The sequence below is a fragment of the Mya arenaria genome, chromosome 10 (assembly GCF_026914265.1).
Source record: "Mya arenaria isolate MELC-2E11 chromosome 10, ASM2691426v1".
Classification (NCBI taxonomy): domain Eukaryota; kingdom Metazoa; phylum Mollusca; class Bivalvia; order Myida; family Myidae; genus Mya; species Mya arenaria.
In genome coordinates, this window is record NC_069131.1 from 15360183 (window position 1) to 15432271 (window position 72089).

General features: G+C 35.9%; 2 protein-coding genes across 6 annotated transcripts; one reads left to right on the forward strand and one right to left on the reverse strand.

Annotated features, from left to right (window-relative positions):
- Positions 1–6716: 6716 nt before the first annotated feature.
- On the reverse strand, positions 6717–9320 carry LOC128206734 (39S ribosomal protein L53, mitochondrial-like). Its single transcript, XM_052909397.1, has 3 exons — positions 9167–9320; positions 7360–7469; positions 6717–6991 (listed from the first exon to the last, which is right to left on the reverse strand). Exons 1-3 carry the CDS (start codon positions 9295–9297, stop codon positions 6837–6839), a joined length of 396 nt encoding a protein of 131 aa, XP_052765357.1. The 5' UTR covers positions 9298–9320; the 3' UTR covers positions 6717–6836.
- Positions 9321–13596: 4276 nt separating this feature from the next.
- Positions 13597–57062, forward strand: LOC128206502 (dual specificity protein kinase CLK2-like). Of its 5 annotated transcripts, none has more exons than XM_052909013.1 (16): positions 13597–13693; positions 17947–18059; positions 19094–19240; positions 22345–22597; positions 27057–27147; positions 27800–27866; positions 32581–32697; positions 33393–33483; positions 34702–34777; positions 35850–35944; positions 37574–37703; positions 41784–41866; positions 42326–42405; positions 45332–45419; positions 48573–48953; positions 53588–53724. In XM_052909013.1, exons 1-15 carry the CDS (start codon positions 13601–13603, stop codon positions 48909–48911), a joined length of 1863 nt encoding a protein of 620 aa, XP_052764973.1. In that variant the 5' UTR covers positions 13597–13600; the 3' UTR covers positions 48912–48953; positions 53588–53724. The 5 variants fall into 5 exon arrangements, with proteins under 5 accessions (XP_052764973.1, XP_052764975.1, XP_052764976.1 ...); XM_052909015.1 differs by lacking the exon at positions 45332–45419 and adding an exon at positions 46887–46971; XM_052909016.1 differs by lacking the exon at positions 48573–48953 and having other exon boundaries at positions 53588–57062.
- Positions 57063–72089: the final 15027 nt, after the last annotated feature.

A 72089-nucleotide genomic window follows, 5' to 3' on the forward strand; every position in this document is an offset into this window, starting at 1 on the left:
TACCTCTGTAATTAGCAGGATCCGATTTATCCCCCTTCTTGAATATTGGGACAATAGCTCCCTTAGACCAAGATTTAGGGTAAACACAATTGTCATATATATAATTAAAGATAGTGCATAAATATGGTGAAATAAAATCATTCGCATCTATGAAAAAGTCCGCTACATTATTATCGTAGTCACATGATTTGTAACGGGACATCAGTTTTATAGTTTTACTAATCTCCTCAATGGTAATAGCGCAGTCGAGTTGATCAATATTCAGAGTATCGTTTCTGACGTAATCGTGATCATCCCTATTAAATTGCCCTTCAGTACAATTTGATACTTTAGAAAAATGTTTTAAAAAGTCATCAGCATTTACCGAATTATTGCTGCTTGAGGTACTTCTGCTGATTTTTTTAATATATTTCCAAAATTTGCGTGGAGAAGATGTACTCATTTTAGACAACTTTGATTTTTCCTGGCTATAAAACAATCCTTTAGATTTTCTCTTAGCTGCAGCAAAATTACGTCGTGCAGTAAGAAAAGCAATCTTATTTATATCACTGTTATTTAGAGACAATAATCGCTTGGCTTTTAAAAATAAATCCTTGCTCTTTTTACAATTTTCATCAAACCAAGGACATTTGTATCGCGATTTTGAAGCCTTTGTAACATATGTTTTACCAAAGCATTTAAACGATATATCGTAAACAGTATTTGAAAATGTTTCCATACATTCATCAAGAGACATATTACCAGACAACAAATCAGTATTTATTTCATTAAATAACTCGGAATTTTTATGTAAATTCTCATAAAATATGACCCTTTGTTCTGTATTCCAAACTACTTTATTTTTGTGCACAGAACTATTATCAATCAACGTATTATGAATATTTATACTAAACGTAATCGGGCAATGATCCGATAACTCGGACAGGTCTAAAACATGCATATTAGTAACCGAGTTATAACAGTCATGATTACAAATTAGATAGTCAACCGTGCTGGCAACAGGGTTATTTCTATAAACACCATGGTACGTATATTTTCCCTCTTCTAATCGCCCATTTAAAATGCATAAATTGTTCTCTTTACAAAGAGTTAATAATTTTAAACCAATGGCATTACACAGTTTATCGGAGTTTTTACGTACAGGTAAACTATTTACTAATGTATCTAATTCTGGCATGTTGACATAACGGTCCAGGTGTATCTCTGGGATATAGTCCAGCTGATCACCAGACCGAGAATTTAGGTCACCAGTCAAGTAAACATTCCCACGGTCACTGTATTTACGAATGTCAGAGGACAATTGTTCAAAAAAGTCAAACTGAAATAAAATAGAGTTCGGATTTCTGTAAACTTTGGAATCATGCGGAGGTATATAGCAGACACAATAATAGGAATCTTATAAAGAGTTAGTTAATTCCTTTTTTAACTTAAACCATATATATCCTTTATCATTATTCTCAATCAAGTGTATATATGGTCTGAGTAGCACTTTTTAAAATACACAATAATGCCCCTGCTTGAACGTTTAGCTTTGCTATTAATGATTGGGCGCGGACAATTGAAATATTCATATCCCTCAATGTTAATATTGGATGTTTTACTACTCCATGATTCAGTTAAAAACAGAATATCAAAATCAGATACAAAGTTTAAAAAAACAGGGTCATCAAGTTTAGAGCGAATACCCTGGACATTCCATACGAGAAAGGTTAACTGTTTCCAATCACAATCCTAGTTATAACCAGAAGTGTTCACAGTGTTTATGGTATAGATCTTGTTATTAATGTAAAGTTTATCATACGACAGGTATGCTGTCTTGCCGTCCTTTTGGCATTGATCATGGCGGGAATAAGCTGCTTCCGACGCTCCTGGATGACTGGCGGAAACTGCTCACTACACCGGATTCTGTTTGTGTCCTGGGATCCATGGCCATCAGTCGTCGGTGGCTCGGCATGTTCCCGGAATTTGTGCTTGATTAGCAACTTGTCTGGAAAATGATTAAACATTGCTACGATCGGGCGTTCTTTGAAGGCTCATATCTTCCAATGCGATGTACCCGCTCGAATTTGATTGAGTCCTTGGGATTTTCAATTTTAAGAACATCCCGGAAATGGTTATAAAGAATTTTTGAACAATCCTCGTTTTTCCGATCATCAGGTGAACTTTTCTCAGGAAAACCGAAAAATAACAAATTGTTCCGCATTGAACGGGACTTCCTCCTGTACCGAGTTAACTTTTGCCAGGTCCTTTTCAAGTCTAGCAATTTTATCTCGTTCGGCCTTTAGGGTGTTATCAATGGCAGATTGCTTTTTGGCTATATCGTCATTAACACTTGATTCAAATGCACGTGTCGCTTCCAGCTCGATTAATCGTTTATTGACATCGTGGGAAGCTGTTTCAAGAGACACGACACGGCGGTCCATTCCAGAAAGTTTGGATGAAACATCCGACAGCTGCTTCTCAATGACATCAAGTCTCACAAGACGTTTATCCATTGAATTTAGTTTGTCTAGGATTTGTTGCTGAAACGCGTCATGTGGTTGCAATACTTATAAACTATAAGATAAGAATATTCATTCATTAAAAGAAAAACAACTATCACACTGTGTGGGAAGGGACACCGGATATGGCTCAAAAAGTGATAAGTAAACAGACAATTATGCCGTTGTTTTAATTTACCAGAGGTAAGATCTTGCTGTGTTAACGCATATCTATCGTATCCACAAATGAAGCGAGTGTTTGAAATAATAGCTGAATGCTAAATTTGGCCTATGGTATACTTTAAAGTGCTTACGATTTAGCAGACCTCGTAAAAGGTTTCTTCAAATCTAAGATGATCACCTCAAAACTTACTGAATTTCGACAAGTATTGTTATTTTTAGGAAATACATCGAATAAATAAAAAATCTGAATCGAAGGATTTCACAAGAATAAGCTCAACTATTTTTATTGTAAGAAATGGCAATGTAACTGTTAAAGATATGCCCTTAGAAGTGTTCACAGTACTGTACTGGGGATAGTCGTATTTTGTACTGGGGATAGTTTCAAAGTTGAGAAATGTGTGTCCTGGTGATAACATGTAAAATGGGACAAAAATTTATAGTAGCACTGTTAATATATACTATACATGTATATGTTTATTTCGAACTTTCAAATAATCTGCAAAAAGTGAGAGTAAAATTTGATAAGAAATTATTGAGCTTTAGTTAACAATGAGTTTGATCCGGGCTCTCCTAAATGAACGTATATATGCAAGCTGCGTAAATATCAGGGTTGGTCACAATACATTCTTTCTCACTGAAGTGAACGAGCAGAGACCATTATTTTGTTTTAAGTAACACCAACATCGACCCAAGCTTAGAACAAAGCTTTACGTGTTCAAAATTTGATCACAATATCCCTACTGGTGACTTTCTGTTTGCAAAAACGTACCTACTTGATTTACAAAGCAATATTATATATATGAATAGCAAACACCACATTAATTATACGGCCATATGTTTTGTGTTTCTCAATAAATCAGATTACCGGCGTATTTCAAATATTTAGATATTGATGCTTGTGAAAAAACACATCATGGTTGACTAATATGTATGAATGAAACAGTTTTAAGTGCATACAGATACAAAGAACAACAACATGCTTTTGCTCTCATCCCTCGATATGGACAACAACAAACAATTTCCTTCGAGCTCGCGTATAGATAAATAGCCGTAATCATTATCACAGTCCGTTTTTCTAAATACATAGTTACTATCCTCAGTCCACTTAATAGCTATCCCCTGTGCAGTTATTTATTTGCTTTATTTATCCCCAGTACACTTCCAGGGCATCAAAAGGTATGAATTTCTCGGTAACAACAAAAGATATCATATTGATATTTTACACGCAACTTTCGGCGAGAATTGGGCTATTATACAAAAGAGGAGACACATTTCCATCATAGTCGTATATTGCACAGTATCAAGTAATTCAAAACTCTTCGATTTTGTTAAATATATCACCATAAAATACAAAACAAGAGGCACATCAGTGCCTGTGCTCCACTGGCCAAAAGGTTCAAGCAAAGACCACCTAACGAACATTTTCGTCAAGTTTCATAGAAATACAATCATCAATTTTTGAGGAGAAGTTATTTAAAAAAAATTTTTACTTTAATAGCTCTGGCTGCCATGTTGTGCAGTGGACCGAAATGATTTGGGCAATTTGAGTAAAGGAGCACCAAACATTTCTGTCAAGTTTTATCGAAAAAAGGTCATCGGTTTCGACGACAAGTCGTATAAAGTTTTTTTTATTTTTTAGCTCTGGCAGCCATGGTGTGCAGTGGACTGGTACCATTTAACAAATTTTGGTTAATGACCACCCAAGGAACATTTCTGTCAAGTTTCATCAAAATCTGATCATCGGTTTCTGAGGAGAAGTCGTTTAAAAGGTTTTTCTATTTTTACCTCTGGGGGCCATCTTGTGCAGTGGACCGAAACCATTGAAGCAAATTTGATAAAGGACCATCCAAGGAACATTTCTATTAAGTTTCATCAAAATCTGATCATCGGTTTCTGAGATGTTCTTTAAAGGTTTTTCTATTTTTTTGCCCTGGCAGCCATGTTGTGCAGCGGACCGGAACCATTTGAGCAATTTTGGTTAAGGACCACCCAAGGAACAATTCTGTCAAGTTTCATCAAAATCTGCCAATCCGTTTCAGAGGAGATGTCGTTTAAAGATTTTGCTATTTTTAGCTGTGGCGGCCATATTGTGCAATGGACCAGAACCATTTAAGCAATTTTAATAAAGGACCACCCAAGGAACATTACTGTCAAGTTTCATCAAAATCTGCCGAACCGTTTCAGAGGAGATGTCGTTTAAAGATTTTGCTATTTTTAGCTCTGGCGGCCATATTGTGCAATGGACCGGAACCATTTGAGCAATTTTGGTAAAGGACCACCAAAGGAACATTCCTGTGAAGTTTTGTCAAAATCCGCTTATCAGTTTCAGAGGAGATGTCGTTTAAAGTAAAAGTTTACGCACGCACGCACGCACGCACGCACTCACGACGGACAATCTGTGACGACATAAGCTCCATGGCCTTCGGCCAGTGGAGCTAAAAATGATAGAAAACTGTCCATGTGTCAAAACCAAACGCTTATTCACTTTTTGAGCTAAATCCGGTGTCCGTTCCCACACAGTGTATCAAGTCTGCCAAATAAATCCATGTTGCATTATGTTGAGTACCTGAACGTTTCTCTCACATGCGCTGCCTATTTGATTTTATTGTAGCCATTCCCTTTTTGAATGTAAACATGAATTCAATTTTACCAATTTTAGGCCCTTATCTTTTCTAACGTAGTGTTAGTCTAAGCTCTGCCTGTTCCCTTTGGTCATTTAGGGCATCAATGTTCAGCCGCGTGCAAATTCCTTCCTTGATTCGAGTAAGGTTGATCAACAGTTTTGCCAACAGCTTTGTTTTGATCCAAACTTTCTCAAAAGCGAATTCCATGCGGATCATCCTCTCAATCACCTTTTCCTCGTAGTCATTTTTTTAGCACGATCGTGTCAATCTAATATTCGCGATGACCAATAATACTACTGAATAATTTCAGTCATTTTGCGATATGTTCCTACTATTTGTTGATGTGATATGTGTTTATGTTGATCTTTGTATTTTAAAATGGATGCATGGTCAAATTTAGGCTGCTAGGTTTGTCCTGAAGTTATGCAAAGTATGGAAAATAGAAAACTTTAAATTAAATGAATGCCCGGTCTTTAATTTATTCTAAATAATCAATGGAAATAAAATTATGTGGGTTAATATGACAGCAATGGAAATATATTATATCAATATAAGCAACCATTTCATTCCTGGTCCCTTTGTTGCGATTTGAATCAACTCGGCAGAGAACCACTACATAGTACATAAGTATGTTATATATGACTGTATGCCTTTTTTCAAAGAAAACTGTTTGAAGTGTTTGAGGTGTTTGCAACAGGTGTTTTACTTTTCTAAATAACGATTCCAAGGGTGCACACATGACCCCAGAGGCTTGATCTGAACAACTGTGGTAGAGGGTCTTTCTTACTGGTACCTTAGTAGCGCTTTGCCTCCTAGCTTAGTTTAGCACGATTCCATCCAAGGGGCATAATTTGAACAAACTTGACCAAAGACCTCACGCGGACGCTACAAACTAAACACCCAAGCTATGCGCATACTTTCTTTTTTTTCAAAAAAAGAGCTTATTTTCATTTTTTATGTTGTCTGAAAATCAATCTAAAACCTATTACCCTTGGGACAGGCCCAGCCCTTACCAAGGGGTATGACCTAAACATATTTGATGAAGGATTTCCAGTTGATACTTAACACCAATTCGACCAAATATCTTAAGAAACTCAATGCAATCCAGTTCCCCACAAGTCTGAAGATGATTCGAGAGTGTATGCTTTTCAACTCTCAATGTAAATTCTGACTTCCAAAACCAAGGTTAAACCAATCTTCAGATGCGCCTAGTAGATTGGAAAAGAATCCGTAATATTCTATTAGTTCTAGTAGACATGTTGATCATTGCATAAGAACTGGTTGAACAAATTCGAAAGATGTCAAATGTAATGAAGCTTGAGGCCAAGTTTCATGACTCTTACCCCTATTATGACTGACTATGTGCCATCACAATAGCTCACAATGGTCACCATGAGCATTTTGGTAAAAAGGCAAAAACAAACAATAATTAATCTGATACTGGAACACATCGTTCTTTTTATTTAAAACATTATTAAATGTGGAACACTTTGGTTCAATATGACAATATTCAAAGATAAACACCAGAAAATATTTAAAAAAATAGATTCTATTTCTTTCTCTTCTGTTTTCCTGCCATCTTGGTAAGCGCTATATCTGCTTCACCAAGGGAAGTGTCCTTTGCCTTACAAAACACATCCAATCTTGATACAACATCGTACGGTTTTAAATGTTCAGTTTTGAATATGATCTTGTGTCCATCATCTGAAAATGTAAGAATTTAACTTAAAACCTTTTTCAAATCACAAATACATCAAGGTTAAATACATAAAGGTGTTTTAACTTTTCCATTAGTATTGTTTTGCTGTTTTTTAAAAACATTAAGGTGATTAAACTTTTTCGTTTGTATTGTTTTGTTGTTTCTTATCTGAAACACTTTTCAAAGTTTATCAATGTTATTGGTAGAATGTCTTTTTCATTGGTGTATAATTGACTTGATGCATGGTATGTTTCACTGAAATAGGCTTAAACTCATGTTATGACCCTTGGTGGCAATCCCCACTAATAAGCTATCGTAACTGACAGATCAGACAAAATACAATTTAACCATTAAAAATAAAATAAATTCTTACTGAAATCTACATCTATATGGGGATGGCTGCGGTCGGACCTCACATCTATTTTATACCTAGGAGCGCCCTCTCGTTTTACTCTCTTAGATGTGAGAATTTGCAGGCAGTCCCTGAAAAAAGATATATTTTTGAACTTGTAACACTGAATATACAAAAATAGTTAAATACATATCCCAGTCTTGGTGGATGGACTAGTGCCCAATAAAGATTGTTTGCAATGCTTTCCTTTTTCAGTGCAATTTTAACACTATAAGAGAATCCAGAAATGTTTGTATATATAACATTATTTTATTGATAATATTGATCAATTTATATATATATATGAAATACAATTTATACATAAGAAATATAATTTACATAACCAGTTTATGTGTAGAAAAAAACATGACTGTAGTAAAATTGCTAAAAAATCCAAGTACTCAATTATATTCAAATATTCAAATCAGTAAACATTCTTGAACTGAATTTAGGAATTTAGGGCTTTGTTTTTTTGTCTGTTATGTTTTTTTGGTTTTTTTATAACATGTCTATCATTTTAGACTAAAATGACACATGCAGTATTTTTTAAAGTTTTATTGAATAAATGGTATCATAAAACCCTGAAATTCATTTAAGTTTTATTTTATACGAAATATAAATTGTTGAAGTAATTTTATGAGCTGCTTGGTACATAAGGCACACGCAGGGTATGTATTCAAGAGTTTTTCTCTGCAAATATTTTATCATCATGCATCATTCAAGGTTCCCGCTGGCCATCGCCATTGTCGCCATTTGGGATAAAATCACAAAAGTGGCAACAACTTATGGAGACAACAATTTTTTTTTAAATATTTTCTTAAAATGACATAAGCAGTGCCCATGCAGCCTGCATGATAATCGATTTTGTCACTGTCAAAAATCAAGCGCATCAGCTGCTGGTGCGACAACAAATCCGATAACTATGGCAAGCAGTCACGGCCCAGTCAACACCTCGCTAATTATTGCGGAATTTTATTTGCTTTTACAGATTAATAATGAAATCCTTTAACTAGAATGTCTCTTATTAGCAAACAATTTTAACATTTAGCTCAAGGGCTTTGCTGTTGCGTTATTAACGTGATAGTTTTTAAAACGCAAATCATAGAATTTCAGGTTGCTGGAAAGACACTTGATATGCAAATTTTGTAATGATGATTAGATGCTAAAAATTGATTTGCTTTTGGTTTTGTCGCAATTTGTAAATGCTATAAAAAGTGTCAAAAAGATTAACAGAAGTCATTGGGTATGCTTACAAATAAACATTGTCCATATATTTTGTCAATAGAATAACCCTTTGCTAATATATTTTGCTTCATGTACAACAATATTATGTTATGTTCTGTAAGACAATGCAATAATTAAATGCAATTTAAGGCTCTTAAAATGCTTAAACCCCATGAGCTTCAGGGGGCTACGCCTCCTCTGACCCCCAAAAGGGTCAGCGCTGCTCTGAACCGGTAAGGTGGGCTTTTTCCCGCTGCCTTAACCCCCCCCCCCCCCCCCGCCAAAAAGTGGCGACAACTTTTTAGAACCCAGGGGGAACCCTGATCATTCTATTCTACGAGTGAACTAGCACTGTTGTATCTTATGTAAACAAAAAGTCAACATGATTCTTAAAATAGCAGCTCAACTTCCATTTACAGAACTTAGGACTAGAATAAATGTGATGTCAAATATTGACAACTGTTTTATCACACTGAATTGAAATAGTACCTTTTGACCTCCAATGGATAAGTTTTGAGAAACAAGTCGCGAAAACATATTACATTTAGCAATAATTCATGTATACCTTATTGATTTGGTATTACTCTCAAATGGGTCGAACGAAAAAGTTAAGGTTTTTACAGGTTTTAAATGAAAATCTTTTAAAACCATAGAAAGTTTAGCAATATCTGATAAATGTTTTGGTTTGAAAACCATTTTGACAATGCCAATGGCATAGACCTTTACCAATAATTCAATCAAGCATACCAATGCTTGATTGAATTATTGGTAAAGGTCTAAAAGGAGAAATATGCTGTAGCATTACTACATGTGCCAGTAACTATTGTCATAATAATACAACAAAAATACCAAAATAATGACATTTCTTCAAACTAGTTAAATCGTCATTGGTTTTATTGTTCGATTAAAAATATTCATAATTCTCTAACAATCAAGCGTAGAATATAACGGAAAGAAATGAAAAACGCGTAATCTCGTATGCGATGATCTCCCCTGAAAAGCACCCCCAAGGGATATGCGCAATAAACGGGAGTGGGCCGAAGAGTTGACGTAAAAGGTGCGCGACCCATTTACCATATACCCTCAAAATAGGCTAAAACATGTCAACAGGAGTTTTGTGTCCTACCTCGAGACGAAATTAATCATTTTGGTATTAGTAGGAAATGTTTTTGTTTGTTTATTTGAGTTTATCAAGGTCTGCCCGCGCCCATTGGCTGCATTATGGCTTGACCCCGCCGTGACGCAATCACGACTTGAATTGTGTTTAAATGCCATAAGTGACATGAGATAGAAGTGACAGCAATTCGCAGTCAAATCCAGGCATTGGAAGACTTGAAGAAACAGAGTGAGATACAAGAAATCCGGGTGCGATACCCTAGCTCTTTGCGAAGAGACCTTTTGGTTCTTTAACGTGCTCGGTGTAAAGCACCGATACACGGGATACAACTTTCCTGGGTTGAACCAGTACTGAGTACACCACTTTCCCAAGCACTACCCTTTAAATGCCAAGCGCCAGGCAAGGGAGCTACTTGTACCAGCTTTTAACGTCTTTCGGTATGACGCGGCCTGGCATCGAACCCACGACCTCCCGCTCCGTAAGGGGTTCGATTCCAGGCTGCGTAGTAGGAAATGATGCATTTTGATGTAATTTATAACATTTATGTTCACATGGACATTTGAGGGCGGGATTAGCCTTAGCTGTTATATCCTGAATCTGTTAGTGATCCAGGCAGTATTATGGACGTCTACAGACTACGATTGCACACTTATTTTTTTAATTTTAAGCGCAATTATAATCCATTCGTCATATTTTAAAACGTATTTTTTCTTTTCGGTAAATAGTTTTCGGCGTATACTAAACTCCGAAAAAAAAAACATGTGACTAGATTTCTTATACCATTGATAATCACTGTATCAGAGATACGCGATTCTAACGGTTCAGTTATTTCTGGCGACCACATGTTATTTTGATATCATTTGAAAGGGTTTCGAAGAAAAAAATACAACAACATAAAACAGATAAAAATATTACAAGCACGCTTTTTTGGTCTTCAGAGATTGCAAAATGATATCCGTTGAAATAAAAAAAAAAAATAAGTAAACTGGAATTAATAATATATCAATGGTGTAAGTTCGGTCATTATTTTTTACATATTAATAATCATCAAGCAATATCCTTTCAAATGATACGAAAATTACATGAGGTCACCTGGCATCCAAATTTAACATAATCGATGAATTAAAGTGACACTCTTATTTTAAATTCAAAATCAATGAAAGCACATGTGGGTAATTCTATATTTTAAGAGATTTTCGTGTCGCATAAAATTTTCTTCTAAAATGATACGGCGTTTTTTTACATTTGTTTTACTATTTTTCTGACCTTCTGTATAATTTGAGCCATTATAAAATACAATCAGTCTATATGTACGTATAAAAAACATAAATTTTGAGTGATAAACCTTTAACAAGTTACTAAATAATGCATTTATGGAAATACTTATTACTGATAACAAGATTGTAACAATGTATTTAATAGCTGTAAACGCTTTTTTTTTAAATGATTGGTGAATGCTAAAAGATTTACTGTGATCTACTATATCGTCTCATAAGGTAGAAATACTGTGTTTTCTGCTCATTTCTTTCAACTCAACTAGTTAGCCTTCATAACAACCATTGTTTCGACCTTTATTAATCCTTTCTGATATATTAAAACAATCCCACTAATCGTGGAAAATCTTATTTGGGAGTAATAATGCATCTTTAACTTACTTAACTTCATGGCACAATTTAACATAACCCTTAATGGTTCAATAAAATATTAATTTCATGTGTACCTCGGATGCCTTGAAGGGACTCATTCATGGTTTGTAAAATGCACATTTTACGGTTTTTTATTTACATGAATTACGAAATAAAGTGTGGCTGATCATTAGGAGTATTAAAACTTCAACAAATCTTGATATGTACTGAAATATCGTCTTTGAAATGCGTTTCTAACGCGATTGAACAAAAGTATGTAGCGTTGTTGGTTGATTAACATTATGACGAGATGCTATCAATGCTTTAATAAAGGTTTAAATATCCATTAGCTTAGTCCCTGTGGGCGAATGGATAAGGTATCGGTTTTCTATATTTTGTACCGGTATGGGTTTGCTCCTCATTACAACAAGGTTTGTTTGTTTTATATCATTGAATTGTAGTTTTTCCTGTCATTACAGTGTTTTCAGATGCGCATAACCGGGAAAATATTGTTTGTGTCAAAACATAAGGGCACAGAGCTCATGTCCAAGAGCAATCGTAACAACTCGGTCATCTCCGGCAAGCTTCGGGATAGACTTTTGGATAATGGTCGATGTGATCCGATTGGTCCAAGAAGTCTAAGTGTAAAAAAAACGTACTAGTGCAACCTTACTGGACTTCGTAGCGAAACATTTTATTTCTTGGTTTTAACTTTAGAACCAGGTAACCTTGACCAAGGGGTTTCTGAAAAGAGGCAATCATCCATAATTTGATATCGTTAAGAAACCTTTGCACATGACTCAAGATGCTTGCTTGCACGTATAATGAAATTTGCTGACAACGTCCCTTAACATATGGATATTATTCTCATATCGACAATGTTCCAGTGACTTTTTCGTAGATAAACCAATTTGTTTAAACTGAAAACCTGTATATATTGACAAAGAAAGTTGGAAGGAGTTTATGATGTTTAAGGCGTTTCACGGTATAAGAAATTATACAACGGTGCGTAGTGCCACTAAGACCTGGTCAGTATATTTTTAACACGCTCGTGTTATTGCAATATATGTATATAATTATATGCGAGATGTACCAAATGAATTCAGCACAGTATATAATTTGAATACAAGCAGCACTGCCAACTGAACACAATATTAGAAGTAAGCATACATTTTTGTGAAATCTGATCGAAAGAAAAAAGGTTCAGGTTATAAGCTGGTTTTTACTGGGCAGTTATTTTTAGGTTGGTCGGTCCAATTAAACCAGAAGCATAAATATTATATGCCAAACTATCCGATGATATGTTTTTTCCCGAAAACCCACAATTCTGAACTGAACTCCATTTTTAAACATGTTTCAAGTCTCTAGACACGACAGCCCCCACTGGTGTCACAAAACATTGTGTAAATGGTCCAAGGAATATATCGCATTGCATGTTGACATATATATTTTATCTGCCCATTCTGTCCTGTGTAATGTGGCAAAGCGAAGTTGTATACTTTGAATCTGCTAAGGCGAACTATGTACGTCGGACTTTGAGTTATTGCATTGTACTTTTTAAGATGTTGTCTCCGGCTTGATCCATCCGTTTGCAGGTAATGTATGTAATGTCTGCTTCCCGTCGATTAATTCTTGAAATTACTCTATCAGCTTATGAATATGTTACTTTTTGTTAGTTATACTTAATTCTTTACTGTTGAGATTGATGCTGGAGATGCATATATACGAGTTAAAACATCCAGTGAACTCGTGTTTCAGTTACCGTTCCAAAGAGGTAATCCTATCATTTGTCGATAAAGCTACTATGATGCGTGCAGGTCTGTTTGTGAAGTGTGCACGTTTGTGTCTCCCGTCCGGGCCCTTTCTAGCCCCAATGAGTTAACTCGTGTTATAATGGAACTTTTTAACATTTAGACATTCATTATGTTTTCTTTAGTAGAGTCGCCAAAACAAAACTCGTAAAAGACTCTGAGGCGGCTGTTTATATGGGCTAGGCCCTTTCCATATTTCTCCATTAAATCAAGGTTTATATTAATGTTGATGTTTTGACCAAAGGGCTGTAGTTTCAACTCATATGGATTGTAATAGTGTCTGCAGAAGAAAACATCATGATTATAATGCTTAAAACAGAAGAAGTGCAGGCTTGATCGAATTAAAAACTTGGCAGTTTCGTTATTTAGTAATACCATACGACAACGTTAAAAACATTTCGCTAAATTAGAGCATTGTCAACCAATCAGAAATTAGGTCATGTCTTATGGATTCAATCAATACGTTCGTCGCGCAGTGTAAAGATAAACTGAGTTTTGACTTTCTTTGGGGGAAAACGAACAAAAACAGACATATGAAGGTAATTATAGCGTCCATTTGCATAGCTTTAAGCCACTAGGTTATATCTCCCGTAAATTATCGCCCTTGTGACTAACAATTTCTATGATCTTACTTAGTAATGTCATTCTTTTCCACATGATTTTCAGTTAAACAGACTGTAGAAAAAAACAAACATAATTATTATTGTTAAAAGTGAGGACCTTAAAACAGCCAGTCTTTTTCAGTCATATTTTCTCTCGGTAGTATTGTTATAAGTTTACTTACTACAAATCAGGTTGCAGTATAAACTCCGGCCTGTAGGACGAATGAACCTGAATTTCTACTCGTCTTGAACAAAAAATATTTAAATAACTCGTCCTACATTTTCAACAAATTTTCCAACAAAATCAGGTAACTCTGATCACACATTGGCTAATTTTGCAGCCACTCAATTTTACTACAAATGTAATGTTCATGGAATAATGTAGTCCGGAGCCCGGAAAATAATCATTTCTGTTTAAGTAAATTTTATAGAGTATTTGATTTTCGCTTTATCGCTATGACTTCTTTATGATGATTTCAAGTATTTAATACTAATGTTATGGTTTTAGTATTAAATGTGTAAATTTAGCTAGTAAATGATTAATTAATATGAACTAAGTTGTATTCTTAATAGTTTTCTACTTTTTCGTAAGTTTGATAAACTTGACACCCCTACTCTGTAACGTTAGTTATATATAATGGTTTCGCCCATCGTGTTTGTTAAAATGGACCATTCCATTCTGGTCACGTGATGTTAGGGTATATAAGAAGCGAAAGGCATAGAAATAGTTAGTTCGTGTCTCGACGCCGATGTGAGAAGATCAAGTTAATATATAGTGAAGCTTTGAAGTAACTTTTTATACTGTTTAGGGCGGGTTCTGAACTATTGGAGGCTAGGAGAATTAAAGTGAAGCATTGCACTACAGCTTCTAGTTTCTAGGTTCGGACATCCGTGGGGTTTCTTTTTGGCCTCTTAGTAAGCCTGGATCATTGCGATACAGACGGAACAGGGTCAATGGTTTGATTCCCCGTAAAAGCTATACATTTAGGACTGTGGGTTTCGCTGATATATTGTGATTGGTTTATAAGCGTTTTGTATGCTGGTCCTGTTTGAAGTTATATCATAGTTGTTGTAGTGTTTCTGTTTGTTCGTTCTTGCTTTTGGGATAATTGAACGTTGATTCTTGAACCATACCAATTATTTCTAATCATGCGGTTTTGTAAGCAATCATTGTCAATCACGTGTATATAATATTAACTTCATTCTTAATTTTTGGGACAATGCAGTCTGAGAATAGGTTTATAGTTTAATTTAAGGTAGTTTGTCAGAGCTAGTTTGGGAAGAAACGTTACACAAATGTCAATCTTTTTTGATCAGCTTTTTTAATAAGGGCCTTTTACTGGTCTCGGCCACCTTCTGCTGCTTGATCATTTATGCACCAGTTAATTGTAACCATGGCCCCCCAAGGTCCATCGGTATACCAAGCATAGCCTCGGAAGTGGGCCGTGTTTTTACCTTCCAGGTGGCCCCGCAGTGCAGGGGTGAATGCCTTGGTTTTGTCTTGGTGCAAAAAATAGCGGGGAATGGGCCTTACCTCAGTCTGTCATTATCACATTGCAGGACACGAGGTCCTGCAATACAGTCTACATTGCAGGACCGGACCAGTTTTTGCAGGACCAAACATTTTATGTACATTTTTGTGAAAGTCAGGGCTTTCAACAGGGTCTAAACCCAATGATCAATGACTCTTAAAATCTGATTTTTAAGAGTCAAAATCAGATTTTCAAGTGTCATTGTCCGTGTTTTTCTAAATACATGGTCTTACTTCTTAATTATAGTTTTCATCTGTCGTATGATGGCATTGCAAGGTACATGATTATCTATTAAAAACTAATACATATATACATTTTTTAAACTGATATAGACATGGTTTAAAAAACTAATACAAAATATATTTAAGCATTGTTGTTTTTTTAAACCATCGTACTAAGTGAAAAAGCAGAAGGTATCCGTTAATTTACATAATGGGCGGAGTTATCACGTCATTGAGTTTGAGTGCTGCTAATTAACATGGAAACCCATTAGATTCCAGATTGATAATCAGTTGTCATTGCAGGCGTTAATTGCTCTTGACTTTAATTGATAAAAAGACATTTAGATCATGTCTTGCAAATGATTAATATTACAAATTTATGAAGCTTCATTTTCGCGTCATTTACGATTTTGAATGCGTCAAAACCCGGGGAGCTCGGGTCGATAAACGCCTTGATAAAGTAAACATAGGTTAGTTAATAAAATTAACAAGATACACGTTTGACACATATATATATAAATCATTTTGCCCCAAAAATTATTGCCGGACAAGCGGGCCTACAAAATAGCTGTGATTGTCGGACCTCGCCATTTATTATCGGGGGGAGCTGAGGTCCAACGGACTTTCGTACAGACTGTTACCTAGGTTCCTTGGGGTGCGGGGGCATTTGGAGGGGATTTTATTAGAAGTTTGTCTGGGCGGAGATTATATCCGGGCTTAGCTGGACCGAAAGCCAAAGTCCCAGCTATTCCCCGGACTTGGGATTGGGGGGCGTGGTTACAATTGATTGGTGCATTATGATGAAGTCAAGAACAAGAATTCCTATAATCCGCTTATAATTAATTATCTATTATTAGGGACATTTAAGTAATAAATTTAATTGTGATTAAATTATTCAACAAATAATCAAAAATCATTTGTTTTCTTTGATACCCTGAAAGTGATCTACAACATACAATCTATTGACCAGTCTCGGTGGCCTCCCCAAGGCACAAGCTTTGGAGGGGTTGAGTGCAGGAGGTGGGTGACCCTCGTTCAGCATGTTGTTGTTTTTACATTTCCACTACTAGCACAATTTTTTTGGTGCACTCTAAGAGGTGCATTCTTGAATAACATCAAGGAGACAAAATCACTATTATTGTGAAAATTTTCACATAGGAAAATACCAGTACCCTAGTAGTTTGATCTAAGCGCAATACGATTTGCACTAAAATGGTCTCTGTGTTCCACGCTGTGCATTTGACAAATAAAATAAACTAAATACTTTCCGGTTTTGATTTGACTGTTTACATCTGGTATTTTATTTTTAAGGCTTATCACAATCATTTTGGTTAGGAAATGAATAGAAATAATATTTGAATCTGGAGAATCTCACTCACCTGGACAGAATGTGATTGAATTTCTTCTCACCCACACCTCTACATTCACTCACAAATGCAAGCAGGCAAGTGGATATGAGGCCTGAAACTTGAGCTAGCTTGTCAGTCGGAAATGGTGTTAAAGTAGATGATGTTATTGTCATTTGTTTTTCAAGAAATAATGGTTTTATGTCTTAATTGAAACAGTGTCAAGTATATTAGGGAAAAAAAAGAAAAAGATACTTACGCTTTTGGAAAGCAGCCTTAACAGACTATGTTGACCTATATTTGCCACTGGGAAAATCTCATGCATGTATATACCTCATCAGTCAGTAACAACAACATGATGAAAGTGTCAAAAGAGGCCCTTCCTTTTGAAAATAGAAACAAAGAAATGTTCAAAACAAATTGTTCAAATATCGGTAAACAAGTTCATATATATATAAGCTTTGAGCTCTAGGGTTTACTATTTAAAAGCAAATCATACACAGAGTAATAGGACTTACCGGTAAAATATTAAAAGCACAATTTTTAACTTTAATTTTGAAAGATCAATATGTTACCAAGTTTACCAGATCATACTTAATTAAAGAGTGAGTAAAAAAAATCATTTTGTAAATATTCTATTGAATAGTATGTGTATTAGTAACCTTATTCATTATAGTCAAATAATTGTCACCAAAATTAAGTGTCCTAAGCTTTAACCAATAATACTTATTACTGAAATAAAAGAAGCAGCCTCTATTTAAGGGCACAAGCATGACCCTGTTTGAATACTAATATTTATTAAATAGTAAAAACAGAGTCCCCCCCCCCCCCCCCCCCCCTACCCCCACCAGATCTCTTTATAGGGCAGAAATATGCATCATAATCATGGAAAGGAACAAGAATCAGTGATAGTATTGTAGTACTAGGCATGCTTCAAGTTGTTATATTATAATATATTACTGTGCAGTTTTTAAAAAACAGACTTGAACGAAAAGTGTCAGGATTGAGGTTTAAAGATTTAAATACTCTGATAAATATGTACATTTAGGTTATATATATCTCTCTCTCTATATATATATTTGTCATTTTAGATGCCAAGGTCTCGGTATGATCGCTCTCGGTCACGATCAGAGAGCAGTGAGATGGAAATCAGACGGAAAAAGAGGAAATATGAGGAAGATTGCTGGGATAAAAGACACTCAAGGTACTTTTTTAGTAACACTAGCCATCCTTAGACTTTATCAAATGAGCTACTTATTAATTAGTTTTTTTTAAAACTTTAAACTAAAAATTGATAAAAACCTGTCTGTGTTGAACTTGTGTAATATGACTTGACCTAATTTTCAATAAAAACTTGATAGCAAACATATAACAAACACATTCTACTAAAAAGGCTGTATCTCTGTCTTCATGAAACTCTGTTTACCCTACCGACCTGACCTGACTAAATTTGTAAAGGTCTAAAAGACAATCCTAGCTTGATGGCGAAAATGTCGAGGTGAAATTTTCTATCAAGTTCAAAAGTAAAATACATTAACGCTTTTTTAAGAATCTTTTTATAATAAGTGGTATCGTAGCTAGTTGGCCATCTCTGGCTATTAATTATGAACTGTCATCGGCAATTAAATCCTTCGAATTATGGGGTATATAGCCAGAACATGCTAGGAATACTGGTTGCTAGTCAACACCTTTCTACCTTTTCTGATGTGACAGTTTAAATTTCACTGTGTAGTGCATGAGAGCAGTCCTGGCTGAACACTTTCTTAATTTATAGCTTAAGTTAAACATGGAAATTTTAAGCTATCTCAAGTCAAAGTATGTCAAGTAATACACTTACACATGAAACCACATCTGGTAAATTCCCATAATATGCGTACATCACTTATGAACAATAGAAAATACAATTTTCTAAAATATACAAAAATTGGACTAACAGCAGATCTGACAGAGTTTTCATATTAATCAAATCAAATGTCTCTCTAGTGTCTGACTTGGGATTTTGCAATGTTTTCTGATGAGTGTTTGCTGTAGGGGAGTGGGGCCAGTACCTTTTCAAAGGAAAATGATCTGGAAAAAGATGAAAATGAAATAAACAATTAGATTTCTATGATTTTATTTTTTAACTCGATAAGTCGCAAAAGCATGCAAGTAAGACGTTATTTAGTGGTAGAAAAGTTTGATGATGGCTCATAAGGTGTCATAGCAGGTAAGACTTGGATGTTGTGCCTTGTGTTTCAGCCGTGAGCGCCGAAAACTTCGTCGTAGAGATCGTTCCTATGAACGCTATGACTACAGATCACGATCATGCAGTAATGATTCAAGAAAGCACAGATCACGTCATAACAGACACGGGTCCAGATCTAGATCCAGATCTCGTAGCTACAGGTAAACTTTGGTCAGCTACAGTTTCCATGTTGCCCAGAAAGTTGGTATTATACCATGAATCAAGGTTCGAGACTAAAATGAGACTGAGTCATATAGTTCGAAACTCCTAAATTAAGTCCAAAGTACCAAGTTAAACTTCTGTTTTCTCTTTGAAATTGAATTGAAACATAAAACTTCTCGATTTCTCGGACTCCTAGCATTTGTTAAGGGGTGGTTTGGCGCGCTGTAAAAACAGTGTTTAACACTATGAATCGTGTGAAATGCCACACTCTGGGTTAACATGCAGCATCGTCAGTTTATACAAAAGTTGCTACTTCTAGTTTTGTCTCTTGTAGTTTACAGATAATTTTAAAAGTAACTAATTTAATGTTGTCAGGCAAGTTTGGAAGTTGTTCCCCTCCCTGCTGAAGATTTGGCAGGCTGAGGTTTTATAACATCCTATAGAAAGCAATGGATTCTTCACCCAGTGTGGTCATGTTCTGGTTATGAACAATATTCAACTGCTTTGGTTTTGCGTATTCAAACATTTAACATTGTGAATTCAAGTTTTTATGTTAAATATTCGGGGTACAAGAAAAAGATGGGACCGGGTACAGAATGAAAATAGAGATTTTTTCTTTTTGTGAAAAGCTTGTGTATTTATTAGGGATGCAAACGAATGGCAAAACTGATATTCGAATATTTGTTCTTTCGTTCGAATATTTCAATATTCGATTACCAAAATTCATATTTTGAAGGTGTAGTTAACTACTATAATAATTCGCCAAACAAATAGCCGGGCATTTTTACCCTACTTTTTCGTAGCCAATACGGGCGGCGGATTACGATTTCCCCAAATGAGCCTTTTGCGTTTTTTTCATTTTCAGGAAGAAAAAAGGAATACATCATGAACAAACAACAAAATTATATTATTTTAATTCCGTAGCCTTTACATATCTAAACAATGTAAAATTAGTTGGATTTCTTGTCAAATAGCATTTTGCACCAATGGAGGGCCTTTCCATAGGACAAGCAGCCTCGTTCTGAGAATGACCTCTAAATTAACTTAATATAACTATGGAAAACCCAAACAAAATCGGGAACTAGTATTAAAAAAACAAACAAAAAAAACAAATGTAGATTTGACTCATCTATTGTACAACAATAGCGGAAATGTATCCTAAAACGTGATATTATACATTTACATTTCAAAGCACGAAGATTGTAACAAAACATGGAAGACATTTTTAAATAAAGCACATACATGTCACAACATTATTGTAGCGCATGACATTAATATCATGACGGAGATTTGAACAATGTTACACAACTTAATTTGTTGCCAAGTTAACACATTGGTGTTAAAGTTGATTCCTAGGCAGTTATTGTAAAATTGGGGGGACTCTTTATAGTACCCGACAATATGTCCCTAAATGACATATGACCAAGTTTAGCGTATTGTCATCACATTCACACCTCTGGCATTAGGGGTCAATCGTTGTTAAAACAAGACAACGGACACTATAAACAAAAACAGTGTTGTAGACATAAGGTTTTTTATTCTCTTTTTTTGCACTATTCGAATACCGTTTTTGACATTAGAATACCAAATTCGTTTGCATCCCTAGTATTTATCCAGCGGCTTGGGGGGGGGGGGGTCACAGGTGTCAAGCCCCTTTTAAGTGTGAAGCATTTTTAGAGCCTGAGATAGCATTCAAAAATATCTGTACACATTGTTTAGCGATTAAAGAATAAAAGTATAAGTGCCCATGAATTTTGGGGCCATTTTTTTGTGAGAAAATAAATAAATTTGGAGGATTGTAGATTCGGCCAATTTTCGACCAATTTCAGTAAAAAAACAAAAAAAAACTGTTTGTGTATTGGAAATAATGGGAGGCAATAGACTTTAAGCTGTTGTAGAGATATCACATGGTTAAACCATAAAGTTCACCATTTTAATTAATTAGAACTGGGATAAATCAGATACATTCAGGTACATTCGTCTTATTCAGAAATTTTAAAGATTTGGAAAGTTGACATTTAATAATCTATCTTCCTTTATACAGCATGTACGGTAAAGTCTCGGTCATACTTTTTTCATGTTTTATGTGACATGTATTGATAGGTGAAGAAAATAGTAGAAATGATAGTAAAGTTCATAAGAAGAGGATAGTCATGGCTGTTATTGGTCCAGAAAGGAAGATCGGAAGTATATTACTCCCTAAAAGAATGCCAAAACTTCCAAATTTGAGTCCTTGCAAGTACAAAAACTATTTAAAAGGAAACTTCCAAAAGTGAATGCTTGGAAGTTTGGAAGTTATTGTTACAAATTAGTTATTATTATTTAATGTTTGAAGTATCTGGTTGGACAATAGAGGCATAAACTTCCATATTTCAGGGAAAAACTCCCAATATTGATGTCAAGGAAATTCATACTTACAATTTTAAATTCTTAATGGAAGTCCTGTAAAGCCCCATAAGGGGCCTAAAGCGTCCCCAAAACCCATCACCCAAATGGTTTCAGCCTTTCAGTTACCAGGCCATCACATTCCTGATGATAGTAAATGATGGTTAATAGACATGTGAGTCAGCTATGTGTTCATTTCCTCAACATCAGCCTCTCTGGTTATGGTGATCACAGTCGTCCCCTGACAGCCGTGTCAAATCATTCAAAGCTTCTTCTAGCTGGATCCTTATATATAAATAGTCCCTGTTGGAATGTGTTGGGGTTTACAAGGAACAAACACAACAATAACAACACACTCAATGGCTGAACTTTTTTGTAGTTCAGAACTTGTTTAATACAATTTTCATCATTTGAGTGGAGATTGCGCTTGTTTTTGTTTTTGTTTTTTTTAATGGCTTAAATTTGGGGGGGAAAAGGAATATCCTCTTATCCTATTGGGGAGAGGTTGAATTTTAGTCTCTTCTGAAGAAAATGAAAAACCCTTTCAGATGGAAAATACATTCAGCTTGTCGTCCATATTTTAGACAGGAGAAACATCTGTTTTTATCTTCAGAAGGGAGAATACCCTGTTCTCTTACCCTTATATCTCTTCTCAATTTAAGTTTGTTGTTGTAATGTCAGACAGGAGAAACTTTCATCTCTTCTTTCTTCATTGCAGACCAGAGCGAAGTCGGGACCACTACAGCCGTCGGGAAAGAGACAGCGACCTCAGCAGCCATTTTCAGTCCCGACAGAGCAGTCGCAGTCGACATAACAGCCGCAGTCATTACGCCAGCTCAGAGTACCAACAGACCACGCATAGTCGTCAGAACAGTCGCAGTTCCAGCCGACGCCGACACAAACACAGGAAACACAAGAGGCGGAGCTACAGACATCGACGACGCAGTTCGTATGGTTCTAGTGAAAGTCCGGTAAGTCGTCGTTCAATTTTGGTATTCTTCTGTCAATGAGGCGAAGATTTATGTTTCCACTCTATTTGAAATAGTTGTCAGGCAACAAAATGTTCAATTTAAATTTCTAAAAGGGTTTAATTTGTCTTTTGTGTGCAGCTATTTGACTGAATGGGGGGAGTAGGGAGGGGGACTATTCTATGTGGCCTTGTGCCGACAATTTTGTTTCTACATAGAAAAAGGATCACACATAGACGTAAAGAGAAAATCAGCAACAAATTTGTTTAAGAATTCGTTTTAGTCAATCATCTGACAGATGTGGAAACAAAAATCACTTAGCTTCTTCTTGTTTTTCCTGTTTGGCCCCAATCTTTTAAATTTCAGTTGGTCGTTGCTGGTGAGTAGCGGTCTGATTTCTTATATTAAATACACATCCTAGGGTGCAATATACTTAGGGTTGAAACTCATTTTGGCTGTTGATCAACATATTATGCAATTATAACTTTTACTTTGTTAAATAATGGAAAAATGGATGGCTCCATCTAATATGTTAATAAATAAGGAACCATGTATCTTTAGCAAACTACACAAGTATTCCGTCGATACCATAACACCAGAAATAGATACACTATGGAATGTTTTAAGTTGAAATGTAATACTTGTGAATAAACTGGCTTGCTGAAATATTTTGTCATGTGATGTAAGTATTATTTTTACGGTGTCAGCCTAAGAAAAAATATTTTTTTTATCTAAGACAAAGAGGGAGATATTTTTAAGTGATCAAATTTATTTTGGTATGGAACTATAAAAAAAATCTATATTAAGAACATGCAATAAAGAGACATGTTCTCATGTTTGTGTAATTCATGATCAAGGGAAGTTACTCATGAAGTTAAAATAGTTGAGGGAAAGCATGAGTTTTCTCTCTTAGGTTATAAATTCTTTAATGGAAAAATCTGCAGTTTTTATGACTGAGAAAATGATGCTTTTTGCCAATATGTAAATGCCATATTTTCAGAGTAACTGTAAAAGGCCCTTCCCTAAAGGTCAGCATTGAGATAAACATTTTTAGGAGGATGTGGATATTTTGAGTTTGTATGTCATCTCAAGTGCTTAAGTACTTTATTCTACTTTCCTCTTTAGGTGAAAAGTATTTCATTCTTAATCTTACAAGATATGATTATTTATTTATTTGTGGTCTTTACTACATTGTAAGTTTTTGTTCAAACTGCTATAAAATGGATTAAATCATAGCCAAAAAAGAGAAAATGGACATAATGACTTTTGTTGTAAAAGAAGGATATATCATTCTGAAAACACAGACTCTTTTCTATATGAGAAACACTCGTGGCTTGTTATTACACTTAGCTTTGAAACATTCTCTAATTGACTGCAGAAGTTTCATTGCTCTACAAGAGTCAAGGTCAGATCATGATTCCCCATATCAACTGTAACAAGGACTGTGATTGGTCGATTTGGAATTATCAGATTGGAAGCAGACAAATGATTGGCTGATAAGCCCAGTGCTGGATTCTGATGTTTTTGTGTATATACATGATGGTATTTTTGGCATATGTTTCCCAGCAAGACTTACCTGTGTGGATTTGGGTGCCTATCAGTCACACAGGGTTGCTTTGGCTTCAAGCCTCCTGGTAACATAACTGTCTGGATGTGTATCTATGTTCTCGTGGAATATTCGTGATTAATGGTCTTTCTCAGAGATAGCAACATGTAAATTGGACTTGGGAAGAAAAGTTTGGGAACTTTGCCGCTTGGTTTGATTCCTTGTAGAACACTCCTGAATAAGTCGGATTACTTCATACTCCTATATTTTGAAATAGAATTACTACATAAGCGGTGGCTTTTCAGTTAGGGGGTTCATGTTGTTTATACATTTTTTCGAAAGGAACACTTCTGATCAAAGATATACACTTTGGATTTTTCGAATAATAAAAGCACCATTGAAGTTGATAGATGGAAATATTTTCATTCTTGAGAAGTTTCAGAAATTGTGTTAAACTCAAAGTAGTCAAGTTGTGATTCATTCGTACTGTTAGATAAGTGTGTGTTATATGTATCAGTGAAAGTATTGTTATTTATATGTAGTTTATTTATTTTAACAAGTATAAGGGTTGTGCAATAGAAAGTCATTGTTTGTGATTTAGAAACTCTGTGATATAATAATTTAAGTTCTATGCAGTAAAACCTCTGGTGCCTTACTTAATTAATACATGCAATATTTGGATTATATTTGGAAGAAAGCTCAACAGATCTCACAAACAATTGAAAATACTGCTGAATTAAGTGCCATATTGGGTCAATAGCTAAACAATACGTGTCAGAATATACTTCGAATTTCTTAACTTTATCTGTGATTCAAACGTGCCTCATTTGTAATAAATTCTGAAATCAAGTAGTGAACACAAGTCTATATAACCAAAAATAATATAACAAGGCTCAAAGTAAGACTTTATAACACAGTTTTAGCATATACGCTGAAATTGTCAAAAGTATACTAACTATTGAATGAGCGCAGTGTGTGTGAAAGTGGGTTGGGTAAGATTACAATGCGCGTAGACACTCTTGTACATTCATCCGGAATTCGAGCTTGGGAAGCAGCTATGCCCTCGACTGAAATGCAACGGGATAATATAAGGGAGAAGAATGTTTCGAGGGAGGAGAACGGGATCTCAGCCTTGTCAAAACTTCGCACAGAAGCTCAAACAAATGGGGCACGGGCAAAAGACAGGTTTAAGACTGGGTCAGATAAGGTATTTTGGCTTTTGGTTATGGGGGTGAAAGATGTGAGAAAGTGATAGACATTTATGTCTAACTGGAACAGACAGACTGACAAAACATGAACACAGACAGACAGACTGACATGAGATGAAGATTATGAAAATTAAAGGATTGAAATTTAGTTTTTTTTTATTCATTTGATACAAAAGTATTTTAGAGTTTGAGAATACAACATTGTTTCATTCTTTGAATCAAGATTGATGTTATATATTTTGAAGAGATAACACCAAGAACTTGGCCCTTAATCTGTACTGATTGTTTCTGAATATGATAAGTAGCTGTTTATGCTTATCTGACTCCCAGTCTTGTGCTAGTAATTAGCTGTTTAGCTGATAAGCCCTTTTACCTGATAAGCCATCTGGCTTGGCCATCTGGTCACTATGATTCATGTGGAATGTTGAGTATTTGTGAAGAGCAAGACTTAGTAAAGTCAGTGTTGATGGTCCTATATTATTACTCTGTTAATAAAAGTTATTTTTTTGAACTAAATGAAGTGTAGAACAAGTTTTGCTTCATCTAACCTTTCACTGTTCATAACACAGCATTTTGAGAATATAAATGAGAAGAGATTGTATTAACCTTCAGAAAAGCCTTAAACATGTGTAATGGTATATAATGACATAGCAGCACAAATGGTTCATCATCAGATTGTAGGATATTAAGTTTATCTGCAAGTTTCATAGAACAACTTGGTGAACATTCCAGAAATAAAAAGCTTTGGGTATACTACCAAAGTTTGTAACACTAGATTCCTAATTTCGAGACAAAAACAGCATATTGATCTTTGTAGTATTAAGTTTCTGTTTAACATCTTGCCCTGTCTATTGGATTGATCAGTTTTCTAGCCTCCCATTTATAACTCTTTGTTATTGTTTAGATTGGAACTGGTGCACTTTGACACTTGTGTTTCTTAAGTGAATGTGTTTCAATGGTTGGCTCAATAAGAAATTAATGTCAATCTAATCATATTTGTTATGTCTAGTTATTTAACAACATGTTTGTGAATACTTGAATGAACATCATTGGGAGGCTTTGATTTGTAAGTGAACACACTTGACCTGAGTATGTGAGTGAAGGCATGCGTGGGATAGGTCAATGACAACAGTCTCTTTATTGCTTTTTTATTAATTTAAGTTTTAAAATTTAATAGATATGTTTAAGAAAATGTTTTTTTTTAAAGCATTGTAATATTAAAGGAAATGAATGATATTTTTCGTATAAATAAACGTCTCCTCTTTGTTTTAGTAGCCTTGTGATTTCTTCCTGACAATTTTCTATGAATTTCATTACATTTTGTATATTTTGTTGAATTAATCACAATTTGCATCTAAGAATCTACCCCTAAAAGAAGGAATTTAAAAAAGCGTACATCAGGAAGAGGTCACATGGATTAAAAATGTTTTAATGACACCACCATAATATGTTTGCCACTATCTTTACTGGGGTATTTTCCCCTATTTTTACCACATATTCCCAACTTGGCTTGCGGCTTGAAATTATGCCGTTGAATCAACCCCGTACGAAATCCAAACACATCTCGCAACTCTCGTCATGCCAACGCCCTCATAACCTCCGTGATCATCACCGTGTCCTTGATCTGCTGTGTCGTTGCCATGGACAACCCTGACTGTTGCTATGGTGTGCTGGATGGTTGCTGGGAAATCGGTTGTCATGGGAACAGGGTCGGGAAAGTGCGGATAAGGGTCTGAAAGTGAGAGATGATGAAGATGGACACCTGATATATGCAGAGGGCGACGTACTGCAAGCTAGATGTACTTGGCATTTCGTAATGTTTAGTATTAGGCTTACTTTCAATACATGTATTGTGATTTTTGGCATCAACCTTTTTTTTTCCTTCCCTGTGAGATTGCCATCTTAATTTAGGTGCACATACAGTGTACCTTGTATGGTGATGTAAGCCCCAGTAGGATATTAATGGTAGGAAATGTATCAATCAGTCTCAGAACTTCCCTTAATATCTCACAGATCACAATGTTTGTATGTTTAATATGACGGATATCTGTTATTATTATGTTTTCATATTCCATTTTTGCTCATACATGTAGGGTGAAACTACGAATTGCTCCAGTAAATAATCCAGCAGTTTTCATTTCATGGCAGCTTATGAGCAAAGTGAACTTTCATTCTAAGATGTTTTGTGGACGAGTTAAAAAAATTTTTTAAATTATGCGATCAAGCCAAGTAACAAAAAAATAACATACAATGAATTATTTGTTTATGTCAACAAAACTAAGTTACTGTCATAGGATATAGCTGAAAACCATGATCTCAGAAACCTTCAATGCTCAGTGGTTGCCATGGTTTTTGATAGGTTGGTTGGTGGAAAGGCCTCAGTTTTGATGATTTGTTTGGCCTTTTGAAGTGTTTTGAGGGTACTGACTGCTGTGTTTGATGTTTTTTCAGATGAGGTGGTGTCTACTCTTGGCGAGGGAACATTTGGGAAGGTCATTGAAGTGATAGATAAACAAAGGTAGGTTTAACGTTAAGGTTTTCTTACTGTTTATTTGAGGTTAAGCGACTAACACTTGTCCTTAATTAAAAGCGCATCAGTATTTAATATCAGAAATCTGTTTGGTTAGTCAGATTCACATCAATTTTATAGTGTGGCATGGTTTCCAATTATTAAACCGGCAGAATAAATATATATATATATAGCAAATGCCTATTGCCTAGCCCTAAAAAAAGAGCGCATTTGGCACAGGTTACCCGCCCCAACCTACTAAAAAGGCACGACCCTACTGTTTTTATAGTCCATTGGTAAAAAAAAGAAGTGTTTTAGTGTTTGTTTCAATATGTAGTTGAAAACATTAAAAGCTTTATACAGAATCTTTCTTTACCACAATCCTCCAATGATGACAATAACATGCTTACATAAAGCCTAATAATAAAGTAAAATAAAAAGCCTAGCAACCCTACCTGTTTTTGAAAAGGATGTACAAAAATCCAGACTCTGGCACAGTGTCCTCTGCAGGCTTTATTTCAATTAAATACACACAAAAAAAGCCAATCTCTGTTGAAGAACAGATTGTTTTTAGTATTTTAATGATTATTTAATGTTTTAAGATAATTGTTTCTTATTAATTTTTAAGTAAAATCATTATTTAAGCACAAATAATATCTTAACAAAATAACAGATCGGATTTTAGTATGATGGAATAATACGGTAACATAGTTTGGTGATTTTGTGACTTATTTGGGATGCAGTGATAAGTAAAGGGGTGTCAGAGCCATTTCTCCCATAACAAAAACTTGAGGAAGAAAGCTTAAGAACAAAGCCTATAGATTGCTTCTATATTTAATGTTAAACAATATGTAAAATCTAAAAACACATACTTTTATGAAAGTTTGCAGGACACCCTTTAACTTTTACGGGTTCACCATTTATCTGAGGAAGGTGATCCAGCTGGTCACCTGATAAAATGATAGTTTGAGGCCTGACAGGAAAATATTCCTGAATACTTAGATATAAATGAGTGTTGATTTTTCAGAGATCTGAAAACAGCCTAGTTATTAACAGCAATTCCTAGTTTGTGGTAGCATAGACATAAGATGATCCATGTAATGCTTTTAACACCTTGGGGACATTTCATTAATAATCTGTAGAGCAAATCTGTACCAAGAAAGGATTTATAACAGTCAGTGCAGTACTATTGTTGAAATAATCTCAGAGGAACAAAGCTGCTCCTAGAGATTTTAAGACAAAATTGCTCCATCATCTAAAAACTCAAAATCAGTGAGTTTCAAGTTAATATAAGGAGTAAGTTCACTCCTACGCATATGGTACAGAATGTAGAAAATCGGCCCTCTATGTGCTTATCAAATACTGCTCTTCCTGAGCCAATTTCAGACCACTGTGTGCAAGATCGAGTTGTGATACCAATAGGGTATATAAATTTAGGGAGCGTTTTTTGGATGAAGTACGGTTCTCAGAAATTTAAAAGTAGATAAGAAAGTCTGAACCAGCAGATACCGCCAGGTACACCAATGATATGTGTGTTAACAATCGCTTATCATATACAAGCATCTTTGTTGCCATGGAAACACTTTTGATGCATAATATTTTTTGTGTTCTTGTATATTTTAGCAGATGTATGATGAAGTCATTGAGTGATTGGAGAGATTTTGTTTGATCTTCAAGTGTTTTGTCCTGAACCGTAGGGGTCATTGAAACATAACAAAAAACATTACAAGTTCAACCAAGTAATCAAATAGATATAATACTTGTATGAATTCAGTTATTAGGTTAAAGTTTGATGTATTCTGCTAAGTATTTTTGTCTTACTAATGGGACATTTTTAAGTAAATGAAATGGGTTAAGAGAAAACATGATTGGGAAAGAGGCTACCTATAAATTTAATGCTTGTTATTTTTACCCATGAAAATTGTAATATTATTTTCTAAGGGTTAGAGTAAGGTTAGAGTGAATCATTGTTTGGGTTAATTAGGGTGAGGGTTAGTAAAGGCATAAAAGTAGTGGCAGACCATGAATTGTTCTGGCCTTCTATCTCAGAGGTTGAAATTTTGATTATAACTGTTAAGCCACTTTCTTTCAAGAGCCCTTTCATAACCAATACCTGTCATTGTTTCTTTTCAAGATTATTCTACAGGCCTTAGCTCATATGAACCCACGTTCTCACTGTTTTGTTCAACAGGACTGTTTAATAGCCATATTGATATTGATACTATGAAGGAATTGACCTGATGTGTATTGATATTAATTTAATTAAAGACATTCCGCTCTGTAATTAGTTTCTTCTCTATCTCATGAAAACATTTAATGCGTAAGTTTTCACTGTTAGATGTACACATTTAATGTTCATATACGTGACATACGTTATGAGGCCCTAATGATATTTCTTTATTGCTGAACTTCTTTTAAAATCAAAACTTTTGCTTTCATTTATCCATTGGCAAATAAAAAGACATCTGGACAAACTAACTCATTGGGCCTCAAATAAGAGGCAATATATGGAAAATTGCAGCTAATCCATGAGAATGTCCTTGTTTTGTGAGACCACATTGTGGTTTTTCTTTGAAGGGCAAACCAATTTGTGACTTTCATATTGTTAGTAGTACTAGTTCAGCGTGGGCTTGTGATGGGTGAATAACAACAACAATCAATTATGATTTATCATAACCAGGAATGTTCTGAGAATGTCTTAACTTGTTTAATTACAAGTTATTACCTGGTACTAATTATGCAAGAAAAAAAACAATTTTCATTATCAAAGCCAACACACTATGAAATGCATGGCTTATCAACTAATTAACCAGACTGGTTATATGATGTTGTAAATAATAGGTATCGATTATCGATAGTACAATCAGTTTTTAAAATACTAGATAGTACCCGAGTTGTAGTTTTATTCATGTACAGTATTAAACTCTTAATCATCATATTCATATACCTTATGTCTATGATTGAAGTTATTAAGTGTTGTTGTATAAAAAATAGTTCATTTACTTGCTCATTGTGGCTTTCATCAGCCATTTATAATTGATCATCGGAACATCACTACGTATTACCACTCCTAATAAATACATGATTATGTTTTTCAAGTCCTATCATTCTGGCTCATGTGTGTGTTGGGTTATGGCCCCTGGCCAGTGTAGGAAAACAGACACAACAGTGTTGGCAAAGAAGATTACATGTTGCAGCTAATGTAACATATTTGTTGTGGGTGGTATTCAATATGCAATTTAAGTTAATCTTAGGTTCATACATCATTGATGTCATTCACTTTATTGGTCAGTTATTAATAACCAGTAATCTGATTAGCTACATTGTTCTTGGATCCAATTAAGACCAATATTGAATACCAGTCCAGCACAGATAATACATGTGTTTGACATGTGTAATGATTGCAAACATGGGGAATTGCTATTTGCATTTCAACAAGATAATCATGTATGAATAACTAAAATTAGAGAGTACCTGGCAGTTACTCTGCAGGTTTAATCCCTATGTTGGTTCAGCCTCATCATTTTCTTGCTCTTGGCGGTGAAATGTTGCAAAAACTTAATGGGCTGGATGTTACTTAAAAACAGTACAAGATATAGAGAATAATTGTTTGTTTCAGTGTAAGAAATATATTTCACTGGTCGAGCACGAAATACTATATTTCAAGAATAGCCTAGTCACTATTGAAATATTGACCTATGGTGTTCACTAGCATCGGCATCTGTATGGCATCTTTTATTTCATGAATTAGACAAATAACATAAAATACACAATTGTATCGTGAACTGTATTGTAAATCATTCAGAATGAAGAACACCTTTAAGTTATTATGCATTTCACTTACTATAATATTAGATTCATGCTGACTTAAAAAATTAACTAACTGCTGTAAGGATATGATTACTTTTAATCCAGTATAGTACCAATATTGAAAGATGTTTATTTTCGTGTATCTGGCGAACATCTGGAAAGTTGAGAATGCCAGATCTAAACATAGAATGCTGTGCAGTGCTAATGTTCTCGGCTAAAAATACAAATATTTGTGGCAGCCTGGCTCACTCTACACCAGGAAGTGAATCTCAATGGGAGCCTGGTGTCAATACTCTCAAGCCTGCTTATGTTCAAAACTAGGCTTCTGAGTAAACGAAATGAATCTAGATTTAAAAAAAAGTAAACACTTGGATAGATCAAGCCACACCAGGCCTGTTTTAAATTGTACCGGTATTATGTTTATGGACGTGCTCAGATTTAAGAATGGTACATTTTAGTTTGAATGTAAAACACCAGAAAACCATGCTAAATTTATTTCCAATCGCACCTTTTTTATTTTATATGAACAAAAGTCATAGAACTGTCTGAACTTTTAAGGGGTGAAAATTGCCTTAATTGTCTAAGGTTAAAGTAATGAATCAAGGTAAAATACCCCAGGTTGATTCGAGACTTTTAAGTCGTAAAGTGAAATTAGCTCTATGTAATATTTATGTTACCTTGTTATATATGTAAGAACTTGATTTAATCCAGTATTTATGTTGTAAAATAACTTAAAGAAACGAAAAAATATTTTGCCATCTGTAGCGTTTCTACAAATTTAAGATTTGTGACCTTATATATAACCTGTTGTTTATTTGTCTTAATGCAACAAGCCTCCGTAATTTAGTTTCAAGTTACGGTAGACCACATTTGTGTCGATATAGTTTTATTTATTTCATTGTATTTATTTCAGGGATGGCCAACATGTTGCTTTGAAAATCATCAAAAATGTAGAGAAATACCGTGATGCTGCCAAACTAGAGATCATTGTCCTAGAAAAACTTCGGGAAAAAGACCCAGAAGGAAAAAAGTATGTCAGAATGTTCATTTTCATTTAATACAGAATCCTTTGCAGTCATGGTAATAAGTCTTGGTTGAACAAGCCCAAATTCATGGTTGGCATTACATTTTTTAACGAGCCCTGCTGTTTAAAACCCAAAATTTGAGTAAGCCCGGAAATCATTTTGCCAGTGCAGGGCTTGCGGGCTTGTCCTAATTTTGACCACTGCCTTTGTTTACTTGAAAAAATATCAAAGCAATATAGAGGATATTACATAAGGAGACGTTCAATATGGAATTTAGGGAACAAGTTTTCTAAGATTTGACATATAAGACACAATAATTAACATGATTTCGGAGACATATCTGTTGTTGTGTATCTCTGCCTTGTTCAAATTAAAGATGTTTAATTAGTAATGTAAACATACAAATATTTCTTTATACAGTATAAATGAATTAATTATAAATAGAACTAATATAATGCACATAGTGCTCATCATTCAACCGTTGTTCCGTGGTCATATTCAATATCCATCAAAGATTTAACTTAATTTTAAGTGTATTGATTGGACATAGAAAAAAAAGGCCAATGAGCTGAATGGAATCACCGAAGAATGTCTTAGGTCACGTATAAGAAAGATATTGAATACTTCTTCTGGTTATTAAACCGACCATGGCTTGCAGAACGGCAGAAGCAGTCAAGATTTTCCCTTGTGTGTGTTTCAGACTATGTGTTCAGATGTTAGACTGGTTTGACTACCATGGCCACATGTGTCTTTCCTTCAACATGCTGGGCCTCAGTGTCTTTGACTTCTTGGTGAGTAAACCAGTCTAGTTAGATATTAGACTTCTTGATGAGAAAAACCGTCCAGTTATAATATTAGACTTCTTGGTGAGTAAACCAGTCTAGTCAAATATTAGACTTCTTGGTGAGTAGAACCGGCTAGTTAAATATAATACTTCTTGGTGAGTTAACCAGAACCACTCCAGTTAAATAATAGACTACATATTGAGTTAACCAATCCAGTTAAATAATAGACTTCATATTGAGTTAACCAGTCCAGTTAAATAATAGACTTCATATTGAGTTAATTAGTCCAGTTAAATAATAGACTTCATATTGAGTTAATTAGACCAGTTAAATAATAGACTTCATATTGAGTTAACCAGTCCAGTTAAATAATAGACTTCATATTGAGTTGATTAGTCCAGTTAAATAATAGACTTCATATTGAGTTAATTAGACCAGTTAAATAATAGACTTCATATTGAGTTAATTAGACCAGTTAAATAATAGACTTCATATTGAGTTAATTAGACCAGTTAAATAATAGACTTCATATTGAGTTGATTAGTCCAGTTAAATAATAGACTTCATATTGAGTTAATTAGACCAGTTAAATAATAGACTTCATATTGAGTTAATTAGACCAGTTAAATAATAGACTTCATATTGAGTTAATTAGACCAGTTAAATAATAGACTTCATATTGAGTTAACCAGTCCAGTTAAATAATAGACTTCATATTGAGTTAACCAATCCAGTTAAATAATAGACTTCATATTGAGTTGATTAGTCCAGTTAAATAATAGACTTCATATTGAGTTAATTAGACCAGTTAAATAATAGACTTCATATTGAGTTAATTAGACCAGTTAAATAATAGACTTCATATTGAGTTAACCAGTCCAGTTAAATAATAGACTTCATATTGAGTTGATTAGTCCAGTTAAATAATAGACTACATATTGAGTTAACCAATCCAGTTAAATAATAGACTTCATATTGAGTTAACCAATCCAGTTAAATAATAGACTTCATATTGAGTAAATTAGTCCAGTTAAATAATAGACTTCATATTGAGTAAATTAGTCCAGTTAAATAATAGACTTCATATTGAGTTAACCAATCCAGTTAAATAATAGACTTCATATTGAGTTAACCAATCCAGTTGAATAAAAGACTTCTTATTGAGTTGATTAGTCCAGTTAAATATTAGACTCATGATTTCATTGACATTATTTATGTTTGCAGAAAGACAACAACTATATTCCATATGACTTGGATCAAGTCCGCCATATATCATATCAACTGTGCTACGCAGTACAATGTGAGTATTAAATGTTTAAATTCAAGTCTAAAATAATTGAAATTTTATATAGTTACTTAAGTTTTTGTGTCGCCTGAAAAGACGACATATAGGGGTTACTTTTTTCGCGGCGGCGTCCGCGTCCCATTTTCGCTTGTCCGGGGTATATCTCCTAAACTATTAGTGGTATCAACTTGAAACTTCATATGTACATAGATCTAATTGAGGGCAAGTGCAGGGCACAAGAACTGTTACTCTTGCGTCCATATTTTTAAAATTATTGCCCTTTGTTAATTTTCATGCTTAAAGTTTTGTCCGGGGCATATCTTGAAGAATATAAGAGGTATTAACTTGAAACTTCATATGTAGATAGATCTCATTGAGGGCAAGTGCGGTGCACAATAACAGTAACTCTTGCTTTCTTAGTTTTAAAGTTATTGCCCTTTGTTAATTTTCATGCTTAAAGTTTTGTCCGGGGCATATCTTGAAGAATATAAGAGGTATCAACTTGAAACTTCATAGCTAGTTTTGCAATACGGAGCATTTTCTGTCCCATTTTTTTTGTAATTATGAACAGTTGAGCCCTAATTTGAACTATAGATGTGGCTTTATTTAAGAAACAACCATATTGATGAAATAAATTTTCACTAAATTATTGTTTTCCATGTGACTTTATGTCTGACCCTATTAAAAGTGGACAAGTCCCTTTAAGATATTTATATGTTTTGGATTGATATTTCAGTAAATAACTTATCTCATATCCCATGCTATTTATCAAAGATTTATTTCATATTCTAGAAATGTTATTTATAGGATAAAGGTTTGTTTCAGTGTAAGATCATAATATATTTCACCGAGTTAGCACCATAAGATATATTTCACGAGTAGCGTAGCTATGAGTAATATATTCACTTTTGGTATTCACCAGCATACAATAAAATGATATTATTTATATAAAATTATGGTTTTAAATGTTCTGTTATGTTATGCTTCATAATAAGATTTGAGAAAAAAACTACTAAGCACAGGCTTTGGAATGCGCATCATAGGAAAGTATGTTTTGTGGTCTTAATCTTGTATTTCTGATTTTCAGTTCTTCATGAAAATCACCTCACCCACACAGACTTAAAGCCAGAAAACATTCTTTTTGCCAGCTCAGACTATGATGTCACGTATAATGCAAAAAAGGTAAGAAACAGAGCTCGTATGACATCAATCACAAATTTAAGATTACCCTAATGTTGTCATATCCATAAGCTTACATCAAAATATCTTTCGGTCTAGAATTTTCATTTTTCAAATCTGATTCTGCCTAATAATGCCACAAATGTGTGGACCCACTTAACTATTCTTTAACTAGATTTCACACAATGTTCCATTATTGCGATTTTCACCTTACAGATTTCACACAATGTTCCATTAGTGCGATTTTCACCTTACAGATTTCACACAATGTTCCATTATTGCGATATTCACCTTACAGATTTCACACAATGTTCCATTATTGCGATATTCATCGTTAAAATTTCACACAATGTTCCATTATTGAGGTTTTCACCTTGAAGATTTCACACAATGTTCCATTATTGAGGTTTTCACCTTGAAGATTTCACACAATGATTCATTATTGAGGTTTTCACCTTGAAGATTTCACACAATGTTTCATTATTGAGGTTTTCACCTTGAAGATTTCACACAATGTTTCATTATTGAGGTTTTCACCTTTAAGATTTCACACAATGTTCCATTATTGAGGTTTTCACCTTGAAGATTTCACACAATGTTCCATTATTGAGGTTTTCACCTGAAAGATATCACACAATGTTCCATTATAGAGGGTTTCACCTTAAAGATATCACACAATATTCCATTCACCTTACAGATTTCACACAATGTTCCATTATTGCGATATTCACCTTTAAGATATCACACAATGTTCCATTAGTGCGATATTCACCTTTAATATTTCACACAATGTTCCATTATTGAGGTTTTCACCTTGAAGATTTCACACAATGTTTCATTATTGAGGTTTTCATGTTAAAGATATCACACAATGTTCCATTATTGAGGTTTTCACCTTAAAGATATCACACAATGTTCCATTATTGAGGTTTTCACCTTAAAGATATCACACAATGTTCCATTATTGAGGTTTTCACCTTTAAGATTTCACACAATGTTCTATTATTGAGGTTTTCACCTTTAGGATTTCACACAATGTTCCATTCACCTTACAGATTTCACACAATGTTCCATTATTGCGATATTCACCTTTAAGATATCACACAATGTTCCATTATTGAGGTTTTCACCTTTAAGATTTCACACAATGTTCCATTATTGAGGTTTTCACCTTTAAGATTTCACACAATGTTCCATTATTGAGGTTTTCACCTTAAAGATATCACATAATGTTTCATTATTGAGGTTTTCACCTTAAAGATATCACACAATGTTCCATTATTGAGGTTTTCACCTTAAAGATATCACATAATGTTCCATTATTGAGGTTTTCACCTTAAAGATATCACATAATGTTTCATTATTGAGGTTTTCACCTTAAAGATATCACACAATGTTCCATTATTGAGGTTTTCACCTTAAAGATATCACACAATGTTCCATTATTGAGGTTTTCACCTTAAAGATATCACACAATGTTCCATTATTGAGGTTTTCACCTTGAAGATTTCACACAATGTTCCATGTTCCATTATTGAGGTATTCTTTTTGACATAAAAATTTTGACAAGAAAGATAAAGTAATATTACTACTGTCCATATAATAATGAACTTGTATTCTCCCTACATTCAGAAGCGAGACGAGCGACATGTCAAAAGTACAGACATACAGCTGATAGACTTCGGTTCAGCCACCTTCGACCATGAGCACCACAGTACTATTGTCTCCACGCGACATTACCGGGCACCGGAGGTTATACTCGGTAAGGGGAAGATCCTTTTATCCTTTATCTTCTGCTCCTTCATTTGACAATGTTTTAATGTGTAGGTCATCAAGATCTGACCTTTGAATCAATGACCCCAAATTTAGACTTCTTCTTGGAAACATGGCTACTCAAATTAAACAAGCTATGTGAAATCACGATTTTGAGCAATTATTGGTGACAAATTGATATCAAAGAAACTAATTTTGCAAGGTAGTTTCAAATTCAAATAATGGTAAAAGTAATCTCAATTGGTCAATTGGCCATTTAGTGGAAACCAATCTTAGCTAGATATTACACTAAAGTTTCTACAATAACTGTCCATGTCTGGATAGCTTAAAGCGCGATTTCATTTGTTTCAATAGCTAGATGAACTATCTAAGCACAACTGAGCAGAAAGGACTATACTTATAACAAATAGAGTGTGCTGTTCAAGAGAAAAACTTTGCCCTTCAAAACAATATTATCAACTCTCTTCATATATATGTGTAAAAGTTCTGTTACAAATGTGTGAGTGAATGAAGTTGAAAACCCTATGATGTTAACACAGTTTGGAGGGATAAAACACATCAGCATGTGTAAGTCTATGTACTGTTCTTGCCAAGTCATTTCAACTTCTGATCCCTCTTTCTGATTATAATGAGGAAGTACTTATGAAAGCGTGTAATATCCATTTCTCTCCTGTGACGTGGTAATTGTTTCCACAGACTGTTTCTGATATAAATCTGGCATACACTTGTATGACTGTTGACAGTCGTTATATATACCTGGATATATTTAGATTTTGATTAAGGTGAATACTTACGTAAACGTAATGCTAGCTGTTATATGTCAGTCATGATTTTTGAACCTTTTGAAACAATTCAAAGTTTCTTTTTTAGAAAGATTTTCAAATATTTTGCTAAATCTCCATGTTTGTCCTCTTACAAAATGTACATTGAATATTCATCAAAACTTATGAATCTTGCAAGACTATATGCTAATTTCTGAAAGCATGTTTTTTCAATTAGGTGCAAGAAGGTGAAAAATACATGGAAATTTCACTGCGATGAAAAGCATGCAAAATGCTTTGCATTAGGCTAAAAAATTACATGGCGATAGGACACTAAAAACATGGAAAATACATGGAAATAGCATTGCAATTGGATGCAAAATACATGGAAATAAAAATATATGTCAATTTGATTTCAATACAGTGAAAAATAAAATGAAAATTTCAATGTGTTAGTGTACAAAATACTTGAAACTTTCATATAAAAATTATATATATTCAATGTGCAAAATACGTAAAAAAAACCTGCAAGGTTTATTATGAACTTGTACATGTTACTCATACATAAATTCTACATTAATCTTCCCAATGTAATACATGCGGGTATACAGGTATTTTCCAGGTTGCAAGCTTGTTTGTTATCACTACCTGTATCTATGATTGTATCAGTGTATATGAAAAAAGGTATCTCCTGAAATGTTAATGTCATTCCATAAGCCAAGTAGCTTATTTTTATTAGCAGCTTATCTAATGTGCAGGCTATGAACAGTTTTTTCAGATTGATTTAACTTTAACCTCAGGATTTTTGCTAAAAAAACGTGAAAACTTGTAATGTCAGGGATATTTATAACATATTTTCTTTCAAAGTACACATATTCCCAGACTACATACATGTATATGCAGTTATTAATAATGTTGGAATTTTATTTTATTATTATCAAAAATACAGTTACTGTTTTTACTGTGGAATATTTTGACATCTAGATTTCTATTATTTAAGAGAAATGCGGTGACATCCAATAAACATGAAAGAGTATTTAGAAAGAATTTAAAGCTTGTACGCTTCAGGTAGAAAACCAAGTATGCTTTCAGTATAACCGCACAATTATTGGAGACTATTAGCATTGTGTAGTCAGCTATGCTCATGGAAATGGCAGCATTGTTCGTAAAATTGTTGCTTTACTGCTAAAACAATTGAAGACATTGCCAACTGCATTTAGTGTTATATTTCCATCGAAAACAACTATAAGAAAAGCAAACAGAACAGACTTGCCAAACTTGAAATGTCACAGACTAATGCATTGTTCACTAAACTAATGGTTTTACCATTTACCATTTATTCCAACAATGGATTCAGGTACTTGCATTCCTGCAACATATACAAACAAAATACATGCACACTTATAACTGCCTCCATAAACCTATTGGCTTGTAACGTTTCCAAGTTCTGTACATATCATCTTGTTAATGTTAAGGCAGAAAGGTGTCTTCTGCAGCTTTAAGTGTACATGTATGTTCAGATGGAAGGGATGGGAATTCCTTACAAACCAGAATCGATTGTTTACTTACCAATAATCTGAATGGTCATTTCGAATAATCATTGATTTCATAATTTAAACTGAATTATGTCGAGTGTATGTGCATTCCATTTCAACTTAGTTGTTACTGAAAGATGTAAATGCATCATAAAAAATAGGCAAGATTTATGCTTGACAATGGTTGTGCGGGAGTCGTTTATTGCAATTTCATGGGTAAAAAAGTCCTTTATTTTCCCAATGAAAGGTCAGCAATTTTGATAATAGTATTTGTGGTGTTTTTTTCCTTTTGTTCATTGCCAATTTTGGTGTCAAGTGACCGATGTTCGACAAGACTCGATCATTTTTAATACCTAGCCGATGCCATCAACTAATTGAGGAAAAAGATGCCCTGTTAACCAAATGAAAACAGCTTTTCCAAGAGATAAATCCATTATTTACAATTATATTATTTCATTTGAAAATAATTCCCAAGGAATAAATTGCATTGTACTGGTTCTGATACTTTTTGGTGGTCTTGTCATCAATGACTGTACACCAATTTTCTTACAAGATTAGAACATTTTTTATTGTATAATGCTACAATGTTTCGTGGCTTTAATGCCCTAGTCTTCATATTTTCCATGTAGAAAATGTTTCCTTTCTTCTAAGTTCATGGTATTACACACATATTTTGGGCTGACTAAAGGGTGTGTTATAATGTCTTGGCTGTAATTCTGAGGTTGGTTTATGAGTATTATTATGTAAAGACTTAAATGTTATCATGTGTAACAGAACGTTAGTATTTCGTCATTATGATGTCATGCAGCACTGAATTGCGTAGTCGTTGTACCAGCTATGATCCTGTCTTTTCATAACATTGTTTGCCAAAAAGCCATGTGAATAAGCTATCATTAATAACTAGGTTTTTTTGTACCTGTATCATTTTAGTGAGATGCATTTTCATGATTATATTCAGGGAACAAAGAGTTGATTCATAAGTGTAAATGACTCATAAAAAGTTTTTATTCCCAAATGATTGTTGTCTAGAGTTTTTCAATGTTCTCTGCATGTTTTTCTGGTTGTTCATGTCTGTAGATATATGATTTGTTCAATTATAAGAATATTGTGGAAACACAGCAGTGCTCCAGCTGGGCATAAATAGCAGGGTGGAACACTCCTGCCCTTTTCCAGCACCCTGCTGCCTTTTACTACACACTGCTGTGCCCTTTTGTTTTAAGGAGTCAATTTTCAGAAATAAGAAAAATTTAAAAAATAATTTGTGACACACAATAAATATTTAACTGAATTTCTTGATGTTGCAGCGTTTTCGAGTTATGATCATTGATTATTGTCTCATTAAAAACATTGCTTTATGGTGTTTCATGGATAGGTTTTAAACATGTTCTTGCACTTTCTGAAGTTTTTCTTTTTGCTGTTTTTAGAGTTTAAGTAAAGGACATTTGCCAAGGGCCTGAATTATTCACCTCATATTTTAACTAAATTTTGATTAAAGATTGGGAATTTTCTGTTCGTTATCTTCCCTGCTAAATTGAGATGGTTGTAGAATGCAGATTGTTGAAAAAAAAATCAGCTAAATATGGAAGCTATATAAAAAGTTTATTATAAAAAATCTGCTAGAAATGGATACATGCTTGAACGTTTGTAGGTTTTTCAGCTATATCGGGCATTAGAATATGGGCTGATGCAATTTAGACCAGAGTGGAGGATTGTTGGTTATGTTTTTGTTGCTACCTTGCATGATTTTATGGTTTTAATTACTTGTGTTTTCAGAGCTGGGCTGGTCACAACCCTGTGATGTATGGAGTATAGGCTGCATCATGTTTGAGCTCTATACTGGATACACTCTCTTCCAAGTAAGATAGTCTATACATATACTAGGTGTTGTTTAGGGTGTTAGTCAGGGAAATGGCATAGGAACAAATGAGCATTGTTTTTAAAAACATAATGGAAAATTCACTTTAATAGGGTGTTTTTTTAATGTCAAATTTGAACATTCTAATAGCTGCATTCTCAAATTAATGAGGGTTCAGTTAGTTTAGTTTATTTGTTTTTATTTTACTTTTTTGAAGAAAGTAATATTAACTTTTGCTCTGTCACTCTGATTGGAATGATGTTGCACATGAGTGTGGTCATGTGTTGTGGGGTAACAAAGAGACTACCCACGTGGTGACCACAAACATTGCTTATATGCCCTGAGGTGAGAATGGAACCCGGGTCGCCTTGGTGATAAGCAAGAGCGTTAACCACTGCGCACTTGTGCACTTTTTCATTGTGTGCTGTACAGAAAGTCAATGTATGTCCCCACATTTCAGACCCATGATAACAAGGAACACCTAGCCATGATGGAAAGGATTCTTGGATCTCTGCCATACAGGATGACTAAGAAAACAAAGTATGTAACTTACACTTAATGTATCACTGGACTTCGATCCTTATGTGTGGTATTTGTGAAAAATAAAATCTGAATAGTCATACAGTTTCTGGCACTTAATTATATTAGTCTTATGGTTTTTAATGTAAATGCCTTAAAGATGATAATTAGACTTCTAGAATGATTTAATTACAATTATGCTCAAGATTAGTTTATATATCATGGTTTGATGACTGAAACTTGGGTTCTGAATTTCTTCAATTATTAAAATGAAGGGAAAAAATGATAAAAATTACTTACATTGAATCTCTATATTTTGATTTTTATACCCCCCAAAACAAAGTTTGGGGGGGTATACTGGAATCGGGTTGTCCGTCCGTCTGTCCGTCTGTCCGTCCGGTTTTTTTTTGTCCGGGATTCATCTTTGTCGTTATTGAACAAATCTTTTTCAAACTTTCAGATATTAATGGCCATGATGTAAACTTGCGCCTCTGTGAAATTCGTACGGGTCACATGACCCTGACCAGAGTTATCTCCCCTTGATGTGTTAAAGTAGGCAAAATAAGCCCTGTCCGGGATTCATCTTTGTTATTATTCAACAAATCTTTTTCAAACTTTCAGAAATTAATGGCCATGATGTAAACTTGCGCCTCTGTGAAATTGGTACAGGTCACATGACCCTGACTGGAGTTATCTCCCCTTGATGTGTTAAAGTAGGCAAAATAAGCCCTGTCCGGGATTCATCTTTGTTATTATTCAACAAATCTTTATCAAACTTTCAGAAATTAATGGCCATGTTGTAAACTTTCGCCTCTGTGAATTTGGTACAGGTCACATGACCCTGACTGGAGTTATCTCCCCTTGATGTGTTAAAGTAGGCAAAATAAGCCCTGTCCGGGATTCATCTTTGTTATTATTCAACAAATCTTTATCAAACTTTCAGAAATTAATGGCCATGTTGTAAACTTTCGCCTCTGTACAGGTCACATGACCCTGACTGGAGTTATCACCCCTTGTAGGCAAAATTAGCTTTGTCCGGCCTAACTCCAGGGCAAACAACCTAGACATGGAGGGGTGGGGGGTATTCGTTAGCCTATGGCTTACAGTTCTAGTTTAAGAATGTATTGTAAAACTTGGTTTCATTTGATGAAATGTTACCGCAATTTTTACAGTGAACTGACACATCGAATTGCAGACAAACATGTATTTTACACGATATGCTTAATCCTAAGTGCAGAACTTAATCGATTTAAAATACCACACAGCGCTTACTTCCCTTTGCATTATGAAAACATTTGCTTGTTGAGGGAGATCACTGCGTAGGTGTTCAACTGATTCTATGTATTGTCCATTAAGTGGCTGCTGCTGATTAGATCAAAACTGTTGTTAACAAAATGGACTAATGTGCATAGTAGCAACAGTATGCCCTTATAACAATTTGTATTCATAACGATACAAACATGATTTTGATTTATATCGTAATTGGCGCATTTTAAAGTGATTTACACCCATTACAACCCTTATCTGCAGCTCTGGAGTATGACATTTTTGATATCAATTATTGTATTGGTATTTGTTTTTGTTTTCAAAGTGATGAGCTCTGTTATTGCCAAGATAAATATTGGACAATATTGAAACAGATTGTTTAGTCTAAGTACTCCGACAAAGCCTTACTATTGATGTATTCTACGTAATTAGTATCATAGGAATAACTGTATTTGCAGCTTTCAGTGCACATATATGCACCTGATAGTTTGCTATATATTCAAGGTTCCCACAAAACTGGGAAAGCAGGAAATAGCAGGGTCCATTTTCACTAACATCTTGAGTCTGAATTTGAGACTCAGTCTCAGACATGCATTTTTTATCAAATGTATGAGAAATCAATTCAAATCATTATTCTGATTTTAAAAGACATAAATTACTGTTAAACCTGCCATCTGTCACACATATAAATTCAGCCAGTTTCACCAAAGATGCTTCAAAAGAAGCACTTAATTAAACAATGAAATGAAGATTTACCCATACGAGTCTGGAGACTGAAGCTCAAACACAGGATGCTAGCGAATGTGGGCCCTGGATTTAAACAAGTACCTGTTCCTGGTTAGACAAAGACCGTGATTTTCACACATGTCACAAATCAATGAAAAAAGAATAGGACAGGATTTTTCTCTTTTTCGATCCATTTCGCTGAAAATGTAAAAAGCATTTAATATGTAAGATTAGTAACTCATACTTGCAGTTGCTGGTGACAAACTGCATTTTAATTTAATAATCTGTTTTTGTTAATGGTTTTCAAAGACATTTTAAAAACAACCAAAAAAAACCTTAAAAAATAAAGCTCAAAGACCTTGAAATTTTCTGAAGGAAAATTGTGGGAACCTTGTTTATAATGAAGGGCTGTTTTTGTGTGTTAAGACCCATATTATAGTAATGGTTTAAGAAAGGTATGTGTAGATAGTGTTTATTATTCATATCTATGCTTATATAAAATGCTTCCACCTGTAGCTACAGAAGGATGTACCATCTTATCAATGGACATAGTGATTGAATCATTATCAGGGGTTCTAGAGATCAGTATTAATCCTGAAATCAGATGGAGAGCTTTTAACTTCAGACTATTGTACAATTTGGGGTGGGGGGGGGGGTGCACACACATTTGTATAAAAACAGTACCTGAAATAAATATTAGATACAAAGGAAACAATTTCAAAAGGGTTCTAAGCCCTGCTTTGGGCAGTAATCCGTCATATTCTAGCAGACCCTCGGCTAAATTTCAGGATTGACAATTGTAACCTGTTGGAACCCCTGCATTATTTTTCATATCTTTCTTGAAAGTTTCCTTCCTTGTCACAGAATGATCCTTTTGATTGAAAAGATGGTTTCAAAGTTTTCACTATTACCATTGCTAATTTATTACCACTTTCTTTTCCTTCCCCCCAAAAAGAACAAATTATTTCTGGCATGGTCGGTTAGAATGGGATCCGACCACGTCTTCCGGCAGATACGTGCGGGAAAATTGCCGTCCCCTCTATGTAAGTATGGAAGCCGCAGTTGACCCCCTTGGAATGCGTGCAGGATGGAGTTACTACCCTTGTTCAACTCTCCTCTCTTCAGAGTTTTATACAAAAGCTTTGGAAATCGACACTTCATTTAATGGTTATGATAATTATTATAATGCTATTTGAAACTAAGTAGCCATACAATATCTGGTTTTTCATAAAGTATATTGAATGTTGATTAATTTTTAAAGAGACTGCTGCCATTATCTCTATTTGTTTTTAAAAAAGAGACGATAACTTATTTAACAAAGCACTTAGCAAATTTTGTGTCAATTTCCAAAGTTTATTTGATTTATTTCCAGTGTCAATGCGGAATGTAGCCTGCTGACATGTTTATTGTGCGTGTTTTATGTTGTACCGTCTATCTACCTGTAGGAACACACACGCGTGTTCTGGTATCGTCTGTGTTTTGTGCATTATGGATATCATTATTGTAATTTTAGATTGTCATCAAAAGTGAGCTAACTTAAGGTCATGTACAAATCAGTTAGCTCACTTTTGAAAGTGATTTGCCTCCTAAAACCCATCACAAATGATTTGTTAAAATTTACATCATGCTGTTACCCAACTATAAGTTTGTCTTCAATGTTTTCAATTTTAATAAATGCTGGTAGACTTTCAAAAAAATTCCTGGTCTGTTATTATTCATGAAAGATTTTTTGGAAGGCAAACACCGCTTTAATGTATTCATTGTTAAGTTTCATTCACAAGGTAATATTGACCAAAAAAGGAAGGTCCAAATATTTAACAAAAAAGGAAAATTCAGTGAATGAAGCTTTTCAATTTATATCTTGATATAGATGTCACTGTTATAAGTGTAATTATTTTTATTTATTATAGGAATGAAAGAGCCTGTTTTTAAGCTAAGCTAAAAAAAAAAAACACAGTTCGAAAAAATTATTAATGGTGATAGCAAATTATAAATGGTCTATAAATGATTGCCTCACCATTTGGATAAAACATTTAGAACTTAGAATAAAACTTCTTGCAAGAGTATTTCCAAAAATGGAGATTTGATGGCAATATGTGAAAGGTCTCGCAATTAACCTAAAAGCAGGCTCGGGGCCGTTTCATTATGGGTCTTAATCAAGCTTAGTCATGAATTGAAATGATCTTGGTGTCATAAATTCTACCTTTTTTTGGTACTTTTGCCAATATTAAAATGTAACACAAAGTTGAAAATAAAAACAAAAAATCGTTGTTGTTTTTTCCCGTTTTTTTTATATTTTAACAGATTTCAGTTTATTGTAGTTTACAACTAAGATTCTTAAATGAAACGTGCCCCAGGGGACCCCTAGTTTGTTACTGTAGTATGTATTCTATATCGTGCATGGTTATACCTACGTTTTGTGTAGTGCATTATTATATTCAGTTGAGCTGACCTCTGTGTCTGGCATGTTTTGATGTGTGTGTTTATTTTTTTTCCCGTGCCGTGTGCAGGAAGACACGATATTTCCATAGCAACGGGCGGGTACGGGATGCAGACAGGAACTACTATGTTAAAGACAACTGTAAACCGTTGATGGTAAGTATGGGCACACAATCATGACCCGGAATCTCTTCTTTTTACTTTAACCCATATTTATAGGGCCTATTTTCAGGGTGGGTCTTTATATACTATCGCAGGAGATGGTTTTGGTCGAGTTTTACTTATATACAGATATTCTTTACCCTTTAAAAATTAATGAGAATATTTAACCCTTAAATGGATTAACAATAAGACATTCTTATTCAAAATAAACACATACACATGTACAACAAACACAAATTTTAAGTGATAAACCTTTAACTCTTTCCTAAATAATGCATTTATGGAAAATATTAATTACTGATAACAAAGATTGTAACCGTGTATGTAATAGCTGAATAAGCAAAAATATTAAATGATTGGTGAGTGCTAAAAGAATTACTGTGATCTACTATAGTCTCTTAAGGCAGAAATGTCGTGTTTTCTGCACCTTTCTTTCAAATTAAACTGAATATCCTTCATAAAACCTTTGATTTCGACATTTATTTATCCTTTTCGGTATATTAAAACAATTGTATTTATTGTGGTAAATCTTATTTGGGAGTAAGAGTGCATCTTGAACATTTATTTGAAACAATGATGGTCTCATTTTTTGGTATGCATGTGTTGTTATGTTGTGTGCTGTTTTAGTATTTTTCTGCATGTTATATAGAATGCTGGCTTTGTTCTTAGCTCTTAGCTTCTTTAGACAATACGATACCCTGTAGCATCTTGCTGTAAATATATTTTTGTACACAATTTTTGTTTACTTATTTATATATGATAATATTATATATTATTTTTCTTGTACGAGGAGTCATTGATAAAAGGGATGCTGATGTTTTTTCGTGGTAAATATTTTGATTAATTTGCTGATACTTAATTGGACAGTAATTTATGTGTTAAAATTGTGGGTTCTTTCTTAGCAGTTGTATATGGTATTACATGAATCTTTGTGAATGATCACAATTAGCTTTCGTTTCAATCAAGCTAGAAGAAATTAGTATAAACTATAAATTAATGATAACAATTATGTTATATTCAATAATCTACATTGAAATATAACTTGTGTTTAAGATGTTTTTAACAAAACATGGGACTCCTTTGAGGAAACTGACGACTAGAATCAGACTAGTAGGAATGTTATATTCGGCATGGTGTTGATGTGGAATGCTTTGTTTGAAATGTAATTGTGAATGAGCATGTGCAGCTTAGCTATACAGCTTTAAATATTACCTTGTTAACTGTTTTATATTGTGAACATAAGGTTAAGATATGATAGCTAACATTGATTGATTGTGTTCTAGTTTTTGATTGAAATGAGTTTTGAATCATGTATCAGTGGTTGAAATTAGATAAGCTTTTAAGTCTTACACTGGTGAACAGCTTTCCTGGCATGCTCAAACTCTGGATTTTATAAAGCAAGGCTTGTTAAACAATTCGATACAATTGTAAACTAGTGTAAGAATTCAAGCTTGTTTAATCCATTTCGATGACTGAAATATCAATCAAAGGTAATTTAACTGAAAATGGTTAGACTTTGTAAAGAACATGAAAATGAATCAGTAAAATATTGTTAACAAAGACCAGAATACACGCACACAAACTGTTATTTTCAGCATTATTTGAAAGACAAGGGCCCAGAACATTTACTCATCTTTGACCTTATTGAAAAAATGTTGGACTATGACCCAAGCACTCGGATTAATCTGAAAGAAGCAAAGCGGCACCAATTTTTCCAGTCACTTCACAACAAAGCCGAGGATGAGGCAGAAGAGAAAGCGAGAGCCGCTGCCGCTAAAGCTGCCGTGGAAATGGTCAATGGAGACCCTAAACTGCTTGAAAAAGGGGACAAACCCACAAACCCTATTGTGATTGACGAAAGTTCTTGTGACTCTGACAAAGGTGACTCCACTCGCTCTTCAGCCTCCTCAAAAGGACCTAATGGAGACTTGTAACCCAAAGTGATTAAATGAACACAAAGAAAAATTAGCAAAAAGGTGAATAGTTGTACTAGTAGTGTGTATCCCTGTTGTAAATATACCCTGAAGTTTACTAGAGCTTTGGTTCTGAGTGTCAATACCCACATGGCATTTTTGCTTTAGTTTGAACATTATTGTGAATGTTCACCATTAATTCAACCAGCACTAACCATCTATATCAAGTAATATATGTGGTATGGAACTTGCCCCCTATGTTGCATGCTAGTAATCAGATGCTTGGCTGCAGGGCTGAAAGCAGATTGATCAACAGTGTGTGTGTAACATTGTTCATTTCTGAAATACCTGCCTTGAAAAGTTGGCAAGCTTATACACTGACAGAAACGTGGGTTAGATCGCTATTTTGCAATTTGAGGAACGCAGTTTGGTTATGGCTGATAACTCATGTAAATGTTTTGCAATAGTTTTTGCTTATTTTTGAGGAAGAATAATAATGGCTGCTCCAAGCAATAATATGCTATTGCTAATTACTGGTAATAGATTTAACTACCTATAGAGGTATTTAAAGCAGTTGCAATTTGTATGTTTGTTAAATTGTCTGTTAAATTGTTCATAAATATGAATTCTGTAGTTACACGATGTCTATTTAATTTTGAAACACTTGCTTGTTTTGCACGCAACATAAGACATTATTCTTTTTATATGCATGTAACATTTTGGAAGAATGATAATAACAGAAGTTTAAAGAAGAAGGTATTTGTATGTGTTGTAAGGTACAAGTTCGTAATAATCGCATAATTGAAAGTACAGCTTAAAAAATATTGGACTTTCAAAATTATGTTTGTCATAGTAAAAAGAACGGTTTAGACCTGTATTTGATTGTTTTGGGTTTTTTTATTATGCCCCCACAAAGTGGCGGCATATAGGGTTGCCCTTGTCCATACGTACGTCTGTCTGTCTGTACGTACGTACGTCCCGAAGATTGTTTCCGATCTAATTCTTGAAAACCGTTTGTCCAATCCTCACCAAACTTTAAACACATGTTTGTGACCATAATATCTTGATCAAGTTCGATAGTCATGGAAATCGCTTTAGTCATTTAGGAGTTACGGCCCTTTTTTGCCAAAAATACTTCAAAAATATATGTTTCCAATCTAATTCTTGAATAGTATGTGTCCAATCCACACCAAACTTTACATACATGATTGTGACCATAATATCTTGATCAAGTTCGATAGCCATGGAAATTGCTTTTGTCATTTAGGAGTTACGGCCCTTTATTTGCAAAAAAAGATTTGAAAAATACGTCCCGAAGATTGTTTCCGATCTAATTCTTGAAAACTGTTTGTCCAATCCTCACCAAACTTTTAACACATGTTTGTGACCATAATACCTTGATCAAGTTCGATAGCCATGGAAATCGCTTTAATCATTTAGGAGTTAGGGCCCTTTATTTCCCAACAATACTTAAAAAATATCTTATCCGATCTAATTTTTGAAAAGGATTTGCCCTTGTGCAGATTATCCTGAATAATCATTATGGCTTATTTTCTGTGACAAAAAATCGAAGTGGGGGCATCCGTGTCCTATGGACACATTTCTAGTTATCATGTGTTTTGCCAGTCCGTTGTAGTTTATGCTGTACTCATTTATAGATACATTATATACATTAAAGGGACTAGACACCAGATGGTTTCAAAATCAGCCAATTCAGTATTTCCTCAAAGCAAGCCTGGAATTGTCAATATGAGCTAGTATGAGGCCAGTTATGCATCACTTCACATGATTAAAAGAATATTTTGTTGCTGACTCAGCTGAGTTGACCCTTTTAAAAATACTGCATAATGGTTTCCCAGATATAGTGTGAATAATTATCATGTGAAAGTCACGTGATTAGTACAGATACAATATATAACAACGCTATCTTTAAATTAACTGGGATTTACTTGGTAGACAGACCCAGTAAATTTTCGAATTGGAAAAGTACACAAAACCTTTGCAAGATAATGTGTCGTTAGCGATGTGATACGTCAGTAATTAAGATTTAATGCGTTGTACACAACGATATCAATTTTGACAATTTTATGTTTTTATGCAGTTGTAGCATCTGGTGTCTAGTCCCTAGATTATGCAATATTGAAGACTGAAACCTCAGAGTTAGAAATTATTGAAATTTCTATTTTATATTTATTTATTTATTATATTTTTATTAGTAAAGCAAAAGAAAATCATATCTTTCTTGGTGTTGGTGCAAATGTCTATTCCAGCCATCACACATGTGCAAAGCCTCTGTATAAAGCACATAAGAAACCCATTAATGCCTTAATGAAACTCCGGTAGTTCTTTTCTTCAAAAACTTTCTAAATAATTAAATGAGAATCCATGAATACATGAGCATAGCACTAAGTATTAGTTATTGTTCATTTTTTGCCTTCTAAGCAATTAAATCATCAGGCTGGGCACAGCCTGACACCAGATTAATTGTTTGAAAGACCAAATATAAATGTTAACTTTTTAAGTGTAAAGTGAGAAATATCTTAATACTATATAGCCCACATATGCAAGCTTCTAAATAGAAACTTAAGCAAACCAATTTATGACAAAATGGAACTTTGAGGGTTATATTTTGTCTGGGCCTTTCAAAATGATTACCTGTGAATCATTTATGTGATCTCATTGGCAGAGGCAATGTGGCAGAGGCATGACTGTAGACACTATATTTGTTTTCAGACATTTAATGCACTAGAGTTTCTGGTCTGTAAATTGTAATAACTGCATTTTCTTTTGAGCATATGTGCTTTCCTGTGTATGTAAATTAGCAACATCATATAGCTTTATGATATATAAAGCAATGCTGATAAGCCCCCATCCAGGGGCCACTCATTCATAAGCAGATTTGAACTATTGTTATGAGAATTTCCATTTTGTAGCAACTGTCTAGGAAAGATAGCAGTACAGTGTATGCAGGGTTGTTGGATCTATTGCATTAATTATGTAACCAGAGTGTTTCATTTATGAAGGCAAGTCCAATGAGTCCAAGTTAATGATACCACCTTTCTTTTTAGTACTTTCCCATTTTCACAAAACTTGTAAGGGATAGGTTTTAACAAATGTATTGTCTTAAAGAAAGTCTTTGTAATGAGACTGTATGATTTCGGAAATGTACAGGGGCCATGTTCACTAGCGTCTTTATTCTGTTTCTGAGACTGAAGACCCAAACTACATTTCTTCAAAAAAAATTAACAAACTTCATTTTAAGAGCAATTATGGTTTAAATTAGCCACATATGTTGCAATTACAATGTTTAACAATGATTTAAACATTTTATGTAAAATAGAACTACATTATATATAATTTATGGCATTTAAGAATTGGCTTTTCTGAGTTGAAAACACAGACTCAAGACTTCAGTGAATATGGGCCCAGTAGAAGTATGTCTTTGAAGCTCAGCATATTTGTAAACTTTTGCAGGCAGTCTTAAAACTTTTGTTAAAATTGATCTTGTTAAGCCTGGTAGAATTCATGAATTAAAGTGTTCATGTGTAGTCAGAGATGCCAATGTTCCTCTTTACAGCTGGTTTCTTCTATTTGGGCCACAAAACTTTTAAATTTAAATTGTTGCATTTTATCTGATCTATACAAATTTTTATTATTTTTTGTTTATATTGTGATGGGGATACTCCCTATTTTCCTCTTTTTTTTGTACAAATTTGCGTTGGCATCCCTGGATGTGTATGTTGTAGTTGGACACCTTCCAGCTGTTTTATTTCGATGGAAATAAAAAAAAATGACTATCAAGCTTAATCAGTATTCAAGAAGAATTCAAAATGTTTCTATGTTTTTTGTCTCCTATTTTTTTTCCAGCAGTAAATTTTCTGAAAGTTCAGCGGCCAGTTGTATAAAACTGATGTTGGGTGTGTTTGGGTTTCTTTGGAGAGCGGGGGGGATTATGTTAGTTAAATGACTATTCTTACATACCGACATTTGTTTTGGTCATGTGAACCCCATCAAAGATCGATCATGTGCAACAACGCAACAATTGAAAAAAAATGTAATTCATTAAATCTAATTTATCACAAATCCAAATTGCATAGTCAATTTACTGCAGGAAAGCAAAAAAAAACATAAAATAATTAAAACCCTATAAAAATAAGATGCAGGATATATGTTATTTCAATTTGGATTTCAAATTGCTGCGGCTCAGGTAAGTCAGCAAAAATAAAGCACTTTTTTTTAATCTTCAAAAACTCAATCTGGCAATCAAACATCAAATTTTATCATAACTGAAAAATAGTGGTAACGATAATGGTTTAAGTATGGATGGGAATATACAAGCCATGGGTAAGCTGTGTAGCCTCGGCAAGCCTTGTTGCCTTATTGCACTCCACAGCAGAAACACCTTAAAAAATTGGATGTCACACCTTTTATAGTTCTATACAGTTGACCACTGATGCTTATTGTATTTCTGTGCAAAAGCTTCTGTTTGAAACTTATATTTATTGTTTTTTTCTCACTTCAATTAAATTTTTCATATCACTTTCAGATAATGAACTACTATGACAGTTAAAAAAATATTCCAAGTAAGCCATTGGCTTCCCCCTCCACCTTCAATCTTGTATTTTGTGGAATTATGTTAATAAAAACTGTTCACACATCACAACAAAATTAACACAAACTGATATCTTTTATTTCAGCGCTACATGAAAGACCCCAACAGTACCGATCACCAGGAGCTGTTTGATCTGATTGATAAGCTACTAATGTACGAGCCCTCGGAGCGTCTTACGTTTAAGCAGGCGCTTAGGCACCCGTTTCTAGCTCCGTACTACGTCTCCGAGCGAGATCGCTCCAGTCTCCTTGATAATGGGGCACCTAGCAACGGTTACCGCTGACAACCGCTTCCATAGCTTAGTCGTTATGAGTCTCTGAGCACTGTTTTTATTTGTTGTGTACAATTTGTATTAGGAGAAACATTTTTTTGTTATAAGCATAGGTGCCATTATTTTTGATATACCTCTGCTTAACAAATTAACCATTCATTCAGTGTTTCATTTTTTATCTGAGTGAAAATGTACAAATTAATAACATTGATAGCGTACAAAATAAACTTGTTAATGATTTCACATAGTGCTGAAAATATCTTTTACAGGTAATTCACTGTCAAAAAGGCAGTATGTAGTATAAACAAATGCATACTTTCATTGAGTTGCACTTTTATGAAGGATTTTACTTGTGTACAAAGACTTTTATGACGTAGCAAACCGACTTGAGATACAGGGTCTTATTTCTGTGTGTTATTGTGTGCAGTATAATATCATTGTATTCAGCATTTCATTCTAATGGAACTACATGATCCTGTTTTTTCTGTATATGTATTTCAAGCAGTTATCGAAACTAGACTTTTGGATGAGCTAGCCCGATTTCTTATTTTGGGTAAGCTAGCCCGATTTCTTATTTTGGGTAAGCTAGCCCGATTTCTTATTTTGGATGAGCTAGCCCGATTTCTTATTTTGGATGAGCTAGCCCGATTTCTTATTTAACTATTTGGCTTAAACAATTGTAACAAGCTGTGCTTTATAAAATGCAGAATTCAAACAAGCCCTTAAAAATATTGACAGCCCAATGTTTGTGCGCATATGCTTATTTCGATCATTTTAATTTTGATTAATGATCATAGAGATCTATTGTTACTGCGCCAAATGAAATTGTCTGTAGCGATGCCTAATTGTTTTGTTCAAGGTTGTTTGTCTAAGGTTTAACAGTGAATTGATAGGTTATCCAACCATGTGTTATTATTTCTTAGCTTGTCTGTTATTCAAAGAAAAAAATTGATGGTATTGTCATAGCCTAAGGTCCTTGGGTCGGCGTCGACATGCAGACAGTTTACCCTTGGCTATAGTTCAAAAAGACGTTCAGATATTCAGGAACAACTTGTTTCAAATGTTGCCATTGACAATTCAAACATCAAAAGCAAGACCCATAACTCCGGCTTTAATGATTGTTGAGTTATGCCCCTTGTTTTTACTAAAATTATGTTTACAAATTAAACTGCTTTGATTGGTCGCTGAAGTAAGTTATTTACAGCTGGCGCTTGGTTTATTGTCAGAATTATTCAAAGTATGCTCATAAATGTTTTCCATACAAAAAGTATTCAACTGAAGTGATAATTCGAGTTGAATTATGTCTGAGCAAGTTAAACTAAAAACAGTTTACCTCTTTGAGTTATGGTGCTGATTTTAAACTAGTTGGAATTGTACATGTATATGTAAAACTGTTTCATTCTTACTTACATTTTCAAATTCTTTCAAAATGTCATTGTTATGACTTATCTTTCTTAAAAATCTTGTGAACACTATTTATGCACTTTTTATGTCTTTATATATAACTGTTGGGGGCTTGTATTAATCTAAATTGTTCTATGCACTGTTTTGACAGAGCTGACTTAAAAGTAAAACATGTGTACTGTTTTGATGGCATTGATGAAAGAAAATAATGAAAAAAACATAAATTTTTAAATAAGATTTCATCATTCAGATTTTGTGTTTTTATACCGTCCGGTTGTCATAAGTTTCTCATGTTTTATTTCTTGTCTTCTTAAGATTGTTATTGTCAAAACCCGTTGACTCGATATTTGGGAGGCTCAGTATTTTGGCAGGTCCCTGGGATATAGAGTCAACACGTTTCTACTGTATAAATATATAAACATGTTGATGTATGATTGGAACTTTGTGCATATGACGGAGTGAATGGGAAAGGGTTCCATCTTCTTCTCCATCGAGGCCAGTATGGGCACCTTTCTGCCTTCATAGAATTAAAGACTTAAGTCTGTCAATGTTTTCTTTAGTTTTGATTGAAACTTAAAATAACATTTTCACCTTCATCCTCAGTATATTTAAACCAATTCTCATCCATTTCCACAACTGTAATTTCGCTTTTAAGTGAACACACAATGGCAAATAAACCCCCCAATTTTAATCTGCTCAAGGTCTTTAAAAAAAGCTATTATCATGACCAAGGGACACATTAATTAGTGAGCGACTGTTGTTGTTTTTTACACAATATTGAACATTAATGTGGTACATAACCTTTTACTTATAATGAAATGCCCTAAAGAGAAGAGAAAATTCCTGGGAAAAACATATACCAAACCAGAACTGCAATTCATGTAAGGTTATTGTTGCTGTTTTATTTTGTTTTACACTACTGTTAATTTCATTGCCTATTGTCTATGTATGCCAAGGACTGTATTATATGTAAATAATTGTATAGAAAATAACTCACCTTTTTATTTAATATATATAAGTGCAATTGAATATTATTGATAAAACGTAAGAATGATGAAACCATGCTGATGTGATTTGTATGTGTTTTGTATGTGGTTGTGAAGATGAGTATCACTTTTTAAGACCCTTGATAACTTACAATAAACTTAAAAAAATATTTTCCAAACATGATAAATATTCTGGAGTAAATAACATTACCAAAGCAATATTTCATGTTTTGTGAGAAGAATATTCCTGTATATTCTTGTCAATTTGAAAAAAAAATAGTAAGCAGTTAATATGAATTTAAAAAAATAAAATTATAATGACTTGAATATCTATCATATAATGTTTGTTCAATTGTTTCCTTATTTAAGTATATTATTGTTGATTGAAACTTGTTTTGAATTAAAAGATCTTTCAGATTATGATTTGAATTATTGCTTCCCAAGCTTTAGAACGCAAATGTGTGCTATGAAAGATTGAATGTTTATCTGTAAATATTCTGTATTATACAGCTGTAGTTTTATTGTTTTTGTGTTCAGATAACGCTTGTTCCTCAATATAATGTGTGTGAAATTCCCTTGGATTTGAGAAAAAATGTTTTTAGAGAAAGTGTTTCGTTTATATGATAATTCTGTCAAGCCATTACTTGTGAAATAGCTTGATTTAAAGAGCGAACTTGTGTTATTCTAGTGTTATCACTAGTTTTTGTCTTAGAATAATTGAACTACTATTAATTGTCAAGTCAATGTATTTTTCCCCTGTTGGTAAAGCTTGTTCGTTTGATATGGTATAAAGATCACGTTTCAACCTTTCATCTAGTGAGTGTACTGTCATGTTATACGAAATTTGCAGATTTTGTTCATTTAAACTATGCTCTTGAGTAAAAAATATTATTGGAAAAGGTGTCTTTATTATTAAGTCCACAAAATTGAGAAAATCATTTTAGCTCTCTGCTAATTGAAGGTGATACTCATGTTTAAAATGAATACATGCACATGTATGACAAACATACATTTTGAGTGAAAGCCCTTTAAATACTTACTAAAAGATGTATTTATGGAAAATATTACAGATTTACCGTGTAATGTATTTATCATTTTATAAGGTAGAAATACTGAGTTTTCTGCACCTATCTTTCGAATTGAACACAGTATCCTTTATAAGAACCATTGTTTTTGATACTTATTCATATTTTTCGGTTAATTAAAAAAATGTTTTAATTGTGGTACCTCTTATTTGAGAGTAAGAGTGCATCTTTGAAGCAAAGAAGTCTGGAGTATATTGTATCATAGCCTTGTTCTGTCTTTGTCTTGGCCATTGGCTTGTTCAAGAAATTGCATATTGATTAGGACTTAGAAACTGTCCCAAGATACACAATGATAATGGCCATATCAGTGTACCAAGTTCCGTCACTCGGGCTGAGATGTTGAAATGTATGCCCCTTTGTCAGGTGTGAAAAATGGAGGAAAGTGGGAATGTATTTGCGGCTGTCGTGAAAAAATGTTGATATCAGTTTACTGCGAATGAAATTAAGCCATGATGGTGTCAAGTATTTTCGGAATATTTCATAATTCCCCAGCAGTGTGGTACACGATCCGGGACCCGAGTTCTAAACCAAATATACATGTAGCCACGGTGTGCAGAAACCTGATTATACTGTGTGAACTAGTTCGTTTCTATAAGAATTAAGAATATACTTTCAAAAAATACGGTCGCACGGTGAAAACCAAATATTTGCAGTCGTCATGTACTGAACATAACTAAACGTATATGGTTTGGGATACTTTCCTTATTTCCAAGCAAAGATGTGGTTTAAATGGGGTTTCGCGCCCATTGGCTCTATTAAGACTTGACTCGCTGTGACGCCATCAGGACTGAGAGGGTTTTTTAATGTTATAAGATACAATATATGGTAATGACTTCAATTCCCAGTCTAATTCAGATATTAAGAGTTGAATAATTAGAGGTAGATCAAAGAGGTCCGGGTGTGATACCCTTGCTTCTTGCGAATATACCTCTTGGTTCTTTGACTTGCACGGTGTGCATTAGTACACGGGATCCATATATCCGCTGGTCTAGACAATAATTTTTTAGAGATTAATTGAATTCCAATATCATTTGAAAGGTTGATGCTTCAAAACGTGTTTTTTACATCTCAGAAGGTGAAGATGTGCCGATTCATGAAAATAATGGAAACAAAATAAACGGCCATACATGGAGTTTTCCTTAATCATACATGCCATATTTCTGGAGTTCATTCTTGGGGATTTTGACATTTTTGGACTGAATTCCGAAGGGTTTTGACATTAGACCATGGGATTTTGATCAATCAACATATCGCAACCGCCCGAGAGTCTTTATATTTTTGTACATCCAACAGTATTTTATTTACGCTTCTGTATAATCAGCATTATGAGACACATACAATGTGAATGGCTAATCTTCATTCAATGTCAATTAAAAACTTTTGCTTCCTACTTGCAGAGGAAAAGAGAGAATGGAATAAATATTATAAATATTCTTCATGTCTTCCATTTTCTAAATAGACATATTTGTTTGCCTTTGATCATAATTAGATTATAAGTATCTTCCATGGCCGAGAGTGTAAGATAGGTTCATTCCGACCCGAGGCTGCGTAGGGTGTTCGAATTACGGACACTACGGACCATGGTCATTACGGACCAGATTTAGGGACACTACGGACCAGATTTAGGGACACTACGGACCAGATTTAGGGACATTACGGACCATCTTCGGAAACTTACGGACCATGATTTAAACATATTTTTTTGTTAAATTATTCACTCATTAGTTTTTAATTTGTTAATAAATACTTGAATATGAGTGCTCAGTATGACGTTATATCTTCCATATAACTGTGAAAATTCCGTGAAGTTCGAAAAGTGCAATAAAAAATCTTGTGAAATGCCAAAAGGTGTTTTATAAGAGACCTCTAGATGTATTTATAACAATCATGTGAAAAATAATGAACGAAATTTGATTGGTTGGTAAAATCAGTAAAAAGCAACAGAAGAAATATTTTCCAAAACAGTTTATTTCCCAAAATAAATCGAGCAGAAATATTTTCAAAAACAGTTTATTTCCCAAAATAAAACGAGCACATATTAGAACATAAACAGTGTTAACATGAATCACAAATAAACAGCACATGTCACCAAAGCAACCATTCATATCTAAACAGGCCCATATATATGCTTTATATTAAATAAACGATGTGTGTTTGTTGCAATTCTTGCAAACTGATGTTTAAACTGGCAATTTCTGTTGCCTTAATTAGTGTTTATTAGTTATAATTGTACCCGTAACTATAATCGGCGGTATATTACAAAAGAAACAAACATTATAATGACAACCTTTAATTGGCAATCGTAAAAGGGTGAAAACCCATTGTGACTGCGCACCTTCACTGAACCTTTCAATTACAACAGATGAAACAGAAAACAAACAAATATGACGATCCAAAGTTTATTTCAGAAAGCAATCGATCACATATGAAAACATTAATATTCACATTTACAAGTATAAGATTAACACATATTTCGTTCATTATTATTCACATTATTATAATATTTTATTAAAAATACATTGATGTTTAACATTGGAATTTCATTGGATTTTTCAGTTTCATTAAAGATAATTGTCATACTGAGGACTCATATTCAAATATTTATTAACAAATTTAAGAACAATGAGTGAATAAATAAAAAAAAATGTTTAAAAACATTATAAATCATGGTCCGTAAGTTTCTGAAGATGGTCTGTAATGTCCCTAAATCTGGTCCGTAATGTCCATGGTCCGTAGTGTCCGTGACCCGGGTGTTCGTAGTGAAAATAAATGCGTATGGATATGCGATAATGTGCGCACTGATTCAGATTATGTTAAGGCCAAAAAAAAAGTAAAAAATCAAAAATTAAATATATCGTCATTAATTTCGTTGTTTGTCTGTCTCTGTTTCCGGAGAATTAACTTTCATTCCTGATTATGTATTACCGAGACGCTTTGTCAACAGGGAATCAAAATGGCGGAGTTCGGCGTGCCTGTCCGATATCTTCAAATAGACAGACGCATGTTTATGGTCTAAACACGTGGTTGCTCACAGGAGACACATTTTGCTTTCTTCATAATGAAAACATTTAGGATAAAGTTAGTGGTGTTATTTATCCATGTCCAAAATAGAACCTACTTTTTTACATTAGGCTTTGCGTGTATCATGCAGGCTTCTTACGATTTGGCTTTGCGAATTCATGCAGGCTTAACTGCGAGGTTCACATTAATTTATCCACCATTATCAATGGTTATTTATTTCGCCTTATTTAAGTCCCATCAACAGAAATCCAAACAAAAACTTGCGAAAGTTTTAGCAACACATTTGTAGGAATGTGTCGGTTACAGATCAAACGGTACACTTTGTGACGTCAGAGCACGAAAGGTAATAAGATCAAAGGCGTGCGGCTATGGTTTGTATTTAAATCTGTCGATCGGATACCGTATGATTCCACTTGATTGCCAGGATTTCTTGTAGGCTGGTAAGAAAATTCCATACGATCGAAATAATATAATAATCAATAATTGTCGTCTGGGAATCTTAGAACTGTGACCGAAATGTTTGAATTCACTACGAATATGAATGAAACTTTGATTGTTACGAGAATAATGATATATTTTAAATAATAAAATAAGATACGTAAAATAAATCCATATCCGCGTTTACTTGTTCTGTTATTAACCTACCTCGACATAAAAGAGCTCAATAATGATAAACGACTGTTTCGCTAGAACATCATCATAGATTTGTAGAAATTGAAGTGCTGGATTTGTTCTAAAAGCCGATCGCGTCTTATAAAAGAGTATTGTATACCCAACTAGAACTCCGCGAGTCGGATGTGTCGCCTGACGAATTATTTACTGTCGACATTATAGCTGTTAGATTGGCATTTTATTCATTTATAGACAATGATGTTGCCATTTAACTTTCCGGACAAAACTAACAAAGGGCAATAACTCTAAAAATATGGCAGCAAGAGTAACGGTTCCTGTGCGCTGCACTTGCCCTCAATGAGATCTATCTAGCTATGAAGTTTCAAGTTGATACCTCTTATATTCTTCTAGATATGCCCCGGACAAAACTTTAAGCATGAAAATTAACAAAGGGCTATAACTCTAAACATATAGATGCAAGAGTTACGGTTTTTGTGCACTGCACTTTCCCTTAATCAGATATACCTACGGAATAAGTTTCAGGTTGATACCTCCTATAGTTTACGAGATATGCCACGGACAAAACCTAAGGAAGAAAATTAACAAAGGGCAATAACTCTAAAAATATGGCAGCAAGAGTAACGGTTCTTGTGCACTGCACTTGCCCTGAATGAGATCTATCTAGCTATGAAGTTTCAAGTTGATACCTCTTATATTCTTCAAGATATGCCCCGGACAAAACTTTAAGCATGAAAATTAACAATAGGCAATAACTCTAACAATATGGAAGCAAGAGTAACAGTTCTTGTGCACTGCACTTGCCCTCAATTAGATCTATCTACATATGAAATTACAAGTTGATACCACTAATAGTTTAGGAGATATACCCCGGACAAGCGAAAATGGGACGCGGACCGACCGACCCCATTTTTTTTTCGCCATGTTACCGGAAACACTGGTGTGTTTTTTTTGGCCTAATAGTCAAATCGGTCTCTAAATAGTTCTTAGGAGAGTGAAGCATTATTTTTTGTGCGTGAAAACTGTTTTATGGTGGCATTTGAAGCGAGAAATAATTAATTAGCATTCTAAATATTGCCATAAGACAATGATGCTACAGACGATAGTCTTCAACAAGGGAGGTGATAACAATGTGATGACCATTAAAAAGGAGTTCCATACGGGTATTTTATCTTCACCCGTGGGCAAGATAAGAATTTCTAGCATGGTTAAATTATTGGATCTACTTATCTGAGGTGGGAGAAATAATTGTATCCTTTTTGATTTGCAATACGGTTTCGAAGTAATAGGGTTTGTGTTTGCTTTCAAGTTCTAGTTTTCTCCCTTTGGATGCATGTATCCAGTGGGCACTTGGGTTGCCTGCCAACGGGGGTCGTGTTTTACCTTTAACATTTGATCAATTTCGTAACCTTGACCTTTGAGGTAGGTGCCTGATACTTGCGATCTTCACTTAAAATGAACAAGGTGGACAACTACACAGGACAGTTCTATCGACTTGCGATCGGCATTTATGATGAACATGGCGAACAACTTCTTAGGACAGTTATCACGACCTGGTTCCTGATTTTTGCGAACTAGGTGGACAACTACACAGGAAAGTTATCACGACCTGGTGCCTTATGAACTAGGTGGACAACTACACAGGAAAGTTATCTCGACCTGGTGACTAATGAACTTGGTGGACAACTACACATGACAGTTATCTCGACCTGGTGCCTTATGAACTAGGTGGACAACTACACAGGAAAGTTCTCTCGACCTGGTGACTAATGAACTTGGTGGACAACTACACAGGAAAGTTATCTCGACCTGGTGCCTTATGAACTAGGTGGACAACTACACAGGACAGTTATCTCGACCTGGTGCCTAATGAATTTGGTGGGCAACTACACAGGACAGTTATCTCGACCTGGTGCCTTATGAACTAGGTGGACAACTACACAGGAAAGTTCTCTCGACCTGGTGACTAATGAACTTGGTGGACAACTACACAGGAAAGTTATCTCGACCTGGTGCCTTATGAACTAGGTGGACAACTACACAGGAAAGTTATCTCGACCTGGTGCCTAATGAACTTGGTGGACAACTGCACAGGACAGTTATCTCGACCTGGTGCCTAATGAACTTGGTGGACAACTACACAGGACAGTTATCTCGACCTGGTGCCTAATGAACTTGGTGGACAACTACAAAGGACAGTTATCTCGACCTGCTGCCTAATGAACTTGGTGGACAACTACACAGGACAGTTATCTCGACCTGGTGCCTAATGAACATGGTGGACAACTACACAGGACAGTTATCTCGACCTGGTGACTAATGAACTTGGACAACTACGCAGGACAGTTATCTCGACCTGGTGCCTTATGAACTAGGTGGACAACTACACAGGAAAGTTCTCTCGACCAGGTGCCTAATGAACTTGGTGGACAACTACACAGGAAAGTTATCTCGACCTGGTGCCTTATGAACTTGGTGGACAACTACACAGGAAAGTTATCTCGACCTGGTGCCTAATGAACTTGGTGGACAACTACACAGGACAGTTATCTCGACCTGGTGCCTAATGAACTAGGTGGACAACTACACAGGACAGTTAACTCGACCTGGTGCCTAATGAACTTGGTGGACAACTACAAAGGACAGGTATCTCGACCTGATGCCTAATGAACTAGGTGGACAACTACACAGGACAGTTATCTCCACCTGGTGCCTAATGAACTTGGTGGACAACTACACAGGACAGTTATCTCGACCTGGTGCCTAATGAACTAGGTGGACAACTACACAGGACAGTTATCTCCACCTGGTGCCTTATGAACTTGGTGGACAACTGCACAAAACAGTTCTCTCGACCTGGTGCCTAATGAACTTGGTGGACAACTACACAGGACAGTTCTCTCGACCTGGTGCCTAATGAACTTGGTGGACAACTACACAGGACAGTTATCTCGACCTGGTGACTAATGAACTTGGTGCACAACTACACAGAAAAGTTATCTCGACCTGGTGCCTAATGAACTTGGTGGACAACTATACAGGGCAGTTATCTCGACCTGGTGCCTAATGAACTTGGAAGACAACTACACAGGAAAGTTATCTCAACCTGGTGCCTAATGAACTTGGAAGACAACTACACAGGACAGTTATCTCGACCTGGTGCCTAATGAACTTGGTGGACAACTACACAGGACAGTGATCTCGACCTGGTGCCTAATGAACTAGGTGGGCAACTACACAGGACAGTTATCTCGACTAGGTGCCTTATGAACTAGGTGGACAACTACACAGGACAGTTCTCTCGACCAGGTGCCTAATGAACTAGGTGGACAACTACACAGGACAGTTCTCTCGACCAGGTGCCTTTAGTAGAATGAACTTGGTGGACAACTACACAGGACAGTTCTCTCTACCTGGTGCCTAATGAACTAGGTGGACAACTACACAGGACAGTTCTCTCGCTAGGTGCCTAATAAACTAGGTGGACAACTACACAGGACAGTTCTCTCGACCAGGTGCCTAATAAACTAGGTGGACAACTACACAAGACAGTTCTCTCGACCAGGTGCCTAATGAACTAGGTGGACATCTACACAGGACAGTTCTCTCGACCAGGTGCCTTCTAAACTATGTGGACAACTACACAGGACAGTTCTCTCGACCAGGTGCCTAATGAACTAGGTGGACAACTACACAGGACAGTGATCTCGACCTGGTGCCTAGTGAACTTGGTGGACAACTACACAGGAAAGTTCTCTCGACCTGGTGCCTAATGAACTTGGTGGACATCTACACAGGACAGTTCTCTCGACCAGGTGCCTAATGAACTAGGTGGACAACTACACAGGACAGTTAATTATCACGACCTGGTGCCTAGTGAACTAAGTGGACAACTACACAGGAAAGTTCTCTCGACCTGGTGCCTAGTGAACTAAGTGGACAACTACACATGACAGTTATCTCGACCTGGTGCCTAGTGAACTAAGTGGACAACTACACAGGAAAGTTCTCTCGACCTGGTGCCTTATGAACTAGGTGGACAACTACAAAGGACAGTTATCTCGACCTGGTGCCTAATGAACTAGGTGGACAACTATACAGGACAGTTATCTCGACCTGGTGCCTAATGAACTTGGTGGACAACTACACAGGACAGTTCTCTCGACCAGGTGCCTAATGAACTAGGTGGACAACTACACAGCACAGTTCTCTCGACCTGGTGCCTAATGAACATGGTGGACAACTACACAGGAAAGTTCTCTCGACCTGGTGCCTAATGAACTTGGTGGACAACAACACAGGACAGTTCTCTCGACCTGGTGCCTAATGAACTAGGTGGACAACTACACAGCACAGTTCTCTCGACCTGGTGCCTAATGAACTTGGTGGACAACTACACAGGACAGTTATCTCGACCTGGTGCCTAATGAACTAGGTGGACAACTACACAGGACAGTGATCTCGACCTGGTGCCTAGTGAACTAAGTGGACAACTACACAGGAAAGTTCTCTCGACCAGGTGCCTTATGAACTAAGTGGACAACTACACAGGACAGTTATCTCGACCTGATGCCTAATGAACTAGGTGGACAACTACACAGGACATTTCTCTCGACCTGATGCCTAATAAACTAGGTGGACAACTACACAGGACAGTTCTCTCGACCAGGTGCCTAATGAACTTGGTGGACAACTACACAGGACAGTTCTCTCGACCTGATGCCTAATGAACTAGGTGGACAACTACACAGGACAGTTATCGCGACCAGGTGCCTTATGAACTAGGTGGATAACTACACAGGACAGTTATCTCGACCTGGTGCCTTATGAACTAGGTGGACAACTACACAGGAAAGTTCTCTCGACCAGGTGCCTAATGAACTTGGTGGACAACTACACAGGACAGTTCTCTCGACCTGGTGCCTAATAAACTAGGTTGGCAACTACACAGGACAGTTCTCTCGACCAGGTGCCTAATGAACTAGGTGGACAACTACACAGGACAGTTCTCTCGACCAGGTGCCTAATGAACTTGGTGGACAACTACACAGGACAGTTCTCTCGACCTGGTGCCTAATGAACTAGGTGGGCAACTACACAGGACAGTTCTCTCGACCAGGTGCCTAATGAACTTGGTGGACAACTACACAGGACAGTTCTCTCGACCTGGTGCCTAATGAACTTGGTGGACAACTACACAGGACAGTTCTCTCGACCAGGTGCCTAATAAACTAGGTGGGCAACTACACAGGACATTTCTCTCGACCAGGTGCCTAATGAACTAGGTGGACAACTACACAGGACAGTTCTCTCGACCTGGTGCCTAATAAACTAGGTGGGCAACTACACAGGACATTTCTCTCGACCAGGTGCCTAATAAACTAGGTGGGCAACTACACAGGACATTTCTCTCGACCAGGTGCCTAATGAACTTGGTGGACAACTACACAGGACAGTTCTCTCGACCAGGTGCCTAATAAACTAGGTGGGCAACTACACAGGACATTTTTCTCGACCAGGTGCCTAATGAACTAGGTGGACAACTACACAGGACATTTCTCTCGACCAGGTGCCTAATGAACTATGTGGACAACTACACAGGACAGTTCTCTCGACCAGGTGCCTAATGAACTTGGTGGACAACTACACAGGACAGTTCTCTCGACCAGGTGCCTAATGAACTAGGTGGACAACTACACAGGACAGTTCTCTCGACCTGATGCCTAATAAACTAGGTGGGCAACTACACAGGACAGTTCTCTCGACCAGGTGCCTAATGAACTTGGTGGACAACTACACAGGACAGTTCTCTCGACCTGGTGCCTAATGAACTTGGTGGACAACTACACAGGACAGTTCTCTCGCTAGGTGCCTAATAAACTAGGTGGACAACTACACAGGACATTTCTCTCGACCAGGTGCCTTATAAACTAGGTGGGCAACTACACAGGACAGTTCTCTCGCTAGGTGCCTAATAAACTAGGTGGACAACTACACAGGACAGTTATCTCGACCAGGTGCCTAATAAACTAGGTGGGCAACTACACAGGACAGTTCTCTCGCTAGGTGCCTAATGAACTTGGTGGACAACTACACAGGACAGTTCTCTCGACCTGGTGCCTAATAAAATAGGTGGGCAACTACACAGGACAGTTCTCTCGCTAGGTGCCTAATAAACTAGGTGGACAACTACACAGGACATTTCTCTCGACCAGGTGCCTAATAAACTAGGTGGGCAACTACACAGGACATTTCTCTCGCTAGGTGCCTAATAAACTAGGTGGACAACTACACAGGACAGTTCTCTCGCTAGGTGCCTAATAAACTAGGTGGGCAACTACACAGGACAGTTCTCTCGCTAGGTGCCTAATAAACTAGATGGGCAACTACACAGGACAGTTCTCTCGACCAGGTGCCTAATAAACTAGGTGGGCAACTACACAGGACAGTTCTCTCGACCTGGTGCCTAATAAACTAGGTGGACAACTACACAGGACAGTTCTCTCGACCAGGTGCCTAATAAACTAGGTGGGCAACTACACAGGACAGTTCTCTCGACCAGGTGCCTAATAAACTAGGTGGGCAACTACACAGGACAGTTCTCTCGACCAGGTGCCTAATAAACTAGGTGGACAACTACACAGGACAGTTCTCTCGACCAGGTGCCTAATGAACTTGGTGGACAACTACACAGGACAGTTCTCTCGCTAGGTGCCTAATAAACTAGGTGGGCAACTACACAGGACAGTTCTCTCGACCAGGTGCCTAATAAACTAGGTGGACAACTACACAGGACAGTTCTCTCGCTAGATGCCTAATAAACTAGGTGGACAACTACACAGGACAGTTCTCTCGACCAGGTGCCTAATAAACTAGGTGGGCAACTACACAGGACATTTCTCTCGCTAGGTGCCTAATGAACTAGGTGGGCAACTACACAGGAAAGTTCTCTCGACCTGGTGCCTAATAAACTAGGTGGACAACTACACAGGACAGTTCTCTCGACCAGGTGCCTAATGAACTTGGTGGACAACTACACAGGAAAGTTCTCTCGACCAGGTGCCTAATAAACTAGGTGGGCAACTACACAGGACAGTTCTCTCGACCTGGTGCCTAATGAACTAGGTGGACAACTACACAGGAAAGTTATCTCCACCTGGTGCCTAATGAACTTGGTGGACAACTACACAGGACAGTTCTCTCGACCAGGTGCCTAATGAACTTGGTGGACAACTACACAGGACAGTTCTCTCGACCAGGTGCCTAATGAACTAGGTGGACAACTACACAGGAAAGTTATCTCCACCTGGTGCCTAATGAACTTGGTGGACAACTACACAGGACAGTTCTCTCGACCAGGTGCCTAATGAACTAGGTGGACAACTACACAGGAAAGTTATCTCCACCTGGTGCCTAATGAACTAGGTGGACAACTACACAGGACAGTTCTCTCGACCAGGTGCCTAATAAACTAGGTGGACAACTACACAGGACAGTTCTCTCGACCAGGTGCCTAATGAACTAGGTGGACAACTACACAGGACATTTAATTCGCTAGGTGCCTAATAAACTAGGTGGACAACTACACAGGACAGTTCTCTCGACCAGGTGCCTAATGAACTAGGTGGACAACTACACAGGAAAGTTATCTCCACCTGGTGCCTAATGAACTTGGTGGACAACTACACAGGACAGTTCTCTCGACCAGGTGCCTAATGAACTTGGTGGACAACTACACAGGACAGTTCTCTCGACCAGGTGCCTAATGAACTTGGTGGACAACTACACAGGACAGTTCTCTCGACCTGGTGCCTAATGAACTAGGTGGACAACTACAGAGGACAGTTCTCTCGACCAGGTGCCTAATGAACTTGGTGGACAACTACACAGGACAGTTCTCTCGACCAGGTGCCTAATGAACTTGGTGGACAACTACACAGGACAGTTCTCTCGACCTGGTGCCTAATGAACTAGGTGGACAACTACACAGGACAGTTCTCTCGACCAGGTGCCTAATAAACTAGGTGGACAACTACACAAGACAGTTCTCTCGACCAGGTGCCTAATAAACTAGGTGGGCAACTACACAGGACAGTTCTCTCGACCTGGTGCCTAATGAACATGGTGGACAACTACACAGGACAGTTCTCTCGACCTGGTGCCTAATAAACTAGGTGGACAACTACACAGGACAGTTCTCTCGACCTGGTGCCTAATGAACATGGTGGACAACTACACAGGACAGTTCTCTCGACCAGGTGCCTAATAAACTAGGTGGGCAACTACACAGGACAGTTCTCTCGACCAGGTGCCTAATGAACTAGGTGGGCAACTACACAGGACAGTTCTCTCGACCAGGTGCCTAATAAACTAGGTGGACAACTACACAGGACAGTTCTCTCGACCTGGTGCCTAATGAACTAGGTGGGCAACTACACAGGACAGTTCTCTCGACCTGGTGCCTAATGAACTAGGTGGGCAACTACACAGGACAGTTCTCTCGACCAGGTGCCTAATAAACTAGGTGGGCAACTACACAGGACATTTCTCTCGACCTGGTGCCTAATGAACATGGTGGACAACTACACAGGACAGTTCTCTCGACCTGGTGCCTAATGAACTTGGTGGACAACTACACAGGACATTTCTCTCGACCTGGTGCCTAATGAACTTGGTGGACAACTACACAGGACATTTCTCTCGACCTGGTGCCTAATGAACTTGGTGGGCAACTACACAGGACATTTCTCTCGACCTGGTGCCTAATGAACTTGGTGGACAACTACACAGGACATTTCTCTCGACCAGGTGCCTAATAAACTAGGTGGGCAACTACACAGGACAGTTCTCTCGACCTGGTGCCTAATGAACATGGTGGACAACTACACAGGACAGTTCTCTCGACCAGGTGCCTAATAAACTAGGTGGACAACTACACAGGACAGTTATCTCGACCTGGTGCCTAATGAACTTGGTGGACAACTACACAGGACAGTTCTCTCGACCTGGTGCCTAATGAACTTGGTGGACAACTACACAGGACAGTTCTCTCGACCTGGTGCCTAATGAACTTGGTGGACAACTACACAGGACAGTTATCTCGACCTGGTGCCTAATGAACTAGGTGGACAACTACACAGGACAGTTCTCTCGACCAAGTGCCTAATGAACTAGGTGGACAACTACACAGGACAGTTCTCTCGACCAGGTGCCTAATGAACTATGTGGACAACTACACAGGAAAGTTCTCTCGACCTGATGCCTAATGAACTAGGTGGACAACTACACAGGACAGTTATCTCGACCAGGTGCCTAATGAACTAGGTGGGCAACTACACAGGACAGTTCTCTCGACCTGGTGCCTAATGAACTAGGTGGACAACTACACAGGACAGTTCTCTCGACCTGATGCCTAATGAACTAGGTGGACAACTACACAGGACAGTTCTCTCGACCAGGTGCCTAATGAACTTGGTGGACAACTACACAGGACAGTTCTCTCGACCTGGTGCCTAATGAACTAGGTGGACAACTACACAGGACAGTTCTCTCGACCTGATGCCTAATGAACTAGGTGGACAACTACACAGGACAGTTCTCTCGACCTGATGCCTAATGAACTAGGTGGACAACTACACAGGACAGTTATCTCGACCAGGTGCCTTATGAACTAGGTGGATAACTACACAGGACAGTTATCTCGACCTGGTGCCTATTTAACTAGGTGGACAACTACACTTGACGATAAACTATGGAATCCCCCATTTCTGATCGCGCCGAATTTGCCGCACACATAAATACTTTTAATCATGTATCTTACAAAAGATGAACAACGATCTAAAAAAAAAATAAGGAATGATTTTTTGTAAAAGGCGCGGTACACAATCGTCACCGCAGACAGACGCCAGCGCGACAGAGGCTTCATCACAACCCTTAATGCGAAAAGTAACATAGCAGTAGCAGTAACTTCCCTTGGATGCAGCTTTTTTTTAGTTTTAACGGAGTTCACTGTATTGTAGGTCAACGCCCCGCAAACGTAAAATAGGAGGCCAATTAGGTCAATCTAGCAATCTACGTATGTAGATCAAGAGAATGTACTTTGAAGGAGGAGAAAACTAACGAGCTTTCATGTGCCATTTGTCGATTATGGAATATGATAGACGCATCCATACGCCATGTCAAGTAGGGAATGAATCATTTGTAAACATTGATAAAAGGTTGTTGTCTTATTAATTGCATTGTCATGTACAAGACGAGCTGGTTTTTGACGGCTCAGATAATATGTGGTGTGCTCTATATTTCATGCTCGTTTTGAAAATAATTTCATAAGATTGTCCAAAGAGAACTTTGTCCGATAAAAAGGGCGAATTATTTTATTAGTACACTCAACTACTTTACTGTCTTACGGGGATAAAAATGAAGCATTTTAAGTAACGTAACCCTTCAAAAATTTGTTGTGAATTATTGCCCCTTTAAAAACTCTTTGAAAACAGGGGTATATGTGGTCCGTCGGTTGTCAAAGTGCTTTCCCCGTCTGGTCTAAGATCTGTTGTAAAATTATTCGTCCCAGTATATCAGGCTAACAAGGGTTGGAATGACATACTGTACAGTTGGAGGTGAGATCCATTGCCAAATTGGCTTTTTTCAATCTAGTTAGCACCGTATATGTATCCTCTCATCGTAGATTATGCACTGTACTTTCATCCCCTGACGTCCAGGCGTATTTGTTTTCCTCAGTTTTTCTCGGAATACATTGTTGTGCTCCAAGATGAAATAACCGCTCATATATAAAACATGCACTTCATCATGGAACTAGGCAATGACCACGAAGAGAGAAAATCAATGTCGCTGGTCATTTCCCGGTCCGCGCCTGGCGATACTGGTCACTATGACTAAACACAACTTCGTGTCATGAAAAAGACGTTAACCGCGCCAAAAGCTTTCCCAGCTTTTTAACGCAAGCGTCAGTGTATAGAACCGCCTCAGACCCCCCCCCCCCCCCCCCCCCACACACACACACACTATTGTTTGTATAAGTTGTGAGACAGAAGCTCGAACCTGTGACCGGATCTTGATTGACAAAATAAAAAGTTTACTTTTAAATCACAGATCCGTCACAAGTCCAGAAAATCAAGTCAGTTTATGGTTAGGCTATAACTGTGATCCACTTAGTTAAGGTGACGTGTGAAT

What these genes read in the sequence shown, in the direction of transcription:
- LOC128206502 (XM_052909013.1), top strand. Translation starts at nt 13,601, where the DNA reads ATGGATTCAATCAATACGTTCGTCGCGCAGTGTAAAGATAAACTGAGT. An exon ending in ACAAAAACAGACATATGAAG is followed by an intron (nt 13,694 to 17,946) that starts GTAATTATAGCG and finishes TTGTCATTTTAG; the next exon opens with ATGCCAAGGTCTCGGTATGA. An exon ending in ATGGTTCTAGTGAAAGTCCG is followed by an intron (nt 22,598 to 27,056) that starts GTAAGTCGTCGT and finishes TCATGGGAACAG; the next exon opens with GGTCGGGAAAGTGCGGATAA.
- LOC128206734 (XM_052909397.1), bottom strand. Translation starts at nt 9,297, where the DNA reads ATGGTTTTCAAACCAAAACATTTATCAGATATTGCTAAACTTTCTATG. An exon ending in AGTAATACCAAATCAATAAG is followed by an intron (nt 7,470 to 9,166) that starts GTATACATGAAT and finishes ATCTTTTTTCAG; the next exon opens with GGACTGCCTGCAAATTCTCA. An exon ending in CCATATAGATGTAGATTTCA is followed by an intron (nt 6,992 to 7,359) that starts GTAAGAATTTAT and finishes TTACATTTTCAG; the next exon opens with ATGATGGACACAAGATCATA.